The 54443-nt window shown below is 36.8% G+C and overlaps 5 protein-coding genes across 5 annotated transcripts; 4 read left to right on the top strand and 1 right to left on the bottom strand.

Moving 5' to 3' along the window:
- Positions 1-1085: 1085 nt before the first annotated feature.
- Positions 1086-3031, top strand: LOC145807645 (galactinol synthase 2-like). Its single transcript, XM_082906208.1, has 4 exons — positions 1086-1564; positions 1691-2011; positions 2294-2428; positions 2551-3031. The coding sequence occupies exons 1-4, from the start codon at positions 1235-1237 to the stop codon at positions 2767-2769; spliced, it is 1005 nt and encodes a 334-aa protein (XP_082762334.1). The 5' UTR covers positions 1086-1234; the 3' UTR covers positions 2770-3031.
- An 8719-nt stretch (positions 3032-11750) lies between these two features.
- On the top strand, positions 11751-14157 carry LOC114300112 (galactinol synthase 2). The gene is made up of 6 exons (XM_082906193.1): positions 11751-12197; positions 12324-12447; positions 12742-12938; positions 13332-13466; positions 13593-13848; positions 14028-14157. Exons 1-5 carry the CDS (start codon positions 11868-11870, stop codon positions 13809-13811), a joined length of 1005 nt encoding a protein of 334 aa, XP_082762319.1. The 5' UTR covers positions 11751-11867; the 3' UTR covers positions 13812-13848; positions 14028-14157.
- Positions 14158-14823: 666 nt separating this feature from the next.
- On the top strand, positions 14824-15993 carry LOC114315947 (uncharacterized). Its single transcript, XM_028262582.2, has one exon. It carries the CDS (start codon positions 15287-15289, stop codon positions 15974-15976), a length of 690 nt encoding a protein of 229 aa, XP_028118383.2. The 5' UTR covers positions 14824-15286; the 3' UTR covers positions 15977-15993.
- Positions 15994-18492: 2499 nt separating this feature from the next.
- LOC114315937 (uncharacterized) lies at positions 18493-21393 on the bottom strand. The gene is made up of 3 exons (XM_028262575.2): positions 21194-21393; positions 20891-21059; positions 18493-18920 (listed from the first exon to the last, which is right to left on the bottom strand). The coding sequence occupies exons 1-3, from the start codon at positions 21251-21253 to the stop codon at positions 18724-18726; spliced, it is 426 nt and encodes a 141-aa protein (XP_028118376.1). The 5' UTR covers positions 21254-21393; the 3' UTR covers positions 18493-18723.
- Positions 21394-44425: 23032 nt separating this feature from the next.
- On the top strand, positions 44426-46685 carry LOC114315935 (galactinol synthase 2-like). The gene is made up of 4 exons (XM_082906176.1): positions 44426-45060; positions 45202-45522; positions 45935-46069; positions 46201-46685. The coding sequence occupies exons 1-3, from the start codon at positions 44731-44733 to the stop codon at positions 45986-45988; spliced, it is 705 nt and encodes a 234-aa protein (XP_082762302.1). The 5' UTR covers positions 44426-44730; the 3' UTR covers positions 45989-46069; positions 46201-46685.
- Positions 46686-54443: the final 7758 nt, after the last annotated feature.

Here is a 54443-nt window from a genome sequence, read left to right as displayed (position 1 = left end):
GCAAACCTCTACGAGGCTGAGTTTGAATCATTGTAAGTTTTTTATTTTAATGAAATGTTTCAAATTGTTCTTCATTTAATTGTTATCTTGTTTAATTCTCTTAAATCAAACCACCAGTAAAATTCCTCTTCATTGAGACTGAGAGAACTAAAACACAATCGTCTGATAATTGGTTGGTAATTAATTTTCTGTAAGGACTGATTGATCCTTACTGACACGCTCGCAATTACAAAAATAACTTTCGAAAACCAAAAAGCCAACAGTATTATTTCTTATCTAATATGTCTTTTTGTTTCAAAAATCACATAAATTTTATATCATATTTTATTTATCATTTAATAAATTAATTTTAAATTAATAATAAATTATGAGTAAAGAAAGTTACTATATCTCTACCATAACGTTAACTTATAAGACAATAAACAAATTATTATTATTTTTTTAAATGGTCATACATTACCCCAGAAAATCAAATGAAAAAGTAAACAACCCAGTGACACTGGATCCGTGATTGATTGTGAGAGTAGTAAAATATTTATAGATAATGTGTAGGTATTCATTTTCAAATTCATTGTTTTATCCGTTCAACCAACCAAAAAAAAAAAAAAAAAAAATCATTTGTTTTACATTAGTCTATCCTTTTAGAAAAATGATTTAGAGCACTAAAAGAAGAGCACTAAAAGAGCATTAAATTGTCTTTTTCCTCTTTGTGTTTTGTCTTTTTCCTCTTTTCTTTCTATTTTAATTTTTTTTTAGGCATGCCACGTCATTAGAGCTGCTTTTAGTGATTTTATTTTAGTGGTCTGTATCATAGTTGATCCTTTTAATTGCACCGACCCATTATCCACTTCCAGACTTTATCTATTCGAGGAGGAAACTCACAGCCGTCAGATGGGATCACCGCCACACCCACTCCAACACGCGTACAGTCCGATTTGATTGGGATATCCGTAGGACCCACTGTCCCCATTCCGTTGGGAAAACATTCCACACACCACCAAAACGACGCCGTCGTCTCTCATCAAACATAAAAAAACAGTTAATTAAACAACGTCTTTTACATCAGCTTCCTCGAAGATTCATCCATCAACTCCTATAAGTAACCAATGCCCCCATTGAAGAAAAACCCACAAAACTCACCAAAACATCCCCACATTTCTTCTTCATTTTCTCAAAATACTTCCCAACTTCCTTTCTCTCTCTACAGACCACCCTTTCTTTCTCTAAAACTCAAATGGCTCCTGAACTTGTGAGTGCAACCACCAAGGCTACCAGCCTGGTCAAGGCAGCCAGCCTGACGAGCCGGGCTTATGTGACATTCTTGGCAGGGAATGGTGACTACGTGAAGGGCGTGGTTGGGCTGGCCAAGGGCCTAAGGAAAGTCAAGACTGCGTACCCGCTAGTGGTGGCGGTCCTGCCTGACGTGCCGGAGGACCACCGCCGTATGCTGCTAGCTCAGGGCTGCATAGTCCGTGAGATCGAGCCGGTGTACCCACCGGCGAACCAGACCCAGTTTGCTATGGCCTACTATGTCATCAACTACTCCAAGCTTCGTATCTGGGAGGTATGTGTCTAATGATAACAAAATTTAGGAAAAAAAAATTTCATGATAAGTTCTTAATTTCCTTGTTATTCATATTAATTATCTTTCTGGCTGAAATAAGGCATATTGACTTGTAATCAATTGCAGTTTGTGGAGTACCATAAGATGATATATTTGGACGGAGACATCCAGGTGTTTGAAAATATAGACCACCTCTTTGACAACCCAAATGGCTACTTCTATGCTGTGAAGGATTGTTTCTGCGAGAAGACATGGTCTCATACCCCACAGTACCAGATTGGGTACTGCCAACAGTGCCCTGATAAGGTCCAGTGGCCTAGAGAGTTGGGTCCTAAGCCTCCCCTCTACTTCAATGCTGGCATGTTTGTGTTCGAACCTAGTCTCCCAATTTATGATGACCTCTTAGAGACCCTCAAAATCACTCCGCCTACCCCTTTTGCTGAGCAGGTAATAATCAAAATTTGTCACTCCAACACCTTTTAAATAACAGTATCAATATCAGCAATATTGTTATATATCACCCAATATTAGATAATATCTACCGATATATCAGTTAATATTGGTATTAAAAGTTCAAATTCTAATACGTATTAGTCGATCTGTCGAAATAGACAAAATCTATAGTCTTTAGAATTCATGTTGTTATTTTATTTTCAATGAATTTTCATTCATTTGATAGATATTATTTTGACAATCATTTGATATGAACTTAAATGATTGTGCATGCAGGACTTTTTGAATATGTTCTTTAGGGACGTTTACAAGCCTATCCCACCAATTTACAACCTTGTTTTGGCCATGCTTTGGCGCCACCCAGAAAACATTGAACTTAATAAAGTGAAAGTTGTTCACTACTGTGCTGCGGTGAGTGTTCATGATGAATGATCCAATCTTTTCTTCTTTTTCTCAAATTATTTTAAATAAATGAAATCAATATTCTAAATTAATTAATTTGTCATTTGGCTTCTTTCTTTCTTTCTTTTCAGGGATCAAAGCCATGGAGGTATACTGGAATTGAAGAGAACATGAAAAGAAAAGACATTAAGATGCTAGTGAAGAGCTGGTGGGACATATACAATGATGAGTCATTGGATTATAAGAAGACTAACATATCACCCATTGAAGGTGAAGCTAACAAATTCATGGTGCCAACAGTGTCAGAGGCTAACCCTGGTCATTACATTACCGCCCCATCTGCTGCCTAGCCTTTTTTTTTTTTTTTTTTGCGCGAGCTAAAGACAATAATAATATCAATGCCTAAACATATTTTTCTAGTTTTTGGTTTGTATAGGCTTTCTAAAGTTAAGAAGGGCGGCCTTTTATTTTTGAAGTTGGCCTACCTTTTAGTGGAAGTGGTTGCAATTAGGAAAGATAGAGATTGCTTTTGGTTTCTGATTAACTTGTATTCGTTGGGTATGTGAATATTTGGAAATGTATGATTGTACTAATATATTTCATAGTTTACAAGTGTTGAATCCACTTTCTATTACTTTTATACTATATCAGTGAAAACACTGGTGCTCCGCTTCTCATCCTCTTCAGATGTTGCCAACACCTGCGTTAATGACAAATTTAACCATATTCATATCAGATTTTCCTGGTTAATTTGGATGTTTGTTTATGGAGTGAGCCAGTAATTGCCATATAAGTCCTAGAACACAATCAACCAAACATCAGATCCTCTATCGATCTTTCCGGACATGAGCCTCTTTAATTGTTTAATACAAAGAACATTGAGATAGGAGGATAAAAGATTGGGAGAGGAGATGCGAGAGAAGAGCCTTGAGACTGGAGGAAAGAAAATATCGGGATGTTCTCTCTGACTTAACTTATTTCATTCACTTATATTCCATTCATATTTCTCTCATTTTTTCCTTTCTCCTTCAAAATCTCTAAAACCCAAACACAACATTAGTGATTGGATCAATCAGATTTGGACTATCACATCAAATTTCTCTCTTAATGAATTTAGATTTTTCAAATTAAATTTGGATTACATTATGATAAAGTTAGATCTTTTAATAGACCTGATCTGAGCGTAAGGGATCACCCAGTGATTGGGATTTTACATACATGCCGACCTACTCTTATCTTTTTCCATGTATGCTATAATGTACTTTGTTAATTTAATTATAAGGCATCGTTTGGCAAGTGACCTTTTTAGTCAAAAAATTAAAAAGTTATTAAAAAAATAAAAAAATTAACAACCTATACTAAAAAGTCAAAGATTTCTTTTTCTTTTTACTTTTTGTACATCTTTTCGTAAAAAATCAAAAAGTCATCCAAAATATATTAGTTTTTTTTACATTATATTGTAGTCAAAAAGTCAAAAAGTTACTAAAAAAACATGCTCCCAAACAAGGCCTAAGTGAGCGATTTCCTTAATCTATATAGTATATAGTTTCTTAGACTATGGTATTGCACACAAATACATAATACTGGATGAATTCTAACATTTTGTTACTTAGAATCAATGTTTTAAAAAGCGGACTAGTGAGTGAATCGAAAAAGAGATCGAGTGGACGGGCTCAACCGTCGAGTGGGATCTACGAAATGTGGGTCTTTCCTTTGCCTATTGTATGTATGGGATGGGCTTTGTCCCGAATCAATGAGGCATTCTAACAAACCCGTGTACTACGTAAGCTAGAAAACAACGGTAAGGATAATTTTTCCCTCCAAATTACCATCAAGTCTAATTTTTTTTTTTTTTTTAACTTTTCAAAAACTAGTTCAAAACTTCATAACAATATATATTTTATTCAAATTTTATCCTTTAACATCTAAAATGGACTAGGCTGAGGGAGGACTGTCACCTTGGGTAAATGCCAAGCCATTTTACGCTATATTTAGTTGGGAGATTTGGAAACGGAAAAAGAAAAGGTGTGTGAAATTAAATATATTTAGTTGGGAGATTTGGAAACGGAAAAAGAAAAGGTGTGTGAAATTAAATAAAATATAAATATATTTTATTCACATTATATCTACTTTTTCATTTTTATTTTTCAAATCTCTTCCCAAATCCTCCAATCAAACATAGCGTTATGAGAGCTTTAACTTTATATTGTTGGTTGAGTTCATGTTAAGTTTGATATTGGGATATTTGGACCATATTCCGAGTGTGTCAAGTTACTTAGGACAATGGGTGTCTTTAGCCGGATCTGTCTAGTCACTTGAGATTTTGGACTCAATGTCAAAACCACATGAGACCTATAGAATTGGGTGCCAAGTCACTTGGGATACTGGGTTTTAAGGGTCAATAAGTCACTTGGAATCTTAGGTTTAATGTGAATGTCACATAGAACCTTTGAGCCTGGGGTGTCAAGTCGCTTGATTCTTCGGTTTAATAAAAGTCATACGGGATCTTTGGGTTTGGATATGAAATCAGTTGGAATCTTTGGTTTAATGTCAAAATCACATGGATCCTTTAGATTTTGTCTTTAGGAGTAATGCCCCATTTAACCCGAAACTGCAATAAACTTTTAAAATCTAATTGACCCATAGGATCATAATTTGAATTAACTCGATTGTTGAGTGCCTTGAGCATTTTGAATTGGGAAGTGATTGAGACCCCCTCCAATCACCACCCCCACTACCCCCACACACACGTGGCAGGTGATGATTGGAGGAGAAGGAAAAAAAGAAAAAGAAAAAAGAAAAACTGGCCAATCAGAGAGAGAGAGGGGTCAAAGGGGGTGCCTCCTTGAGGGGGTCCAACTCATTTTCCTTTTGAATTACATATTAAAAGTCAAAGATTGATGGTCGAAGTACTTGTTAGGGAAAATCAATGATTCTTACAAGAAAATCAATCAATGAGAATAAAAACTAATGCGAAAAAATTAAATAAAAAACAATACAAGAATTTTTACGTGGTTCCCTCAATGTGAGATATGTCCATGGGATCGAAATCCGATTCCACTATCAACCATAAAATTTCCAAACGATTACAAACGAGACACGAATGGTCTCACAAAACCACCTTTAGGTAAATTCTAAATAATCACAAATAAACAAGAGGAAAGACCTCACCAAATAGATGAACCAATATCTTCGAAACAGAGTTATAAAAGACCCAAAATAACAACCCAAATCAACACCTTCTGCGCGCCAAAATTGTCAAAGCCCTTAAACCGTGCTTGAAAACAATCCACTGACTTGAATTTATATCAAACAAATTGTTGCTACATAAAGCAAGTCCACCGAATTGATTACTCAGCCTGTACACACACAAACCAGCCGCACAACACTTCGGAAAAAAGGTGGAACAAATTTGTAGCAGCCGTACAGTACGTTTTTTCTTGTGTAGAATAAACAATATACATATATATATATATATATATATTAAATCTTGGGCTTATTTTATCAAAATCTTAGTTGTTACCAAACTGAATTAGGTCTCCCAAAAAATTAGATATATATATTATATCTAAACAAACCAAATTAAAATTCTTTAACAAACCAATTGGGTCTCAAACTCCAATAAGGAGATATACTCCAACAATTCTCCCCCTATCGACTTAAGTGGAGACATCAACCATACCTGCCAAAGTTCGACACTTCAATTGCTTGTCTCTCGACAAAGTCTTTGTCAACATATCTAAAATATTATCATCTGTGTGAACCTTTTTGAGTTGTAACAATTTCGAATCTAACACATCACGAATCCAGTAGTATCTCACATCAATGTGTTTCGATCTCGAATGAAAAGTAGAATTTTTACTTGCTTCAAACCCAACTCTTGCAAAAAATTCTTCAACTATAACTCTTCTTTGTAAGCTTCTGTAATGGCAATAAATTCAGCTTTAGTAGTTGAGAGAGCAACACATTTTTGTAATTTAGGTTGTCATGCCACAGTTCCCCTTGCAAAAGTCATTAAATATCCCGAAGTAGATTTCCTAGAATCAACATCACCGGCCATGTCAGAATCTGTGAACCCATCAAGCATCGGCTTACCATCCCCAAAACACAAACACACCTTCGAAATCCCTCGAAGATATCTCAGAATCCATTTTACCGCTGTCCAATGTTCTTTACCCGAATTAGAAAGAAACCGACTCACCATACCAACGGTGTGAGCAATATCCGGCCTTGTACAAACCATGGCGTACATCAAAGAACCAACTGTTGAAGCATAAGGAACTTTCAACATCTCTTCCTTGCCTTTTTCACTTGTAGGACATTGATTCGAACTAAACTTGAAGTGACCTGCAAGTGGACAACCAACCGACTTCGCTTTATCCATATTGAACCTTTCAAGAACTTTCTCAATGTAGCTTTCTTGAGACAACCAAATCAGCCCCTCTTTGCGATCACGAACAATTTTCATACCAAGTATTTGCTTTGCCGGTCCCAAATCTTTCATAGCAAAAGATTTACTCAACTCTAACTTCAACTTGTTAATCATGGTAGAATCTTGACCAACAATTAACATGTCATCAACATAAAGCAAAAGAATAATAAATTTACCATTCGGGAAATTTTTTACTAACACACAATGGTCCTAAGTGGTTTTAGAAAAACCATTATTCATCATGAAAGAATCAAATTTTTTATACCATTGCCGTGGGGCTTGCTTGAGACCATACAAACTTTTCTTCAATTTGCAAGCAAATTTCTCTTTCCCTTTTTCCACAAAACCTTCCGGTTGCTCCATGTAAATTTCTTCTTCAGGGTCACCATGAAGAAATGCGATCTTCACATCAAGTTGCTCAACTTCAAGGTTCATACTTACAGCCATGCCAAGTACAACCCGAATAGAAGACATCTTCACAACCGGCGAGAAAATCTCATCAAAGTCAATACCTTTCTTTTGCCCAAAGCCTTTCACAACAAGACGTACTTTGTATCTCAGATTCTTACTATCATTCTTCAATTTGAAAACCCACTTATTTTTCAGAATTTTTCTCCCTTTAGGCAACTTCACTAAATCATAAGTGTGATTTTCAAGTAAGGAATTCATCTCCTCTTCCATTGCCTTTTTCCAATCATCTTTCTTTGCATGCTCAATTGCTTCTTGGTAGCTCTCGGGCTCTCTTTGATCGGAAATCAACACAAACTCATTGGGAGGATACTTTCTCGAAGGTTGTCGATCCCTTGTAGATTTCCTCAACTCAAGTTGTGGTGGTGGTTGTTGAGTTGGATGCTCTTCCTCAATTTCTAACTCAACTTCATTAGGATTAGCATCATCTACCACATCTTCAATAGGTGGTTGCACATCTCCCCCATTTTCATCATCAATTGAAGATGAAAGAGATGGATCCATGTCAATGAGATCACTATTTTTTGGCCCCGGTTGATCACCTTTGCCAAAGTCTTCAATTGTTTAGTCTTTAAGAAACACAACATCACGGCTTCGAATGACTTTCTTGTCGATTGGATCTCACAATCTATACCCGAATTCATCACGCCCATAGCAAAAAAAAATGCATTGTCTTGACTTACTATCAAGCTTGGACCTCTCATCCTTTGGAATGTGAACAAAAGCTCGGCAACCAAACACTCTCAAGTGCTCATAAGACACATCTTTGCTAGTCCAAACTCTTTCTGGAACATCACCATTCAAAGGATAGGAAAGAGACAAATTGATCACGTCAACCGTTGTCTTCATTGCCTCATCCCAAAAGAATCTTGGCAATTTAGCTTTTGAAAGCAAACACCTTGTTCTTTCCACAATGGTGCGGTTCATCCTCTAGGCAACCTCATTTTGTTGAGGAGTCTTCTTAACTGTCTTTTGGTGCTGAATACCTTGGCTACGACAATACTCATCAAATGGCCCAATGTATTCACCACCATTATCTGATCGAATGCACTTCAATTTTTGCCATGTTTCTCTTTTAACCATGGCTTGAAAATGCTTAAATACTTCTAGAACTTAATCTTTAGTTTTTAGTAGAAAAGCCCAAACTTTCCTTGAATAGTCATCAATGAAAGTAACAAAATAAAGTGCACCACTACGTGTTCTAACTTTCAAAGGACCGCAAACATCCGAATGAATCAACTCCAAAACATTTTCTTTTCTAGAAGTAACATTTTTCTGAAAAGAAACTCTATGTTGTTTACCTTCCAAACAATGAACACAAGTTTTAAGATGTGTACCTTTCAAACCAAGTAGAAGTTCTTTTTTGAACAAAACTTGTAGCCCATTTTCACTTATATGGCCAAGCCGTTGGTGCCATAATTCGATAGAAGTATCATCTTCAAGTGCATTGACAATACTTTTACAAATTTTTCCTTACATCGAATAAAGTGTATGAGTCTTTTTGCACTTAGCCACACTTTTGTCACGCTTTTTCTCCTTATTCTTGAGCTTTCGGCATTCTCGCTTCATGTGCCATTTCTCATGGTAATAATAGCACTCAATGTCTTTCTTTGAAAAAGAACCATCTTTTGATTTGTCACGGCTTTGATCACGACCATGAGGAGTCTTATTCCTCCCCCTTGTTTTGCTTCGACCTCTCACAACGAATGCTTCCGAATGAGAGAAACCCGCTGATTTTCTTCTAGTTTCTTCATTCAACAAGCTACTAGTGACTTGGTCCATTGTGACAACTCCATCAGGCGCCGAATTACTAACTGTCACAACTAAAGTCTCCCAACTTTCGGGTAAAGAACTAAGTAGCATCAAAGCCTACAACTCATCATCAAAAATAATTTTCATAGAAGCAAGTTGGTTAACAATACTCTTTATTTCATTCAGATGTTCCGGAATAGGGCTGCCCTTTTTATATTTTAAATTGACCAACTTACGAAACAGAAAAGCTTTATTTGTGGCTGATTTCCTATCGTAAAGGCCTTCTAATTTTTTTCATAAATCATGTGCTGAAGTTTCAGTAGCAACATGATGAAACACACTGTCATCATTCCATTGACGGATAACACCAACGGCTTTTCGATTAAGCCTATTCCATTCATTATCTTTCATACCCTCGGGTTTGCCACTATCACACTCAATGGGTCCATACAAATCTTTACAAAGTAATAGGTCCTCCATTTTAATTTTCCAAGTTACCCAATTGCTTCTATTAAAGCGAGACATACGACCCACATTCTTCTCCATTGATTTACACAAATAAATAGACCCAAATAAACCGTAAGCTCTCATACCAGTTGTTAGGGAAAATCAATGATTCCCACAAGTAAATCAATCAATGAGAATAAAAACTAATGCGAAAAAATTAAATAAAAAACAACACAAGAATTTTTACGTGATTCCCTCAATATGAGGTACGTCCACAGGATCGAAATCCGATTCTACTATCAACCATAAAGTTTACAAACGATTACAAATGAGACACGAATGGTCTCACAAAATCACCCTTAGATGAATTCTAAATAATCACAAATAAACAAGAGGAAAGACCTCACCAAATAGATGAATCAAAATCTTCAAAACAGAGTTATAGAAGACCCAAAATAACAACCCAAATCAACACCTTCTGCGCGCCAAAGTTGTCAAAGCCCTTAAACCGTGCTTGAAAACAATCCACTGACTTGAATTTATATCAAACAAATTGTTGCCACATAAAGCAAGTCCACCGAATTGATTACCCAGCCGGTACACACACAAACCAGCTGCACAACACTTCGGAAAAAAGGTGAAACAAATTTGTAGCAGCCGTACGGCACGTTTTTTCTTGTGTAGAATAAACGATATACATATATATATATATATATATTAAATTTTGGGTTTATTTTATCAAAATTTTAGTTGTTACCAAACTGAATTAGGTGTTCAAAAAAATTAGATATAATATATTAAAATGTATTATACCTAAACCAAACCAAATTAAATTCTTTAACAAACTAATTGAGTCTCAAACTCTAATAAAGAGATATACCCCAACAGTACATAAACTAAATACCTGATGTTAATGTTAATTATGCTCATAGCCTAACACTCCTGTTAGCTATCAAACTCTTTAATAACACACTGCGCTCTCTTAAGACCCAATTACTTGGGTAATTAATTTGCCAAATTAATGTTTAATTGTTTTTAAATACTGTGTAGCCTAGAATAATTAATCATACATATTACTCCATCCGTTTCAAAATAATTGTTTCCTTTGGAGAATTCAACTTTTTTTGATAGTATAATTATTATAATTTTAAAAATATTAATTTTTTAAAATTATCCTTTAATAGTACATTTTTTTAAGAATATCAATTGTCATAATTGTATTTTTTGTATTATTTATAAATTTAAAAGAAGGGAAAAATAATAAATTCATATTATTTTATTCCTTAATTTTTGAAAATTGACAAATATTTTGAGACAATAAAAAATGGAATAAGGGACTAATATTTTGAGACAGATGGCGTATATAATTTTATTTCTTACCTCATTGTCTCACTCATGTTTGAACATAAAGCATTGGGACCTACATTCATTAATACATATAAAATCTACTCACATGTGTCTTAAATAAGAAAATGAGATAAGAAATAACATTATATGTAGAATTATTTTATGTATTATTTCTTAGAATAAAGCTTCGGACGCCAGTGGGGGTACTGGGAGTCCCTTCCCATTGGTCCAAAAAACAGTTTTTTTTTTTTTTTTTATTTTCAGCCAACCCCAGGCCGACACGTGGCACTGGAGGGTCACTGGGGGTCTGTAGCATTGCTGTATTTCTTATCTAATGTGTCTTTTTATTTCAAAAATCACATAAAATTTATATTATATTTTATTTATCATTTAATAAATTAATAATAAATTGTGAGTAAAGATAGTTACTATATCTCTACCATAACGTTAACTTATAAGACAATAAACAAATTAATATTTTTTTTTTAAATGATCATACATTACCCCAGAAAATCAAATGAAAAAGTAAACAACCCAACCTAAAAAAAAAATAAAAAATCATTTGTTTTACATTACATTAGTCTATCCTTTTAATTGCACCGACCCATTATCCACTTCCAGACTTTATCCATTCGAGGAGGAAACTCACAGCCGTCAGATGGGATCACCGCCACACCCACTCCAACACGCGTACAGTCCGATTTGATTGGGATATCCGTAGGACCCACTGTCCCCATTCCGTTGGGAAAACATTCCACACACCACCAAAACGACGCCGTCGTCTCTCATCAAACATAAAAAAGCAGTTAATTAAACAACGTCTTTTACATCAGCTTCCTCGAAGATTCATCCATCAACTCCTATAAGTAACCAATGCCCCCATTGAAGAAAAACCCACAAAACTCACCAAAACATCCCCACATTTCTTCTTCATTTTCTCAAAAATACTTCCCAACTTCCTTTCTCTCTCTACAGACCACCCTTTCTTTCTCTAAAACTCAAATGGCTCCTGAACTTGTGAGTGCAACCACCAAGGCTACCAGCCTGGTCAAGGCAGCCAGCCTGACGAGCCGGGCTTATGTGACATTCTTGGCAGGGAATGGTGACTACGTGAAGGGCGTGGTTGGGCTGGCCAAGGGCCTGAGGAAGGTCAAGACTGCGTACCCGCTAGTGGTGGCGGTCCTGCCTGACGTGCCGGAGGACCACCGCCGTATGCTGCTAGCTCAGGGCTGCATAGTCCGTGAGATCGAGCCGGTGTACCCACCGGCGAACCAGACCCAGTTTGCTATGGCCTACTATGTCATCAACTACTCCAAGCTTCGTATCTGGGAGGTATGTGTCTAATGATAACAAAATTTAGGAAAAAAAAATTTCATGGTAAGTTCTTAATTTCCTTGTTATTCATATTAATTATCTTTCTGGCTGAAATAAGGCATATTGACTTGTAATCAATTGCAGTTTGTGGAGTACCACAAGATGATATATTTGGACGGAGACATCCAGGTGTTTGAAAATATAGACCACCTCTTTGACAACCCAAATGGCTACTTCTATGCTGTGAAGGATTGTTTCTGCGAGAAGACATGGGCCTTGTTTGGTTTGTGTTTCCCAAAAATTTTTGAGAAAAATTCTCTACAAATAAGTTTTCAAAAGTAATCAAACCAAACAAATTTTTCCAAAAAAATTTCCCAAAACTTGTTTGGTTTACAAGTTTTCCAAACAAATCTCTCTCTCATACACATCAAATCAATCACTTTTTTTCAAAACTCTCTCTCAAAATAATTTTCCAAAACATCTTTTAAAAAAAACCAAACCAAACAACTTTTCGTACTTTTTATCTCTAAAACTCATCTCCCAAACTCAAACCAAACATACCCATGGTCTCATACCCCACAGTACCAGATTGGGTACTGCCAACAGTGCCCTGATAAGGTCCAGTGGCCTAGAGAGTTGGGTCCTAAGCCTCCCCTCTACTTCAATGCTGGCATGTTTGTGTTCGAGCCTAGTCTCCCAATTTATGATGACCTCTTAGAGACCCTCAAAATCACTCCGCCTACCCCTTTTGCTGAGCAGGTAATAATCAAAATTTGTCACTCCAACACCTTTTAAATAACAGTATCAATATCAACAATATTGTTATATATTACCCAATATTAGATAATATCTACCGATATATCAGTTAATATTGATATTAAAAGTTAAAAATCCTAACATGCATTAGTCGATCTATCGAAATAGACAAAATCCTTCGTCTTTAAAATTCATGTTGTTATTTTATTTTCAATGAATTTTCATTCACATGATGTGGCAAGAATATCAAAATAAGAAAATTTCAAGAAAATGGTATGCAGTCAAAATTATATTTGAGATAGCGGCATGAATTTTGGTATAGAGAATCTGTTTCCTATAAATGTAGATATTATTTTGGCAATAATTTGGTATAAACTTAAACAATTGTGCTTGCAGGACTTTTTGAATATGTTCTTTAAGGATGTCTACAAGCCTATCCCACCAACTTACAACCTTGTTTTGGCCATGCTTTGGCGTCACCCAGAAAACATTGAACTTAATAAAGTGAAAGTTGTTCACTACTGTGCCGCGGTGAGTGTTCATGATCAATGATCAAATCTTTTCTTCTTTTTCTCAAATTATTTTAAATAAATGAAATCAATATTCTAAATTAATTAATTTGTCATTTGGCTTCTTTCTTTATTTCTTTCTTTTCAGGGATCAAAGCCATGGAGGTATACTGGAATTGAAGAGAACATGAAAAGGAAAGACATTAAGATGTTAGTGAAGAGCTGGTGGGACATATACAATGATGAGTCATTGGATTATAAGAAGACTAACACATCACCCATTGAAGGTGAAGCTGACAAATTCATGGCGGCAACGGTGTCAGAGGCTAACCCTGGTCATTACATTACCGCCCCATCTGCTGCCTAGTTTTTTTTTGGCAAGCTAAGGACAGTAATAATATTAAGGAAAATGATTGGTGGCCCTAAAAAAATTGGCCCTAATACCCCTAATTTCCAGTTTTGGAAACTGTTCTCTTTTTTTCTTTCTTTTTTCCTTTTTTTTTTTTTTTTTTTTACCTGAAATGGAAATTTCGGGCAATTCGGGGCACGGCTTTCGGGCCCTCAATCACCGCCCTAATATTAATGCCTAAACATATTTTTCTGGTTTTTGGTTATGTATAGGCTTTTCAAAGTTAAGAAGGTGGCCTTTTATTTTTGAAGTTGGCTTACCTTTTAGTGGAAGATTGTTGCAATTAAGGAAGATAGAGATTGCTTTTGGTTTCTGATTAACTTGTATTCGTTGGGTATGTGAATATTTGAAAATTTATGATTGTACTAATATATTTCATAGTTTACAAGTGTTGAATCCACTTTCTATTACTTTTATACTATATCTAGTGAAAACACTGGTGCTCTGCTTCTCATCCTCTTCAGATTTTGCCTACACCTATGTTAATGACTAATTTAATCATATTCATATCAGATTTTCCTGGTTTTACGGATTGAGCCAGTAATTGCCATATAAGTCCTAGAACACAATCAATCAAACATCAGATCCTCTATCGATCTTTCCGGACATGAGCCTCTTTAATCGTTTAATAGAAAGAACATTGAGATAGGAGGATAAAAGATTGGGAGAGGAGATGCAAGAGAAGAGCCTTGAGACAGGAGGAAAGAAAATATCAGGATGTTCTCTCTCACCTAACTTATATTTCATTCACATTTCTCTCATTTTTTCTTTTCTCCTTCCAAATCTCTACCTAAATTTATAATCCAAACACAACATTAGTGATTGGATCAATCAGATTTGGGCTATCATATCAAATTTCTCTTAATGAATTCAGATTTTTTAGATTAAATTTGGATTATATTAAGATAAAGTCATATCCTTTAATAGACCTGATCTGAGCGCAAGGGATCGCCCAGTGATTGGGATTTTACATACATGCTGATCTACTTCTTTTTCCATGTATGCTATAATGTACTTTGTTAATTTAATTATAAGTGAGTGATTTCCTTAATCTATGTAGTATATAATTTCTCAGACTACGGTACTGCACACAAATACATAATATTGGGTGAATTCTAACATTTTGTTACCTAGGATATTCAATTCTCACTATTACCAAAAGAAAAAAGAAAAAGACCAACGAGCAAATTGAACTATCACAGAAACAACCTGTCCAAAAATAAAGGAGAAATTCCATATATCTTGCTCTTTCCAAACCCTATTTTGGCGAAAATAAAATTGTATATTAAGTTGCACTCTCTCTCTCTCTCTATATATATATATATATATATTTTGATAAATACTAAGTCGCGCTATATATGCAAAGTGTACTATCATCAATGTGCCAAAATGTACTAAATGTCATCTACTATTGAGTTAATTAATATGCCAATATGTGTATAATCATTAATGTGATTCTTCAACATTTACTTCTCTCTCTCCAACTCAACAACAATGATACATCCCCCCATGTATGTACTTCTCTCTCTCCTTCACTCTCTCCTCACTTCCTACCCTTACTGGAAGAGAGAACAAAAATGGCTTCTTTCTTTTCTTGTTCCCTACTATCTCCATTACTAGTCATCACTCTCTTCATCCAGCCTGCTTCCAGTGACCCCCGAACCCAACAACTGATTGATCAGATTTGTCACCAATGCGAGGATTTCGGATTTTGCAACACAACTTTCAATGAAAACCTAAAGGCCCCAACAACAAATGTCGAGGGCCTAGCACAGATCACAATTGAGCAATCGCTGTATAACGCAACCAACACATACATATTTGTGAAGAGACTCCTAGCAGACACAGACACAACAGATGTAGGGATGAGGGACTATCTAACTGTTTGTGACAACAGTTACTATGCAGTGATGGAATTGTTCAGGGAGGCGTTCCGGTCGTTCGATCAGAAAGATTACAGGGGTATGATGTTTTATGAATGGAAAACGTCAAGAGAAGTGGCCATATGTGATGGTATTTTTGTTACGGAGTTTTTATGGGTGAACCCGTTGGGTGACCAGAACAAGCAGATGAGGCAGCTCATTACAATGGCTCTTGTAACTGGTTTTATGCTTGTTAGTTGATGAGTATTGTTCAATCATTTCGCACTCTCTCTCTCTCTCTCTCGCTCTCTCTCAATTAGTTAAACTATGATTATTAGACTCCTTGGCGTAAGATAAATTTCTTGCACTTATTGTTGTCTCCATTTCCCTAAATCTGTCAAGGTTTCAAGTATTTTGTTGTCACTGTTATATACATTCATCTTTGTGTATGATCCACACATACTATCAACAAAATGACACAACATTTGTTCTTCCTTCCTTCTGAGGATTCTACAATGCAAATATAAAAAGAAAAAAGAAAAAAGAAAAAAGAACAGCACTTAATTTTGTGTAATGCAAGACTGCAAGAGCAAATGCTTTGACTGCCTGCTGTTGTTAGGTTGTACAACTGAAATGCAAACTAGTAGCGTTTACTAAAAGGTAGTAATTTACTTTCCCAAAAAACAACAAATAAAAGGTAGTAATTAGCTCAACTGATGAAATCTGCTGCTAATTGTACCCAAGACCTGAACTAAAATCATTCTTTTCGAAGATTAATTACATTTTATCTCTGCACCAAAACACATAATCCTATGTGATTGAAAAATGTACGTTACTTAATCCCATGTGGTTCAGATTAAAGTGCAAAACTGATGGAATTCGTTAAGATAACAGTGTGTGCATTACTCAATCCCGGTTAAGTGGTGCCAGCCACAACCAAGGCACGTCAAACTTGATATTGATGGCAGCAAAATGGGCAGCCCGGGCATGGCCATTGCAAAAGGGATATTCAGGGACTGTGGAGCCGGGGAAATGGTTTCTTGGTTTTGGAAGAAATCTTGTGAGTTACTGCTAGTACAGTATTTGTTGACTTGTTCGGTTGAGCAAGAAATGTTTCGAGCAATAAAAGATTTGTCATAAAAAAAACAGAGAAGACCTAGAAGTTTTGAGAGTTCAAGCAAGGAACAGTATGGGAAGCAAGCTGGGAACAAGAAATATACAATTGATTAGGTTGATAAAACTAAAAAGTTTTTCTTTTGTACATTAGAGGGGGCGGGGAGCTACACGGGGTCTGAACACTAGGATAACCCTAATGGTTCGATAAAACTAAAATGTTTAATGATGCAACTGTAGGGAACTGGAGAGTGTGGTCAAAAGTCACCTTATTGTGAGCCTTCCAAATGGTCCAAATACATGAGATATTAAGCATGATGGTTGAATATCAATCTTCCCCAAAGATCCCCTAGTAAACCAATCCCCCAACCAGCTTTTGAAAGAAAATTGCTCTGCACTACAGGTTCGACAAAGTCAGAAAGAAGAAAAACGTGATCCAGTCTATCCAGTCTGAGAACAAAAAGGGCAAAGAGTATCTACACCACCATTTGACAAGCTTGGAGCCATAGAAAAGCTTATCCTGACAAGCCTGCTATAGAAACACCAATACTATAAAAGGCACAGGAAGATTCAACAACCTGGATGACTGGGAATTGATAGGGAAAAGTGTAGGTGAAGAAGAGGTAAGATCACAATAAATAAGACCAGAAATCCTGGCTCTAAGCTGAGAGAGTAATGGTGATCAAGAAGAAGAGTGTAAGCAGAGTGAATTCTCCCGAGGCAGAATGAGACTATCAGAAAATCCAAACTGCAAGAAAGGTAGAGAGCAGATACAATTAGCTACAGGAAAACGAAAACGAAAACGAAAACAAAAACGAAAAAGAGAACAAACCAGGGAGCGATTCCATTGTCTTTCTGGGAAAGAAACAGATCCATAACAATGGTTGGGGGTGATAAAGCAAAGGGTGGACTCAGAAGGGACTAAGGAGAAGCTAATTCATGGAGACAGGTTAGAAATCCAATAGTCTTCCAAAATTGAAATATGGGAACTAGAACTTGCCTGAATCATTAAACTCAATTTCAAAACTCCCTAAAAAGAGAACTACACCAAGAGCTAGAAAGAAGAGATTGACAGAAACAAAGGGGAGAAATGGAGAACTAAAGCATATTTGGTTATAAAAGAATAGTGAAAATAAAGAATCGGGACAAATGAATAGAAGGCAACCTGTTTGGCCAAAAGAGATGGATTAAAACAGGAAATGTCCTGAAAACCCAACCTCCATTGGATTTAGGCAAACAAAGATTCCTCCAACTCAACCAATGATAAGATTTCCCTTTCTGATCCCCAAACCACAAAAAATTAGCAAAAGTGGACGAATTTGTCGCAAATATACTGATATATAGAAAGATAGTGACTAAGGGCTCATTTGAGAATTGACTTTTTTAGTATTTTTTTTTTTTTTTTTGGCTTCTTACGAAACGACGTGTAAAAAAATAGATAGAATGGGTTGACTTTTTGTATTGGCTTTTGGCTATTTTAGCCAATTGCCAAACATGGCCTAAGTAAGGAGAAAAGAATTGAGTTAAATGTATGAAGTATGAATTTTTGGGTAGAAAGATGAAGAGTAAAAAGAGAACAAAGGAAATAAGATGGAGGAGAACAATAAATACTGTTATTTTTTGAATCATTGTCAGATTCTTCAATGATAAGAGTCGATAACATATAACAGAAGTTACTTCTTTCTATTTAATTTCTTTCCCCCTCAGTGACAAAATCATAAAAATCTCCGTCTACATACTTCAGCTATATATCATAACATATGGACCCAATCCAAACAAAGTAGCATACATCAAACTGAACCAGTTAGAACAAACTAGAAGTTGAGATAGTTTCCTTAAGATGAACAAAAACAGACATATGAAACTTTAGTCCAATAAAGGCTTCAAGGTAAGTGTCATCGCCCCAACAAGGCGACACGATCCTTCTGAACTGCCTGTCCCAGGTTTATATCAAAGAGCTCACATCGGATTGGCATCTCCATTTCATAAAAGGGGTTCTTTAAAACATAATCTGTGTACAGTTCATAGATATGTTTCAAGAGGCCGTCCATATGTTGTGTTCCTGGCTCACAGACGACAAAAAATTTTGTCCCTGCAAGAGAACAACAAAAAATTTAGCTAAAGTGTGTTTGGATGAAGAATTTATAACTACTGAGGAATTTCAAAATGGAGGGGTTATGATGGAATCGAATAAACTCTTCTAACACAGCCAATTGGATATGAGAAAATTAATTGGCTATGAAGTATAGATTTTTACTCATGGGACAGATTGGGTATACATGGGAAATCAGTAAATTAGGAACTTAGGAGGTATATTGTGACACCTATTTGGAACTTGTATTGGAATTAATATGATCAACAAGTCTCAGTAGACATTAACTATGTGCCTAGTAACTTGCTACATTTGATATTGGATATGTCTAGTGAATATATAAGAGTGCATTAGATGACAGCTATGGCTGTAATGTCTTATAAACATGAATGAAATCTGGAAAAGGAGACCTGCTTTGGCTATAATATTGAAAAAATACACTATTGCTTGGAGATCTCTCCTTTACAGTCTTTTCAGCCTCAGTTTCTGATTACAGTGATTGATGATTCAATCCCAGAAGTTCTTTTTGCAGTTTTTTTTTTTTTTTCACAACATCAGTTGGTATTAAAGCAGGATTCATTCTGTGGCACCTAAAAATAAAATGTTGCAAATGAGTGAAAGACTGAGGAAAAATCATTGGTCAAAGAACTTTTAAGATGATGTGAATCAACTTCTTAACAAGAGGTATTCACGCTCTTGAATTCTTTTCTTCTGTGCCCCCAAGTAGAGTGGAATGCATCTCCAATCTAGATAAGTCTATGTTACCTGAAACGTGAATCATTTTGATACGTGGAACGGGAACAGGAATGTGGTACGCCACATGTTCTAAAATGTGGTACAATAAGAATAGACTTGTATATATTACACTTAAAAAAGTAATGTACTTCTAGAGTAATTTTCTTATAGCAATTAAGCATCCGATAATTTTTTTTTAATTTTTTTTCCATTTTTGTTTTGTCTTATCAAAACTTAACTTCTTTTAGATTTTAATTCATTATATTTGATTTTTTTTTTTTTCCTCTTAAGGTAACATTTAAGAAAATATATTGCAAAAAACAACTTTTGGAATCACTTCAGATCACTAATTTTACCGTTTTAGAACAGAAATGTACCATGTTTCTGAACGTACTTACCAATATGTAATTTACTAGGATAATGGTGTTGTCTAGGAACACAAAGATGAGCATACCAAAGATGGATATTTAATCATCTATGAGAATCACAATTCTATATCTACGTTTTTTCAATACATCAATTGGATTTTCCTTTTTTTTTTTTGGTGATGATAATACCCATAATACCTCACCAACAATGGTAGCAGCATTCAAAGTAACACGGAGGTAGCATGGTAATGGATTGGGCAGTAGTGTAGTGATGTGGAACTTCCAATGGTGGTGTCGGTACCAATGCTCTTAACAACAACAATGATGATGACACGTGGCATAAGTAATGGTATTGTCCCGGTAGAAGTGTGACAGGTATGATCATGGCCAAACGAAGATAGCAATGGAAACTTTGGTGGTCATATCAATGGCTACAATAGTTGTGTTTCTACTATAGTTAACAATCCTTTTCTTCACGGTCATTTGATTTTAGGACTATGACTTTGAAATAGCACCTACTTTCAAAGAACTTCAAATGTGTGATTCAGAACTTTAAAGTCCCCCTAATAATTCTAAGAATCCTCAAATCTTTAACCTCAAAAGGGATTTTAAAACTGAGGATTCTCAAATTCTATTACAGCATTAACAAGCTTCAAACTGCACTAAGAAATCACAATGTTGGACTTGCAACCAACAAAGCAAACCACGGCTTCAACAATTCATTATTTTTTTTAATTTTTTTCTCTATTCTTGGAATTTCTTGGAAAACAAACAGAAGACTAAGGTACATCGAAAAGACATGATTTCTAAATAAAACTTCAAATTTCATAGTTAAAACGAAATCAAAGAAAATGCCATGAGATTTACCAGTAAGAGATTGGAAGCAATGGAGATCGAAATTGTCAGCTTCGAGAAGCTCGATCCCTGAACATCCCATGATAGGCGATAGCTGTTGAGAGATAGCGTGCATTGAATGCCATAAACTCGCCAATCTCAAGCTATCATTCGTATCCATTCGTCCCGCAGAGCCGTAATCCTATCATTTTTCACGAATTCATAAAAACTAACGAAACTGAAATTGGTGTTCCTGTTTGTTTATATAGAAAATTATGACAAGAAAATACAAATGAGAGACAGAGAGAGAGAGACAGAGAGAGATTTGAGTTTGACCTTATAGAAGATGAGGCCTCCTGATTTGTTGATGATGTAGAAGCTGTAAACAGCTGCCATTTTTTGAATGGAGCTCAAGCCCTAGACACAGACAGGGTTGAATTGGGGATGGTGATTATACCAAATGTTTAAGGCTATGGCTGGAAAAGGACGACAAAAGAAAAGAATATGTGCCGCTGTAAAAAACAAAAAAATATATTATGTGAAATTCACTAAAGCCTCGTTTGGCAACAGGTTAATTTAGTAATTTTTTGGCTATTTAGTTAAAAAGGTAGGTAAAAAAAATTTGTATGTTTGAGATGACTTTTTGGCTAATTACGAAAAGATGTGCAAAAAGTAGAGAGAAAAGAGAATCTTTGACTTTTTGGTATGGGTTGTTGACTTTTTGGCTAATTTAGTAACTTTTTAACTAATTGACTAAAATAGTCTTTTGCCAAACGAGGCCTAAATATTAAAAAATAAATTAAGAAAACTAAACCAAATATAATATAAAATATGATATAGATAATTATATAGAAGTAATTTAAGAATAACAAAAATATATAAGAAATTAATATTTTAAGAAGTAGATTAGAAGCCAATTTTTTTGATTTTTTTAAAAAAATATGTACAAAAATATAGAACTGATGTGATTAAAAAAAATCAATAAATTAAAAGCTACTTTTAACTTGATTATCAAAATAGGCCAAAGTGTACATAACAATGGGTTGTACGTTTTATATAATAAGAATAAAGCTTAAGACCCCAGTGGGGGTATTGGGGGTCACTCCTGATTGGCCAAAAAATTGTTTTTTTTTTTTTTTTTTTTTTTTCTTTGGTTTCAGCCACTGGCAGAGTGCCATGTGGCGCTGGGGTCACTGGGGGTGCCCCAGCTGGGGGTCTGAATCACAGCCGATATAATAATAGTAGTTAAATAGTGTGCATATTGGATAGGTAAGTTATGAAAAATTAACCACTTAAACGTAAATAATAGAGGAGTTTTATCCATCAACAATATATATATATATATACTAGTGAAAAAAACCCACGCAAGGTACATATTAGTATGTTAAAAAAAAAAAGGTACATGTTAGTATGACATTTAGGTCAAGTTTGGCTAACAAAAAAAAGTGTACTTATTTCATCTTTTTATTTTTTTTGGGTCACATCAATCAACATCTTCTCTTTATTTTTTCTACACATAATACAAAAAAAATCAAAAAGTACATTTATTTAGTTTTTCCAAACTTGACCTTAATTCTAACGTTTTGTTGAGTCTACTAGATAAAATGGAATAACATAAAATTTTTTTAAAAATATTTATTTTATATTTGATTCATTCAAAAAATAATAAAAAATACATTGTAAAATTATTTCATAAGAGAATAAAAAAATAATCATTTCATTCCACTACTTGAACTTTTTTTTCCAAAAATAAGATTAGTTTTTTACAAAATAAAATAGAATCTATAATTATATATATGATAGAAGTTTTAATTTTTATTATGAAGTACAATTATGGAATAAATAGATGAAATGAAATTTTAGTTCAAATGAGTAGATTTTTTTTTTTAATTTATTAGGATGAAATAATCGAATTGTGATATTATATGTCAATGATCATATGGTATCATCGTTACACTTTGATTTCATTTCATTTGTAAACAATTATTTTTAGACCCGTGCAAGTGTCACGACCCAAACCCGGCCCTATGGGTTTAGCACCGTAACCGGCCAGTAATCCGAGATTACCGAAGGCCTGCTGAACAGTAATACAGTGAAACAGAGTACAGGGCCTGGCGGAAGCCAATACAGTAAATAAATAGTGTCCATTGAGCTGTGACAGTCTGTATGCAAAAAGGCTTTTCATACATTATACAAAAACAGTACAGAACAGTATACACAATATTCACATCCATTTAACTAGGGACTCAACCCCTAGTAACAGTACAGAAAACATTCCGTCTGTACAACACAGTATACAAAATTAACAGTCACACAGTACAGGGACCTAATCCCTGTATAACAGTACAGTAAACAGTCAGTCTATACAAAACAGTGAAACAGTACAAAAAGGGGGGAATTCTAAAACACCCCTAAGCCTTAACAGTAGGCTCGGAACCTCGCAGTGAGGCACAAAGGCTGGCTTGACAAAACTGGAGTAACCCTGACGCCTCTAGCTGAGGTCTGGTGCCTGTACACCTACATATATATATGAGCAGTGAGCTAAAGCCCAGTGAATAACACAATATGTAAAGGGGTTAAGAATGAATGTCCTTACAGTAATGGAAACAGTTCATTTCAATCAGTAATTCAGTTGCTCAGTACAGTAAACAGTCATATGTGGTACATCCATTAGCATAACAGTAACAGTAGGTCTTAAAAGACCGGACAGTAATGATGGCCATCAGTCAGTAAACAGTAGTGGTTCCACAAGGAAACCGACAGAGATCTCTGTGACAGTAACAGTAACAGTAAACCGTAGATACTAAGGATGCCACAGTACAGTTCATAAATAAAGGACATACATTCATTCAGTAAATAATACCAGTTCAGTAAACAGTTCAGTTCAGTATTCAAAAGATAATCAGTTGAACATATCTTTACACAATTGTTACTCACAGAGTTCTGGGCTACAGTATGCTAGAGCGTGTCTCCCCAGTTGCCAACCCTACACAGTTAACAGGTTGAACACACACTAAGCTACACAGTTGGGAAATATCATAACTCAATCCCTAATTTGCCTTGGCGTGTTCTACAACGATATCCTCATTAAGATGTCTTAAACTAGGCCTAACAATGCCTAGAATGGGATGAGGATGCAAAGATGCGACCAGAAAACAGTTTCAGAATTTTCAGAAAAACAGAGTCCCGCTCGAGCGCAGGTTTCCCCGCTCGAGCGGTCATGCAACAAAGGTACACGCTCGAGCGTAAACTTTCCCGCTCGAGCGTACTGTAAAAGTACTGGATGGGTGAAATCTCCGCTCGACGCACGCTCGAGCTTGAGACAAACTCCGCTCGAGCGCCCAATACTCCGCTCGAGCGGACAGTAAAACAGTGCAGAGAGATGCTGGATGCTCGGATTCTTCGCTCGAGCGGCACTTCCCCCGCTCGAGCGGAAGTGCGAAATCTGGAAAACCCAGATTGCACCTCCAAGCTCAAAACCAAGTTCAAAAGCATCAAAACTCGACCTCTTGGGCTAAATTTCCAGAAAACACATGTAAACTCATAGTTAAACATGGTTCAAAACTCAATTTGAAAAATCAAAGCCCAAGGGTGTTTAATTCAAACCCAATTTCAAACCAATTTCAAATCATTTTCAAGAACAATCTTCAAACATGACATGCATGATCTTAAATCATTTTCAAAGCTTCGATGCTGTTTCAAAAGAGCTCAAACCTTCAAAAACAAGATGAACTCATGGAGTATGACCAAAAGATGGACATGCATGTGAGGCATTATGAACTATAACCTCAAAACTTCAATATATGTACATGCATGCAAAGATTGAGCTTCAATTCACCATTAATGACCCAAATCATGACTTAGTTCTACAATGAAGCATGAACCATGCAAGAACTAGTTCAATAGCATCAATAAGAAGATAAGATCCTTACCTAGAGCTTGAATTAGAAGACTAGGAGCTCAAATATGCAATCTATACTTCAATTCCCAAACAATGCCAAGCAAGATCAAGCAAATCTCTCAAGAACAACTCAACTCTCTCTCACTCTCTAGCTTGGGTCGGTTGAGGCAAGAAGAGGAGAAGAAAATGTTTGGTTTGATCACATACGTGGAGTGTTCAAAGACTCAAGTGTGTGTATATGAGATAGTGGCAAAATAGTAAATATGGCAAACTCTTTAATTGGCTTATTTTAATCTAATTTAATCATACCTAATCAATTTTCAGATAATTATACCATAAAATCATATTAAATATGACGATCATAATACACTAACCCATTTCCGGTTCGGCCGCCGATAAGGCCTTCAAATAGCAGTTTAAACATATAAACATGAACAGATCAAACAAACAGTCAACAGATAAAATGCAATTCAAACAGACGTATTCACTCAATTCAGTTTCAATTTCAGTCAGTCGGTTCAGTATTTCATTCAGTTCGATTATCAGTTAGTTATCAGTCATTATCAGCTTCATTTAACAGTAATCGGTGATTAACGGTAATCAATCGATCATAAATCAGTAAACAGTACGAGGGTTGTTACAGCAAGGCAAAGGCTATTCTTATGATAAATTTATATTTTCAAAATACAAATCTTATAACAAATTATTTTTTTTGGTTTGATTTTTCAAAAATTATTTTTAGACGAATTTTCATTTGTTTTAATAAATTTTTTCATATTTTATTCAAATCATTTTTTTTTACAATTTTTTTTTTCCGTTTATTTTGTTAAATTAAAAAATATAATAAGGAATGGTTGTAATTTCTAGTATTGTAGAGACATTTCATATTTTAAACAAACCTTAGGGGTGTATTTATAATTTATCCAAAATCAAAATATTTATGTGTCATAACTGACCAAGAATCTTTACATTATTACGAAAAACCCTTTACTCAAATTAGTATCGTTAATATTGGTAAATATTACCTAAGAAAAGCGTAAAATGGGAAAGTCAAATTATAGGTTACCATTAGTGAAGGGAGCTTCTATTTGCATACATCCCTTTCCCTCTTTCTACATCTTTCTCAATACACACACTACATAAATTTAAATTATCAACTTACACTCAATACACATCATGCCATACTGTTGGCTACATACTTTGTAAAAGACCAGTTACAGTTCGACGCGTGGCAGAGTAAGGGTAATATAGGAAGACTGTTCAAGGCTTCAACAGTTACTCACATTCAAATTCAAATATAGGAGGGAAGCTTAACTGCAAGTGATGGCGTAGTGGAACTACTTATAAGGCAGCATGATCAGTGATCACGGAGGAGCAGTTCGACAGTTTGAAGTACAGTTCGATAGTCATCTTTGAGGAGTATAAATAGCAGGGAAGACCCTAGAAAAACGCCTAGACTCAGATCCAACAAACTAGTCTTACTTTACATATTTCTTTCCAGTTTTTATATTTCTTGTTCTTTACATTCATGTACTTTAAATTCCTGCACTGCACTTCATTCATAGGAGTAGTTTCAAATAGATTGTCGCTGTAAACCTCTACAAGGCTGGATTTGGATCATTGTAAGTTTTTCATACTAATGAAATGCTTCAATTGCTCTTTATTTAACTGTTCTTGTGCTTAAATTCTCTTAAATCAAGCCACCAGTAAAAGTCCTATTCATTGAGGCTAAAAGAACTACAACACAATCGTCTGATAATTAGTTGGTAATTAAAATTCTGTAAGGACTGATTGATCCTTGCTAGCACACTCACAATTACAAAAATAACCTTCGAAAGCCAAAAAGCCAACATATATTTTTGGCACGCGCCGGTGGGACCAATTGAAATGGCTAGACGTGGGAGACAAGGAGAAAATGAACGCTTGGAAGAAGGCGTGGAAGGAGAGATAGAAATACCTAATCCAGGGAATAATGTGATAACACATCCTGTGAAAACTTCTATTTTATCAGAACCTTTGGTCGAACAGACCAGCACTTCGGATCAAGAACCACATGTTCATAGTATTGGACGAAACCAAGGAATTGGACCGTCCACTGTGCCATCTACTCAGCCAATAAATCCATGGGATGGCCTAGTAGATGCCATGGGATAGTAATTAATGAACACAATGGAAAGGTGGGCAACATCCTTTTTGGATCGAATGAATAACCACCAACCAACAAATGCAAGACACATAGAGGAAGTAAATGTCCCTCAGCAAAGATTGGCTAGAGATAAACAGCCTATGCAAGTTAATGGACATTCCAATGGTCAAACTAGTAATTAGAGTCATGAAAGACCACCACCTCAGTCTTGGTGCGAACCCATTTCAAAGCCTATAGCAGGCCAAAATGCCTCAATGTTTAATAGTGAAGCCATGCAAGTTGGTGGATCTGGCCCAGTACAAGAAAATGGCATAAGAATGGTTCCAAATCCCACGTTCGAAGCCATACCTGGCACTAGGGGGTACAATAATCCCTTATTCGAGTTCATACCCGGGGGATTGGAAGGTTTTTCCACAAATGGAAAGGATACAACACCTGTTCCAGCACCTTTCGCACGTCCCTTCGCTGGACAGGCTCAAAGAGGTTACCCACACCCCTAACAGCAACCTGCACCACAGGGACAACCAGTCCCAAATATACCACCCTATGGACCAAGAGAACCACAAGCACAAGTTTGTCCACCAAATCCTGTGTTTGTTCCTCCAGTAGTGGTTCAGCAGGCACAAAATATGATCCCTAGGGACCAAATTGCTAATATTGTTAGGGAGATGTGTAGACCAATGGCTCGGGGGGTCCAAACTCCTGTGTACAGAAAACCATACCCAGAATGGGTCGACAGGGTACATGAATACCCAAGGGGTTTCAAGATAACAGATTTTGTCCTTTTTTATGGGAACGGAAACCAATTAACAGTAGAGCATATTGCTAGGTTTGCTGCTCAATGTGGTGAATTTACCAATCATGACTATATGAAGTTGAGACTATTCCCAAACTCTCTAACTAGGGGAGCATTTGTTTGGTACATTAACCTTACACTTGGTTCCATCCAAACTTGGCAACAAATGGAAGAGGCATTTCATGCCCAATTCTTCCAATCAGAGCTAGAAGTTTCCATGGCAGACTTGGCAAGATTGAGTCAAAGGCCTGAAGAGAAGGCTACTCAGTTTTTTGCCAGATTTAAAAGGGCTCGAAATAAATGTAGAGTTATCCTGCCAGAGCCAAAATTTGTAAGATTGGCCCAAAATGGCTTAGAGTTCAGGCTTCGAAAGAAGTTTGACTCAACCGAATTCAGAGACCTGGTGGAACTGATCTATAAGGTGTCTAGATATGAAGCTGTCACGACCCAAACCCGGCCCTATGGGTTTAGCACCGTAACCGGCCAGTAATCCGAGATTACCGAAGGCCTGCAGAACAGTAATACAGTAAAACAGAGTACAGGGCCTGGCGGAAGCCAATACAGTAAATAAATAGTGTCCATTGAGCTGTGACAGTCTGTATGCAAAAAGGCTTTTCATACATTTATACATAAACAGTACAGAACAGTATACACAATATTTATAATCATTCAGACTAGGGACTCGACCCTAGATAACAGTACAGTAACACTCGGTCTATACAGAACAGTAAAACAGTACAGAAGGGGGAAAAACAAACAAAACACCCCCAAGCCATGGCATGGCAACTCGGAACCTCGCAGTGAGGCACAAAGGCTGGCTTGACAAAACTAGAGTAACCCTGACGCCTCTAGCTGTGGTCTGGTGCCTGTACACCTACATATATATATGAGCAGTGAGCTAAAGCCCAGTGAATAACATAAAGCGTAAAGGGGTTTAGAATGAATGTCCTTACAGTAATGAAAACAGTTCAATTCAATCAGTATCTCAGTCGTTCAGTACAGTAAACAGTCATATGTGGTACATCCATTAGCATAACAGTAACAGTAGGTCTTGGAAGACCGAACAGTAATGATGGCCATCAGTCAATAAACAGTAGTGGTTCCACGAGGGAACCGACAGAGATCTCTGTAACAGTAACAGTAACAGTAAACCGTAGGTACTAAGGATGCCACAGTACAGTTCAGAAATAAAGGACATACATTCATTCAATAATACCAGTTCAGTAAACAGTTCAGTTCAGTATTCAAAAGATAATCAGTTGAACATATCTTTACATAATTGTTACTCACAGAGTTCTGGGCTACAGTATGCTAGAGCGTGTCTCCCCAGTTGCCAACCCTACACAGTTCACAGGTTGAACACACACTAAGCTACACAGTTGGGAAATATCATAACTTAATCCCTAATTTGCCTTGGTGTGTTCTACAACGATATCCTCATCTAAATGTCTTAAACTAGGCCTAGAATGCCTAGGATGGGATGAGGATGCAAAGATACACTTAGAAAACATTTCGCAAACTTTGTTGAAAAATAGGGGCTTCGCTCGAGCGAGACTTTCTCCGCTCGAGCGTAAGTCCAAAATCAAAGGCTTCGCTCGAGCGAGGAATCCTTCGCTCGAGCGGTCTGCAAAACAGTAAAAGTACTGGATGCTGAGATTTTACGCGCGATGGTCGCTCGATGGTCGCTCGAGCGGAGCCTTGGACAAAGGTGCTCGCTCGAGCGGGGAACCCTTCGCTCGAGCGAGGAAGCCAAATCTGGAATTTCCAGATCTGCCTCCCAAGCTCAAACCAAGCATTCTACCACTCCAAACTCGACCTCTTGGGCCCAAATTCTGGAAAACATCACTAAATTCAATGTATAACAAGTTTCAAAGCTCAATTTATGAATTCAAGCCCCAAAGGTGAGTCAATTAAAACCATATTCAAACCCATTTTCAAGAATATGAAGAACATGCAAACATGCATGAATGAGTTTTAAACCAAATTGAAGCTCCAAAGCTTGCTCAAATGAGCTCATTCTTTCCAAAACCAGATGAAAGCATGGTCTATAACAACAATATGAGCATGCATGTACTAATGTCCATGTAATTAACCTCAAAATGCAATAATACTAACATGCATGCAAGAGATGAGCTTCAATCCAACATGTATGCACCAAAACATGGCTTAACTCTACAATTAAAGCATGAATTGTGCAAGAATGAACTCAAGAACAACAACAAGAAGATGAATGTCCTATCTTAGTCTTGTATTCAAGGTCTAGGAGCTCAAAGTAGCAATCACACTTCAATTCTCAAACAATTCCAAGCAATTCAAGATGAAAACCAACTCCTCAAGTCTCTCTCTCTCTAAGGTCGGTTGAGGCAAGAAGAGGAGAAGAAATGTTTGGTTTGCTCACATACGTGGAGTGTAAAAGGCTCAAGAGGTGTGATGTGGTGGCCACTAAGTGGCGGAACGGTAATTAAGTCCAACTCTTCAATTAGCTTATTTAATCTAATTTAATCATACCTAATCAATTTTCAGATAATTATACCATAAAATCACATTAAATATGAGGGTCACGGAACATCAATCGGTTTCTAGTTCGGCCGCCGATAAGGCCTTCAATTAGCAGTTTAAACATATAAACATGAACAGATAATCAGACAATCAAACAGATAGAATGCAATTAACTAACATATACTCAGTCAATTCAGTTTCAATTTCAGTCAGTCAGTTCAGTATTTCATTCAGTTCGATCATCGGTCAGTTATCAGTCATTATCAGTTTCGTTTAACAGTAATCGGTCAGTCATTAATCAGTAAACAGTATGAGGGTTGTTACAGAAGCATTACTAAAGGAGGAACAAGATCGAAATAATGCATCGTACAAGACATACTATAGAGATCCTAATTATGAGATTGATGCAGCAGAGATTGTGGGGAAAGAACTTATAATCTGTGAAGCATTAATTCATAAGGATACAACAATTGACCAATAGTTTAAAAAGAAAGACTTTCATAGGAAGTACTCTTTCGATTTAACTAAAGCAGATGACATTTTTTATCATTTACTTACGGCCAACTTCCTTAAGTTACCAAAAGGAGTAAAACTTCCATCTCCTGATGAACTTAAGGGAAAAGTCTATTGTAAATGGCATAACTCTTGGTCTCACTCGACTAAAAACTACATTGTTTTTCGAGACAGGATCCAAGAACAAATTCGGAAATGAAGTTTGAAATTTCCAGCCAAAACAGAAAAGGCCATGGGGATCGACAGTAATCCATTTCCAGAGGTTGGAGAGAGCGCAGCTAATGTTGTTGTACCAAACTTCCAGAATTTATCTCTGCAGGAATTGGAAGAGGTCAATGTGCAGATGCATATTGCCAATCAGACAACTACCAAGAAGGACATCAAAAATCTGCCAGCTATTGGACAAAATTTCTCACACCAGAGGGAAGACTCTGATGAAGAAGCACTAGATAACGACTCCCTAGAGGCAGCCATAATGCAGAGGATGTGTCCTAAGTGCAGACTGAGTTATAAGTGGTTGAAAGGCCTTCCGGTTGATGAGAAGCAATATTACAGGGATGGGCAGAGGCATCCCAAACCAACCAATGCTTATAATAAAAGGCCGTATCCGGCTAATGTTAGGCAGCAGCCAATAGTGGTTGAGCCTGCAGTTGATAGAATGCATGCTAAATGCAAGAGGCCCTTGTATGAGTCCAGGCCACCTAACTACTACAGAATGGATAGCAGTCATTCTAAAAGAAGATTGGAGAAGAATTCAGGTTTTAGGATCAAAGCCAGAGATTGGCCCCTTAGACCAGCCTCACGGAGGGTATAAAATGATCACCTTCATCGAAGGCCTGAATCAGGCTCGAAGCTTGAAGTCAGGGCCAAGCAATTGCCTTCACAGTCAGCTTCGAAGGTGGCCTCAAAGGAAAAAAAGGGCAGCTCAACATCTGGGTCAGTAAGTTCGTGGGTATCTGGGGTTCCAGATTGGTTTGTGATGCAGAACAAACCTAAGGAAGTGCCTACCCAAAGGGATGTTGGAAACCAAGGTAGGATGGTTAAGCCTCCTTTGGTAGCCCCCAACAATTGGGTATTGCTGAAACACCCAAGAACGAAGGAACCAAATATGGTCCCCGTAATTTTCAAATCACAAAGGAGGAAAATTCAGCGTAGGTACACCCAGTACCAGCAAGACCTGAAAGAAAGAGGAGAGAGTTCTTCATTGATCCAGACCGAAGGAAAGAAGAATCCAAAGTCAGACCATACTCCAAAGCCAACTCTACAAAGCAAGGTGGGTTGCAGCGGAGAACAGTTGGCTAAGGTCCATTCTAAACTAAAAGTCAGAGAGAAGGCTAGTTTAGCAGGATTGAAGAAAGCTCTAATGGAGAGTGGTAGGGAGACAGAAGAAGAAATTGGCATAAGCCAAAAGAAAGAAATGGTGGAAGAAGAAATGTTCGAAGCCTTTATGGCCGAGCAAACATTTTTGGTTGAAAAACCAGCCGAGGAAAACCATTCGAAGGAACCTGTTAGCAATGAAGTGCCAGAATGCAGCATGCAGGATGCTTCTGAAGTAACTGACCAAGGTAGTCAAAAGGGGAAACAGGTACAGCCAGCCATCCAGTTTGGCTCGTTTCCTCCAGTATCAGTAAACATGGTACATATACTACCTCATGAGTTCCAAGCTGGAGATGAGAACCAAGATGGTCAAGAAATTGACGTAATTCCAGTCTCTAGTGAAGACTCACAAGTGAGTATGGTACAAGATAATTCCGAAATGATTACCCCAATGGAAACTGAGTATGAGAGTGAAGAAATGGTAAGTATTAATCTCGTATCCTTTTGAATATCCCTCGAATTCTATGACACAGCATGTTAAGCCTTTGTATATTAAGGCCTTCTTCGATGGGATACAGTTAAACCGAGTCTTAGTGGATAATGGGGCAACGGTGAACTTACTACCGAAATCTTCCTTGAAGAAATTAAGGAAAAGGAATCTCAAGTTAATCCCAACCAGTACAACCATTGCTGGTTTTACTGGGGACAAACAGATGGCCCAGGGAATTCTACCCATCAACCTGAGTATGGGAACTAGGGACTGCATGACGGCGTTTTTCGTCATCGACAGCAATGCGAAGTACAATGCTTTACTTGGTAGAGATTGGATCCACACTAACAAATATGTGTCTTCCTCTTTGCATCAAAAAATGATAATGGCTCTAGGCAATGGGGAGACAGAGGAAATTGATGGAGATCCTCAACCTTTTATAGCCTGTGCAGACTTCGCAGAAGCCAAGTTGTATATTGAGGGAGTGACTCCGCTCAGTATACTGTTAAAATCTGATGGCTCAGCCGAAGTAACGGCTGATGAGGAAGTGACACACCTGAAGCACTTAGTCCAGGAGAGTGCTGATGAAGAGGTGGTCGTTAAAGATGACAATGATGCCTGGTTATAGGCAGCAAGATGAAGCACCAGAAGCCAAGTCTTTGGCTTTAATTAAGTTTTCAATATTGGATGTAAAGTCAATGGTCCAGAAAATGCGGGAGCAAAAGAAAGAAGTCATGATAATTGGCTACAAGCAGGAGCAACAACAAGCCAGAGTTTTGACCCTTGATAAATACTGTGCATTGGACATAGAAACAAAAGTCCAAGAAATACAGGAAGAAGAAGCCTTGTGCACAGACTTCGTCTATGAGGAGGAGGGTAAAGAGGTTGAATCAAAGAACCTGGGAACAGAACGCAGCAAGGAGATTGCTTCGAAGTCAGAAGGAATCAAAGAAGGAGTTCCAGTAAGTACTCAGATACAAGACCCCTTAGAAGAAATAAATTTAGGGGAAGGTTCTGTACAACAACTCATTTATATAAGTGCTCGGTTGAATACTCTTGACAGGAACCAGTTGTTGGTTATACTGAGGAGATATAAAGATTGTTTCGCATGGTCTTATAATGAACTACCGGGATTGGATAGGTCATTAGTGGAACATAAGCTTCCTATGAAGCCTAACTTCAAGCCATACAAACAAAAACCAAGAAGAATGGATCCAGAAGTGATACAGAAAGTTAAGGAAGAAATTCTTAGACTACTCAAGGCAGGCTTTATCAGGACAGCCAGGTATGTTGAATGTCTATCTAATATTGTGCCTGTAGTTAAGAAGAATGGCAAAATGAGGGTATGCATCGATTTTAGAAACCTAAATCTAGAAACTCCAAAAGATGAATATCCTATGCCTATAGTAGATTTGCTGGTGGACAGTTCAGCAGGGCATCAAATTTTATCAATGATAGATGGGCACTCTGGTTACAACCAAATCTGCATTGTGGAGGAGGATGTTCACAAGACAGCATTCAGATGTCCTGGGAATATTGGGACCTTCGAATGGGTTAAAATGTCATTTGGCTTAAAAAATACTGGGGCCACATATCAGAGGGCTATGAACACTATCTTTCATGACTTTATTGGAGGGTATTTAGAGTGTTATATTGATGACATTGTAGTTAAATCCCAATCCATGGAGGAACATCTGTTTCACCTATAAGCAGCCTTTGAAAGAATGAGAAAGTTCAAATTGAAGCTTAATCCTCTTAAGTGTGCTTTTGGCGTATCATCTGGAAACTTCTTGGGCTATGTAGTACACAAGAAAGGAATACAGATTGACCAGAATAAAGCCAAAGCCATCATTGAAGCCAGACCTCCATCAAGCTGAAAGATGAAGAGGAATTTGTGTGGACAGCGGAGCATCAAATTGCTTTCGAATGAATCAAAGCCTACTTGGCCAACCTTCCAGTACTGATGCCACCAAATGGCGTTAAGCCTTTGAAGTTGTATATAGCTGCAGCAGAAGATTTATTGAGAGCTTTCTTAGCCCAAGACAATGAAGAAAGCAAGGAGCAAGCTGTTTATTACCTTAGTAGGTTTTTAATTTCTTGTGAATGTAAATATTCAGCTGTAGAAAAGCTTTGCCTTGCGCTGTATTTTGCTGCAATGAAATTAAGATATTACCTTTTGCCTACAACTGTCTTGGTAATTGCAACCACAGATTTGGTTAAATATATGTTATCTAGACCTATGTTGAGGGGAAGAATTGGCAAATGGGTATTAGCCTTGTCAGAATTTCACTTAGAATATGTTCCCCAAAAGGCAGTGAAAGGACAAGTTTTAGCCAATTTTTTGGCAGACCATCCATCTCAAACAGAGAGGCAAGAGATAATGGAACTTGGCATGGCTAGTGTCGGGCCATGGCAAATGTGGTTCGATGGATCAAAAGACAATGGCCTAACTGGAATTGGTATAGTGATTAAGTCACCACAAGGAATAGAAATCACACATGATTTCAGAGTGGATGAAGCTACCTGTTCCAATAACCAAGCTGAGTATGAAGCCTTAATAGTGGGACTAGAAATTCTTATTGGATTACAAGTTCATGCAGTCGACATATTTGGAGACTCTCAATTGGTGGTTAATCAAGTGAAAGGGATTTTCAAGTATCAAAGCATAAGCATTTTGTCATACTATGTTGTTGTATTACATCTACTTTCTCAATTTCAAATAGCAAATGTAACTCATGTCCCAAGGTTCTTGAATAATAAAGCTAATGATGTGGCTCATAAAGTTTCGAATTTCAAGAGAAGGGATAATGCCCAAAGGGACATAAGCTAAACAACATACCAAAAGTTAATACCACCTTTGAATAAAAGGAATGTGGTCTTAGAAGTCAATGATAATGACTTACAAGAACAAGATTGGAGGTATCCAATAATGCATTACTTGGCTGGTCCATCTTCGAAGGCCAACAGGAAAATTAAATTGCAGTCTATACAATATATGATATATGGTAATGCCCCCTACAAGAGAGAGGGGAGATGGCTTATTGCTGGAATGTTTAGGCCCAAAAGAAGCATTAACAGCTATGGCTGAGGTTCATGAAGGCATCTGTGGTGCTCATCAGCCTGGTGTAAAGATGAGATGGTTGCTTCGAAGGCATTCCTACTATTGGCCAACTATCCTTAAAGACTGCATAGAATATGCAAAGGGATGCCAGGCGTGTCAAAAGCATGGCGCAATAAGGCATGTGCCCATAACTGACTTACATGCAGTAGTGAAGCCTTGGCCATTCAGAGGATGGGCCATGGACATGATGGGAAAAATACACCCACCTTCTTCGAAGCACCATTGTTTCATTCTAGTGGCCACCGATTATTTCACTAAGTGGGTCGAAGCTAAGCCATACAAAGCTGTAGACCAAACAGAGGTTATTGGGTTCATTAAAGATTTGATCCATAGATTTGGTATCCCACAAACTATAACGGTTGATAATAGAACTGTTTTTTATGGGAAAATGGTGAAGTCTTTTGTGGCCGAGTTTGGAATTAGCCTTGTTAATTCCACCCCATATTATGCACAAGCCAATGGTCAAGCTGAATCATCCAATAAGTCCTTGAAGAAAGGAATATAAAAGATTGTGGAAGATAATCCTAGGGATTGGCATAACTTATGGTTGGATGTATTGTGGGCTTACAGAACTTCCCCAAGGTCAAGCACAGGAGTCACTCCTTATGCTTTAGTTTATGGGCATGATGCAGTATTACCTGTGGAGATCAATGTTAAGTCCCTGAGGGTAAGATGCCAAGACCAGTTGGATCCTGAGCAGTACCATCAAAGTATGTGCTTGGAGTTAGAAAGCATAGATGAAGCTAGAATTCTGGCATTAAATAACATTCTCTTTCAGAAGAAGAAAGCAGCCAAAAATTATAATAAGAAAGTCAAATACATTGGCTTTGATGAAGGTGATTTGGTATGGAAGACAATACTTCCAATAGGAATTAAAAGTCATAAGTTTGGCAAATGGTCACCTAACTGGGAAGGACCATATCAAATTCATAGAGTTCTGCCTTTTAGAGCATAGCATTTGAGAAATTTCAATGGTTATGTGCATCCCAAAAAGATTAATGGCAGATATTTGAAGCCTTATTTTCCAACTATTTGGGAAACACAAGGAATAAAATAAACACTAAGTACAAGAACACAAGATTACTCAGATGATAAACAAGAATTTATTTTTTCATAAAGAGTCAAGTACATCGTGCCACAAATTGGCCCAAAAATCATTACAATGTTTTAATTGTTTTTGTACAACAGATTTCCTATTGGTAAATGATGAAAATAGTTGACTAGCTGCAGCCATGTCTCCCTTTTGATTGGCCAGTCCTTGGTTGGTGATTTGCAGTTTGATGTCAGTTCGGACTAAGGCCTGGTTCACTGCAGAAAGCTCCTCTTCAAGTTGAGCTTTCTTCTCCAGTAGCTGAATTCGAAAGTGAGAGGCAGAGGAGTGTTGTTCCTTAAGCTTTGACACTTCAGTATGCACTTGGGAAACAAAACTCTGGTCTCTAACCAATTTCTCATCAGCAGCATTGGCAGCATGACAAATGTTGATGTAGAAGTCGATAGTAGCTGCTGCCTGGGATAGGTGACTTGAGACATTCATGCTGGACTGCTCAGCAAATTTGCAGCACTGAAGAAACCCATTTCTGATTATAGGCCTTTGTAGAGCCTCGAAGGGAATCCTCGAAAAGGAATTTAACAATTCCAGGCAGGTGTCTAAGTCTATCAAAGGTACATAAGGCTTGCTGCTGGAGGAAGAAAAGCTCTCAAAAATTTCCAGCAAAGAGTCAGCCAAAACTAATGGCTCAGCTTCTTCATCGAATGCTGGAGAAGTAGAGGGGATGTCGAAGAGACTAGCTAGTCTTGCTTCGAAGACATCAACCTCATCATTAGACATAAGGGGCGCAGAAAGAGTTGTGGTAGAAGACACAGAAGACTGCATAGGGATAGGAGAAATGGGTGAGGCATCTTTAGCAGTCTCCATGGTCCTAGCCACCAATGAATCAAGTGAAGAAGGGCTGGAGCTAGGTAAAGGTGATAAACCACAGGATGGAGAGCTGCCAGCACCCTCAATAGGGGAATAAACTGTCATCAGAGATGGGGTAGCAGTTGGAATTTCCTTGGAAGGAGGAGGAGGAACAAGGCTTGATAGAGAAGTAAATTGAGGAAAGTCGAGGGTCAAGTGGGGAGGATGTGGAGTCAAACCAAGAGAAAGAAGTGCAGGAATACTTGGCCTCAGGAAAAGTGCAGGAAGTGTAGACCTTGGAAGTGGAAGTATGATCTGAATAGCCCTCACATCCTGCATCTGATCAACCTCAAGTGAAACTGAGGGAGGCCTCATTGGAAAGATGAACTCAGTAGTTGCTGCTGCAAGAAGAAGAAATGTAAAGCAATGTTAAACTTCAATACCAAAGGCTGACAAGGGAAAAACAGCAGAAGTATGAAAGAAATTACCCGCTCCAGAAGTGTCGGCAATGATGGGAGAACTACGAAGGGAGTAATGTCTGGCAGTTTATTGCCTTCTTGCAGTTTCCCTTTGTAGTTCATCAGCAGCAGCAGCTTCATCTCTCAGAAATTGTTGCTGCCGTCTCTTCTCAGCTCTCTCAAAGACAATCATGGCCTTGGAGTACTCTCGTTCCACTGCCTTAGCAGTTGCCTCATGTATAGGGTCTTCAACAAAATCAGAAGGAGAGACAGTCATCTTCCTTCTCTTTTTTCTTTGTACAGGCATTAAATATTCTTCTTTAACTTCTTTCTCTCCAGTTTGGGATTGAGATTCTTCAGAAGTAAGTTCCTCCACTCTGACCGTTGTCTCATGCATGGGATCTTGAACCAAGCCAGAAGAAGAGACAACCACTCTTTTCCTTCTTTTCAAGAGAGACTCTTGCTCTTGGGTTAACTCTTCTTCTGCTTCTTCTTCTTCTTCTTCTGCTTGCACCTCAAAAACTTCCTTCTCAGGCTCAAGTAAAAGTCTTCTTTTCTTTTGTTGTTGTTTGCTTTTGAGGAGATTTAGAGCTTGAATCTCCTGAGGAGAATCTCCCTGTGAGGTACTAACACCACCTTCGCAAAAGGAAGAACTAAAGATAGGACTGAAAGCATTATAAAGAAGGTAAAAGAGAAGAGATGAGAGTATATACCTTTCTTCGAGGTGGCCCGAGTAACTCTAGGAGTAGAGGCAGACACAGGAACTAGAGTGGTCAGAATAGTGGAAGAAGTAGCAGCTCCAGCTCCTTTGGGCTTGGGTACATCTAACACCGTCAGTAGGTCTTAAGGGGGAATGGCCAGGCGCACTTCCATATTGGTCACCCACCAATTTTGGTATCTCTTCAAAATGTTACCTTGGGGAAGGAAGGGGATATACTTAAAATCGATCAAGTCCTGTATAAATTTGGAAGTTGCCTCTTCCAGTCTGGACCTTCGAACTTTCACATCCCTTGTGGTAAGACTTAGATTGGTGTTACTATAAAGAGGTATTGGGACCCCCTGAGTGAATCCAAATTGTCTAGCAAATTGTGCAAGACAATAGGGCTCAGTAATGCATTTGTAAGCTCTGGGGTTCATGGTCCCAATGAATAATTCTCTGGGAATTAAAATGGAGGCCCATATATCCTTGTAAACAGGTGAAGCACAGAGCCTATCACTTAGGAAATTCTTCAACCAAAGTGGGCCAATAGTAGTGGGTTCGAAGGGACGAAAGCAGTAGGAAAGAGGAGAAGCTGAAAGTTGGTGGAAGAAAGAGAAGTAAAAAAGCAAAAGTAGAAGGATAAAGAGAAGCATTGGCTGGCCTCAAAGTTCACTATCACAATTTCAAGTCCTAGAACACAATCAATCAAACATCAAATTCTCTCAATCTGTCCAGATTCTCATAATTCTAGTCAAATTTCTATAGGAGTGCCTGACCTGATCGTGTAGTGAAAAAAGTCTTGAGATAGGGCTAAAAATAAAAATAAAAATTTCCAGTGAAGATGAGAGTCTTGAGGTTCCATACCGTGGTTAGTCATTTGACAGAACAAGCAAATTGTAGGACTTGCAATTCACTTGGGTTTGGGAAAAATTCATTCTTTACTAACAAGTCAAGATAATAAGAGTTAATTTAGTCCACAAAATAGACTAAAAGGCCAAAATATGGCAAAATATCTTATCTAAATCATAATTATTTTATTTTTTCTCTTACAACTATCAAATCAACTACAAAAAAAAAAAGAAAAAAAAGACTAAAAAGTTCATCCCAAACAGAACCTTTGTTAGTCAGGCTAAAATAGTTGAAAAATCAAAACGTCAGACTAAAAAAGTTTATTCCAAACAAACACTTACGCTGTGTTTGGTTGAGGAATTCGAGAAGGGATTTAGAAAGAAAATGAAAAATGAAGATAAAATGTGAATAAAATATACTTATATTTCTCTTAATTTCACACACATTTTCCTTTTCCATTTCCGAGTCCCTTCCTAAATCCCTCAATCAATCAGAGCGCTAGTGTCACCAAAATCTATCTTCAATTCATGTGTTGAGATTTAGCCAAATTCATTACAACAATTCATATCAAAGCGCAGGGGATAGCTTGATGGTTCAGCTTTTAGTTTCCATGTGAATTACGTTTTCAAAGTTCTCCTAAAAAAAAAAAAAAAAAGCCCTAATGAAGAAGATGAAATGTAGTATTGAAGGGCTTAGAGACAAAATTCAAAATTCAAATACCAAAGTGATACCAAATGCATATTTTATTACTATTCCATTAATGTTTTAGGTGACTGTCTGAAATTGCTTCAAATAGCAAATTTTATGAATAAAATTGACAAAATTAACATTTGGATATGATTAAAGCAATTGGTACAAATATTTCACAGACCGTAGAAAGAACCAGAAATTCTAGAGGGTCACCTTTGGAAGCATTCGCGGATAACCAAAGTATCACTCCTTCATTTTGATTATGTCATGACACCAACTGAATCCAATTCACAAACACAGAAACATAACAAAGTTCATTTGTCAAGTGTGGTGACATTCTTATCTTGTGTAATAACACTATAGCCACTATAATAAATAAAAGTTTAGGGACTAAGCTTTTTTGTCTCTAAAAGTGAAAATTTGTTGAAAAAAAATATTTAGGGATTAATTTCTTTCAATGTGAGAATAGTCACTAAAAAAATCTTCTAAAAAGTCAAAAAAAAACTTTTAACGATAAAATTTTTAAAATGTCGCTAAAAAGTATACTTTTACGGACAATAATTTGATCCAAAAATGTTTATTTATTTAGACAAATTGTGGCCTCAAAATAATCGTAATTCATCATTAAATGTCCAATTATCGCTAAAAATGCAATAATAACACTTTTTAACAATAAAAATATTTCATTCCTAAAAGTAATTTTGTCGTTAAATTTTTATCTCTAAAACCTTAATTTATTATAATGGGTAAGTGGCTCTTTGAAGTAAGTTGTGTCACAACTTACAATACTCTACAAAAAATGACTTTTTGTGTAACAAGCTATGGTCTTAACACCCCTACAACATAATTGTTACTCTCATATATTTGAAGCCTAACCCACATGCAATTAGTAATAAGATACCCTACCCTAACCACCAAAAGGAATGACAACCATCTTGAATAAGGTTAAAATCCCCATAAAAGTATCATTAGTTATGATTTCGTATCCGGTTGAAATCTTAGTTAATTGATCGAAGTGAATAGCTCCAATAGACTCATAGATGATGGAAGAAATAAGGTACATAAGCCACCCACCACACTATACATGTAGACAAGAACATCCTCATTACTATGAAGCAATTTGGGAACTTGATAAAAAATTAATTTTTGAGTTTTATCAAGTTTTTTCAAAAAAAGCACAAAAAAGTCAATTTTTTCCAAAAAAAATTACCAAAAAAGTCAAAAAGTCACAAAATTAACTTTTTACTAACTTCTTAAAACACCCCTATATCTGCTCACCACCTACGACTTGCATAATGACAACTAAAACCATTTAGGGTTCATTTGGAATGTACGTTAACTTTTTTGTTTTTTAGTTTTTTGACTATTTTAGCCTGAGGCTAAAAAGTTTCAATTGGGATATGTTTTTTGCCTTTTTTGACTTTTGTGAGAAAAAAAAATAAAATGATTATGAGTTAGATATGATGTTTTATCTTATTGCGTTAAAAAGTCTATTTTATCTTTTTGTAATTAAAATAACTAAAAAATCAAAAAACATGATATGCCAAACAAAGGCTTACAGATTTTTCTTGCACCACTCCTCTCCAATCCTGATCAAACTTGCATTTCCCAAGTACTATGAAATGTGAGTCTTTCCCTCGCTTGTTGTATGTACGGACTTGGCTTTGTCCCGAACCAATGAGGCATTCTAGCAAACCCGTGTATACATAAGCTAAAAAAACTACAATAAGGATCATTTTTTCCTCCAAATTACCATCAAGTCCAATTCTTTTAATTACTTTTCTTAAATTAGTTCAAAACTTCATAATGGTATATTTAATTCAAAATGTACCCTTCAACATTTGAAATGGGTTAGGATGCGGGAAGGTTTTTTGCCTTCGGTAGATAACCAAGCCATTTTCAGAGGTCCTGGGCTTCGTATTGTCGGTTGAGCTCATGTTATTTGAGCTATTGCTAATTGAACCAAGCCTAGATAGGTTTGAATAGTTGAAATGGGCAATTTGGATCATATATACCAAGTGTGTCAAGTTACTTAGGATCGTAGGTTTCTTTTGTTAGATACCAAAGGTTGATTATGCTCCTAGCCTAATACTCTGTTGGCTTGTGAACTCTTTAATAACACACCATGCTTCTTAAAATTCAATTATTAATACAGAATTATTTATGAATATTTTGTAGCTTAACAATAATTAGTCATATCTATTTGTATCTTCTTCTTTTCAAAAGTGACATAATAATATTATTTTTCTTATTGTATTTTGTTTATTATTAATATGTTAACATACATTAGTAAGAGGGTAGATGTTAGATGTTAATTGTTACTTGGGAAAAAGAAGAATCACAAAGATCATAGGATTTGAATGCGAAATCTCACACTACAAAATATTAGTACACAAGTACACTAAACCTAATGTCCTATTTACATTGATACAAGAGTAAGTTTATGTGCATAGGTATTTGGTTTCTGTATTTCTATCATTACTGTTAATATAAATGTGAGTGAAAACACTTATTAAATCAATATAAAATTAACTTATAAGACAATGAACAAATTATTATTATTTTTAAATGATCATACAGTATCCTATATTTAGATGAATAATTCTATATGTATCAATTTGTATACCAATTAGTGCACTAACGGATGATGTGACATAATTTTAGAGGTTTTGAGTCTTTGTAAATTTTATAATAGGTGAGTTCATAATTTTGAAATAGTAATGTCATTGCATATGTTGGTATACTAATTAGTATATTAATTGGTGTATGTAACACCGCCGTATTTAGACATTTAAATAAATAATATTATATTTACCAATTTGTATATTAGTTACTGCATTAATAGATAATGTGACATAATTTTAAAAATTTTAAATATTTTATAATTAAATAATTTTATATACACTAATTAATACGTGTATATGATACCACCGTTCAATAACGAGCATTAACGAGGAGCTTTCGCTATTACATTCAACATCGTAATTCATTTTCATTTTTATTTATTCAATGTTTATTTTAGTAGTTTATCCTTTTACTCGCACCTAGGGATGGCAATTTGAAACCGGCCCGACGGGGACCCGACCCCCCGACTCCGATCACAATGGTTTTTCCTCGAAAAATATCCCCGTGGGGACGGGGATGGTATTTGAAATTAAATCCCCGATTAGTTTCAGGCCGGGGACGGGGATAGCTTTCACAGCCCCGGACCCGGCCCGTCCCGGTCCCCGTCCCCGGTTTTCTCCCCGAAATAAAATTACTATAATACCCCTGTCTATATATATTACTATAATCCCCGTCCCCTTCCTCACACAATCACACAAACACACAGCTTCATTCGCGTGAGAGAGAGAGAGAAAGAGAGAAGAAAGTCACAGCTTCCTCACACACTGATCACCTTCGCCGCCGTCCTCCGCCGATCTGATAGCACCGCTCCTCCACCACCCTCCTCAACTCTCTCACTCGTATCTTCTCTCTCAACTCTCTTACTGTCTTCACTCTCTCGTTCTCACCTCTCACTCTCTCTCAACTCTCTCGTTTTTCTCTCTCTCTCTCTCAGCTCTCTCACAATCACGAGGACATCATCACCACCACCGCTGGCCCCGCCACAACCACCGTCACCGTCGATCTCGCCAACACCGTCGATCTATTTGATCTGTCCTCTCTCTCTCTCTCTGATCTGATGTTGTTGTTGTTGACCTATACTCAGATCTGTGTTGTTCAGAATAATTTTTTTTAATTTGTTTAATTATCTGTATTGTTCAAAATTGATCTATATTGTTCACAAAATTGATCTGTACTCAGATCTGGTTTGTTGATTTGTGATATTATATTGATTAGTCAGTGTTTTGTTGAACAAAATTCGAAAAAAAAAAAAAAAAAAGCCCGAGGATATTTCGGGGTTGGGGAAACCCGATCCCCGTTAGGGGATAGGGACGGGAGGGTGATGGGCTCCCCCGCCGGGGATCGGGGACGGGGGCGAGGGCGGGGATTTTGTAATCTTCGGGGACGGGGAGGGTGTTCCCCGACCCCGCCCCGTCCTGTTGCCATTCCTACTCGCACCGACCCATTATCCATTTCCAGACTTTCTCTATTCAAGGAGTAAACTCACAGCCGTCAGATCTGATCACTGCCACACCCACTCTAACACGTGTACGATCCGATTTGATTGGGATATCAGAAAACAAACCTAGATTTGTCCGTAGGACTCGCTGTCCCTATGCCGTTGGGGAGGACATTTCAAACCCACCAAACCGACGCCAAAAAAATAGTTAATTAAACAACGTCTCCAGATCATGAACCTTTAACATGACTTTCCTCGAAGATTCATCCACCAACGCAACGCCAATAAATAAGCAACGCCCCCATTGAAGAAAAACCCACAAAACTCACCAAAACATCCCCAGATTTCTTCTTCATTTTCTCAAAAACATTTCCTAACTCTCTCTCTCTCTAGACCTCTCTTTCTTTCTCTAAACTTTGTTGCGAAATCCCAAATGGCTCCTGAACTTGTGAGTGCAACCACCAAGGCCACCAGCCTAGTCAAGGCCGCGAGCCTGATGAGCAGAGCTTATGTCACTTTCTTGGCTAGCAATGGTGACTATGTCCAGGGCGTGGTCGGCCTAGCCATGGGCCTGAGGAAGGTCCACACTGCCTACCCGCTTGTGGTGGTCGTGCTTCCGGATGTGCCGGAGGAACACCGCCGTATGCTGGTGGCTCAGGGATGCATAGTCCGTGAGATCGTGCCGGTGTACCCGCCGGAGAACCAGACCCAGTTTGCTATGGCCTACTATGCCATCAACTACTCCAAGCTTCGCATCTGGGAGGTAGGTGTCTAATAATAACAAATTTTAGTTAAAAATTTGTATACAATTTCATGGTATAAGTTCTTAATTTCCTTGTTATTTCATACTAATTAATTATCTTTCTAGCTGAAATAATGCATATTGACTTGTTATCAATTGTAGTTTGTGGAATACCATAAGATGATATACTTGGACGGAGACATCCAGGTGTTTGAAAACATAGATCACCTCTTTGACAATCCAAATGGCTACTTTTATGCTGTGAAGGACTGTTTTTGTGAAAAGACATGGTCTCACACCCCACAGTACCAGATTGGGTACTGCCAACAGTGTCCTGATAAGGTCCAGTGGCCTGCAGAGTTGGGTCCCAAGCCTCCCCTCTACTTCAATGCTGGCATGTTCATGTTCGAGCCCAGTCTCTCAATTTATGATGACCTCTTAGAGACCCTCAAAATCACCCCGCCTACCCCTTTTGCTGAGCAGGTAATAATCAAAATTTGTCATTCGAACACCTTTTAAATAACAGTATTGGAATGCATATCAATATCGACAATACTGTTATATATCAGTCGATATTAAATAATATGTACTAATATATCAGTTAATATTGGTATTAAAAGTTTAAAATCCCAATACATTGTAGTTGATCTTTCGAAATGGACAAGATATTTTGTCCCTAAAATTCTCATTATTTTATTTTCATTGAATTTTCATTCACATGATGTGGCGAGAATATCGAAACAAGAAAATTTTCAAAACAATGCTATGCAGTTAAAATTGTATTAAGGTAGGGGCATGAATTTTGGGATACAAAATCTGTGTCCTATGTATATATATATATATACATATTATTTTGGCAATAATTTGATATGAACTTAAATGGTTGTGCTTGCAGGACTTTTTGAATATGTTCTTTAGGGATATCTACAAGCCTATCCCACCAATTTAGAACCTTGTTTTGGCTATGCTTTGGCGCCAACCAGAGAACATTGAACTCAACAAAGTGAAAGTTGTTCACTATTGTGGCGCGGTGAGTGTTCATGATCAATAATCCAGTCTTTTCTTCTTTCCCACAAATTAGTTTAAATAAATGAAATCAATATTCTAATGTAAATAATTTGTAATTTGGCTTCTTTCTTAATTTTTTTTTTTTGCTTCTAGGGATCAAAGCCATGGAGGTATACTGGAAAAGAAGAGAACATGGATAGAAAAGACATCAAGATGTTAGTGAAGAGCTGGTGGGATATATACAATGATGAATCATTGGATTACAAGAGGACTAACATATCACCCATTGAAGGTGAAGCTGACAAAGTCATAGTGACAATGGTGTCAGAGGCCAACGCTGGTCATTACACTCCCGCCCCACCTGCCGCCTAGCTTTTTTGGGGGGCGAGCTAAAGACAATAATAATACTAATGCCTAAACCTATTTTTCTAGTTTTTGGTTATGTATAGGCTTTTTAAAGTTAAGAAGGGTGGCATTCTATTTTTGAAGTTGGCCTACCTCCTAGTGGAAGATGGTGCAATTAGGAAAGATTGAGATTGCTTTTGGTTTTTGATTAATTTGTATTGGTTGGGTATGTGAATATTTGGAAATGTATAATTGTACTTATATATTTTCATAGTTTACAAGCATTGAATTCATTTTCTATTACTTTTATATTAGTAAAAACTCTGGTGCTCTGTTTCTCATTCTCTTTAAATTTTGCTTAACACGTACAGCAATGACAAATTTAACCATATCTGACGTGCTCTAAGCCCAACACACGCACGATTACAAAGATTAGCCATAACATGGGCTTTACCATCCACCCTACCCTAACACCCAAGATTAGCCGTCCATCTTAGCCAAGTGATTGAAGTCAGTAACTTCAATAGACTCATATATCTTAGAAGAAACAGGTGCATAAGCCTACCCACTACCCCACACGTATAGACGCAAGCCTTCTCATTACCATATTTTCGACTCTCATCACATATTAAACCATTTGGAGCCTTTCCTTGCGTCTCTCCTTCTCAATCCTCTGTCAAACTTGTATTTCCCGGGCGGGATCTATAAAATGTGGGTCTTTCCTTTGCCTATTGTATGTATGGGCTGGGTTTTGTCCCGAATCAATGAGCATTCTAGCAAACCAGTGTACTACATAAGTTGAAAAACAACAATAAGGATCATTTTTCCCTCCAAATTACTATCAAGTCTAAATACATATATATATTTTTTTAACTTTTCTAAAACTAGTTCCAAACTTCATAACAGTGTATTTTATTCAAATTTTATCCTTTAACATCAAAAATAGGTTAGGATGAGGGAGAGCTTTCACCTTGGGTAAATGCAAAGCCATTTTACGTTATATTTGGTTGGGAGATTTGAGAATGGAAAGGAAAAATGTGTGTGAAATTAAATGAAATATAAGTATATTTTATTCACATTTTACCTACTTTTTTATTTTCTTTTTTACATTTTTTTCCAAATTCCCTAACCAAATATAGCGTTATGAGAGCTTTAGCTTTATATTGTTGGTTGAGTCCATGTCAATACTACTAAAATTTCAGCTTTTTGCGACGGCAAAATGCCGTTGCTAATACTTCTAATGCCGTCGCAAAAAACTTGTTGCGACAGCAAATGACTTTTTGCAACGGCAAGAGGGGGGTCGCAACTGGAGGCGTTGCAAAAGAATTTTTGCATGTTTTGCGACGGCATTTTTGCTTTTTGCGACGACACTTTGCAGTCGCTAATAATGTTTGAAATTTCTTGACTTTTTGCGACGGCACTATTTTACCGTCGCTAAAAATGTTATTTGAGACGGCAAAAAAAGACATCGCTAATGGTCTTTTTTTTTTTGCAATGGCAATAACACTGTTTTTGCGACGGCGTGGTGCTGTCGCAAAAAGTATTAAAAATATGAAAATTTCTATTTTTGCGATAGTGTACTGCCGTCGTAAAAAGTATTAAAAAAATAATAAAATTTTTATTTTTTGTGACAGTTTAATGTCATCGCAAAAAGTAAAACCTGTAACAAAATCAATAAAAATATTAAAATTTTCTGTTTTTTGCAACGGTGTAATGCCGTCACAAAAAAGAAAAAAACATTATGCGATAAAATTTTTAAAAACATTAAAAATTTTCCATAATAATTGCATAATAATATGAAAATTCCTGTATAAAAATAACAATTTCTCCATAATAAAATATTCTTCCATTCATAATTACACATCAACAAAATTATCCCACTACATAATGTTCCATGATACATTTATAATGTTTAAATACATGATTTTGTTCATGATTCAAAATAACATAAACCAAAATTAAATGTTTTTCTCATCATTCTTCATAGATAACAAAAACAAAAGTTAACCACATTCTCCACAGGTATGCATTCCACAAGAAGCACACTCCTATATGGGAAATATCTGAAAAATAAAAATAAAAATAATTAATGACAATATAATTATGTGTTAATGTTAATTACAAAAAAACATAAAAATTTAACTACCATAGCATCAAATATAACATTTTTTTTGTTAGTCATCAAATCCCATATGGATAATTAAACATCTCAATCAAATACAAAAATAATAATTTAACTACTATAGGGACAGAGATCAGCAAAAATACTTAATGATTCAAAATCATGCTGTGCATAAAGTGGATACCTCATGCCACAATTAGAAGGAAGGAAATGCCTCAGAAACTCCAAAGTTACTTAACTTTTAGAAACAAATTTAGGGAAATGCATATGTGATTTCTCTTCTTCATTTTTTTCAAACCATAAGTGTGGATATTAACACATATATGTAGGCATAAATGTATGCAAGAGGGCTTGTATGTATAGTAACTAATTAAACATATCGTTAAAAAACAAACAAAATAGAAACTCAAGATAGATCACGCAACAAAAGTCCACTAAAAAGATATTCTACATACAGAAACATACACACATGAACATATTTGTATGTGATCAACAATTGAAGAAATACTCATGCCAACAAATATTCAAAAACTAACGATCAGTACATATTTGTATGTGAGCAACAATTGTAGAGACCCACAATATTTAGGGACAGTTACCAGTCAGTCTTATTAACTAGACTTATTTACGTACAGGTCCTAACTGATAAATTTATTATTGTAAATTTATTCATAAAAACAAGAGAGATTGGTAAGTTTATCACTTGATAAATTGATCAATAGGTCTTCATGTTCATACGTTCACCTGCAGTTGAAGCAAAAGAGAAGGCAGCGCAAGTTAAGCATCTTGCTTATCCAGTGACTCCAGAAACTCTCATTTGTTCAAAAAGTCGTCTTAGTTTCTCAAACCCTCCTACGGTTGGAAAAAGTTCAGAGTATTAAGTATAGACATCATTTTTAAGACCTAGACAAACTCATTTCAAAAGGATCCAATCGAAGATCTGGAGGCCTAGTATTGAAAATATATCCCACTGTATTGAACAGCATACCAGCAATTAAAGTACCTTCTTTTCTTTTCTTTTTTAAAGGGGCAATTTAAGTACCTTTAGATGCTTGGGGTTTTTCATTTGCTTTATTCAGAGGGAAAACTTCTAGAACAACCGACAATTTCTTGGGAGGGTTAGGTGAAGAAGCATCTTTCAAAGGATAGGCTTGCTGCTTATCCTGGAACTAACTTTGTACCTAAAATAAAGATACAACAACAATTTTTATGAACAATTTTAAGTATAAATGAAACAATCAAGCCTTATAAAGCAGGACCAGGAGAAGAAGATGAGAGTGAGCACCACAGTCCACTTCACAGAAGGTTTTCCAACTCGACCTTTGGAGCAGCTGCAATGAGACAAGCAGCCAAACAAAAGACTCACAGGCCCAAACTATCATTTTCCAAAGTAACATCACATATGTCTTCAGAATGTAAAGTTTCATTTTATTAGCATATACTTATACTTAGATGTGACAACCCTCACTCCTGTTTACTAATAACACCACTGATTAGTGCTAATCTATGATTAAGCATGTTAACTGACTGATTGACTGAAAATCTGAACTGATTGATTGAATGTGTTAGTTAAATGCATTTCTATCTGTTTGACTGTTAAATGATCTGTTCGTGTTTTAAGTTTCAAACTGCAAATTGAAGGTCTTATCAGCGGCCGAATCTGAAATTGATTAATGTTTTATGCTAATTGGAATTTATGTGATTTTATGGTATATTTAATTGAAATGTGATTTGGTATGATTAAATTGAATTAAATAAGCTAAATTATCGAGAGTTTGACTTATTTACGAGAATGTCACTTGGTGGACTTTCATGAGCCTTTATTTGATCTGTATATGCTAGCGTTTCAACACTTCATCAGCCCATTTCCCCGAGCTTAACCGACTAGAGAGAGAGTGAGAGAGAGGAAACAAACTTGTTTTCAACCAAATTGGTTTGGAGGCTTAGGAGATTGAAGGAGTCTTGCATTATTTGAGCTTGTATACCTTGAATTCAAGACCTAAGGTAGAAAATTTACCTTCTTGTTTGTGAATTTAAGTTAATTCATGCATGGCTCATGGTAATTTAGTCATCTAAGTCTAGAATTGGTTTACAATGTTGAATTGAGAGCTAGATCATGCATGCATGCTCTTATGTTGAGGTTTTGAAGTTGTTTTCATGGAATTTGTTACATGCATGTCCACATTTTTGTTATAGTCCATGAACTCACCATGTTTTGAAGTTAAATCTTGCATTTGATCTTGTTTTAGAGCTTTGGAATTTCAAGGAACCCATGCATGTGTTGAATTTGCATTGTTCTTCATGTTCTTGAAGTTTATTTGAAAATTGGGTTTAATTGACTCACCTTTGGGCCTTGATTTTACAAATTGAGCTTTGAATCATGTTATGCTATGAATTTACAAGTGTTTTCCAGAAAATTGGCCCAAAAGGATCGAATTTGTTGCATTAGAGTTGAGTTTTGAGCTTGAGATTCAAATCTGGAATTTCCAGATTTTGAACCCACGCTCGAGTGAGGAACTCCACGCTCGAGCGTACACTCTGAATACATGAAGTCCGCTCGAGCGAGGAAAGTGGCGCTCGAGCGTGAAATTCGTGTATCCAGTACTTTGCATGTGTTTACAGTCCGCTCGAGTGAGAGAGTTCACGCTCGAGCGAGGACTTGTGTCTCACGCTCAAGCGTGGATCGAGCGCCCGTCAAGCGTGATTTTTGTGCATCCAGTACTTTTACTGTAGCTTACAATCTACTCGAGCGACAGAAGTCATACTCGAGCGAAGCTCCTTTGTCTGCATGTCCGCTCGAGCGTAGAAAGCCACGCTCAAGCGAGACCCCTGTTTTTTAACATCTTTGCATCCTCATTCCGTCCTAGGCATTCCTAGGCCTAGTTTAAGGCATCTTAATGAGGATATTGATGTAGAACTACACCGAGGCAAATTAGGGATTAAGTTATTATTTCCCAACTGTGTAGCTTAGTGTGTGTTCGTTCTGTAACTGTGTAAGGTTGGCATCCGAGGACGCGTACTAGTTTATCTGTAGCCCAGAACTCTGTGAGTGACAATGTTGTAAAGATATGTTCAATTGATATTATTTTCTGAACAAATGACTGTACTGCTTTATGAAATGACATTGTTTACTGAATGAATGTTTGTCCTATTTGTGAACTGTATTCGTGGCATCCATAGCAATTTACTGCTACTGAACTGTTACTGCTACTGTTACAGAGATCTCTGTCGGTTCCCATGTTTGGAACCACTACTGTTTACTGATATGATGGCCATCATTAACTGCTCGGTCTATTAAGACTTACTGTACTGTTTGCTATTGGATATACCACATATGACTATTATAGTTTCTGAATGACTGTTATGGCATGAATTATGAGCCACAAACTGAATGACTGATATACTGATAAATGACTGTTTTCAATACTGAAAGGACATTCATTCTTAACCTCTTTACGCATATGTTATTCACTGGGCTTTAGCTTACTATTTATATATATATGTAGGTGTTCAGGCACCGGACCGAAGTTAGGAGCATCGGATTAGCTCTTGTTTTGTCAAGCCAACCACTATGCCTCACTCCGAGGTTCCATGTACTTCCAAGCTAAGGCTGTTTTTGGGATGTCTCAGATTCACCCTATCTGTCTCTGTTATGTATAGACTGTATAGACTGTTACTGTACTGTACTGTTATGGTAGGGACTTGGTCCCTAACCTAAATGATTGTATATGATGTATGTATAGTACTGTTTTGTTCTAAATGTGAAAATGTTTTGAAAAAGTCTTTTTGCATACAGACTGTCACAGCTCATTGGACATCTTTTAATTACTGTTTTGGTTTCCGCCAGTCCCTGTACTCTGTATTAATATTTCACTGTTAAGTAGGCCTTCGATAATCTCAGATTACTGGCCGGTTACGGTACTAAACCCATAGGGGCAGGTTTGAGTCGTGACATTAGATCTGTGAAAATGTAACTCACTTGAAACTTCTTGCGAGTCTTTTACAGAACTCCTGATCCAGAGATTGTTCCCTTGAGTCTTTACGTAATTTCTCCATTTTCTCAATTTGTTCAGATTGGGGAGAGCAAAAAAATCTTTGTATCATGCCTCTTAACGTCTTGTGAGGGGTGGGGGAGAGGGAAATAAGGAAAGAAAACAACAACCAAAAAAGTACAAAACCTGAGGTCAAGAGGAATTGTTCAACTTCCCATGACAAACTAAAACCAAAGCATGAGTAATTTTGCCAATGGCCGAAAGAATAGCCAATGGACACCCAACCAAGAGAACTTAAAAATATTGGAGAAGAAGAGTTAATTAAAAGGTCACACACAATAGGCAATGCATAAATCCAAAGGAATCCTCAAGGTTAAATTCAATAAAAAGCTTTAAATTACGTTGCACTGCACCTACCTCATTTGGTTCACAACACTTGTCTCACCACCATCACCAGCCTAGGTTAGAAACAAAGCCTAGGAATCCTCAAGGTTGGTGCCATAATCATATACAATCATAGACATTAATCTAATGTCTCCACAAATCTAGTTTAGTGACCCATGAATACTAACTAATAAACTGAGATTAACAGCTAATTTTCAAATTTAACCCTGCTAATTAAAAGTTATCACTCGAGGGCTTTACAATTTTAGCCCAACAAATTTATGCACATTAACGTACGATCTAAACAATGTGCCCACACAAATACATGAATACCAAGTATTCTGAAAGTTGTAAAAGATTAGAGACAAAATCCAGAGGGTTATACTCAATGAAATAAACTTAAACATAAAACAACACAAACCCAATAACGCACAATCAGCAGCATAACACACTTTAATCCAGTATTCCGATGTATATTCAATAAAATGCAATGGTGTCAATGATTCATGAATACCCACATTGCCTGCAATTTAAAAGCTCGTTTTTTTTGCAATGTATGACACAAAAACCAGTAATGCATCAAACTTAACAGTTGATATAACTCTTCCACTACATTGTATCATAGATTCAATATACTATAATGCTGAAAGAAAGTTGGAATTTCAGTGAATAAGATCCAGAAAAGAGTAAAGAAAGAAAGACATTAGAGATGTTGAGGTGGCGGAAGAGGAGGCCGACGTTGCTGCTGCTCCGACGACGACGACGACACTGCTCCGACGACGATGACAACGCTGCTCCGACGCCGCTCGCCGTCGATCGAGGGAGAGGGAAGGGGGTAAGAAGAGATTAGGGATTTTGGGGTTTGAGATTGGGGATTTTTTGTTTTTTTTTTAAGGGGGTTCGCTGCTCCGACGACAACGACGACGATGATGCTGCTCCTCCGCCGCTCGCCGTCGATCGAGAGAGAGGGGGGGTAAGAAGAGATTAGGGATTTTTGGGTTTGAAAAAAAAATATATTTTTTGGGTCAAAAAAAAGGAGCGGGAATGAGGAAAAAAAAAAAGGGGCGGGAATAAAAAATAAAAATAATTTTTTTTGTCAGAAATGAAATTTAAATAACAAAATAACGCCATTTAACTCCTTTTTTTTTTGTGACGGGGATTGTCGTCGTCAAAAAAATTTATTTTTTGTTAAAATATATATTTTTTTGTAGTTAATGAATTTTTTTAAAAAAATTTCTTTTTTTTTTTTAGTTACTAAGATTGAAAATTTATTTGTTTCGTTTTTATTTTAATGAAAAGAAATATTATTATTTTTTATTTGGTAGAAGTAGGGGTAATATTTTAATGAAAAATATTTTCCACTAAAATAAAAGTTAATTTTCTGTGGTCAATGAAAAATATTTTTCTGCGGCCCATTTTTTTTTTTGTTATTAAAAATCATGAACTAATTTTTTGTGGTAAAGGAGAGGGAGCGGCAGTAGTGGTGAAGGTGGTGGATAAGAGGTGATGGTGGTGGTGGTGGTGATGGCGAAAGAGATTAGTGGTGAAGTTGT

Source organism: Camellia sinensis, chromosome 2 (genome assembly GCF_055761805.1).
Source record: "Camellia sinensis isolate YWXY chromosome 2, ASM5576180v1, whole genome shotgun sequence".
Taxonomy (NCBI): Eukaryota; Viridiplantae; Streptophyta; class Magnoliopsida; order Ericales; family Theaceae; genus Camellia; species Camellia sinensis.
The sequence above is the reverse complement of the archived record's forward strand: the minus strand, read 5'-3'. Positions and strand labels throughout refer to the sequence as shown.

Excerpts from the sequence above, each read along its gene's own strand:
- LOC145807645 (XM_082906208.1), top strand. The coding sequence starts at position 1,235 with ATGGCTCCTGAACTTGTGAGTGCAACCACCAAGGCTACCAGCCTGGTC. Across the intron at positions 2,012-2,293 it reads CTACCCCTTTTGCTGAGCAG|GACTTTTTGAATATGTTCTT; the intron begins GTAATAATCAAA and ends TTGTGCATGCAG. Across the intron at positions 2,429-2,550 it reads TTGTTCACTACTGTGCTGCG|GGATCAAAGCCATGGAGGTA; the intron begins GTGAGTGTTCAT and ends CTTTCTTTTCAG.
- LOC114300112 (XM_082906193.1), top strand. The coding sequence starts at position 11,868 with ATGGCTCCTGAACTTGTGAGTGCAACCACCAAGGCTACCAGCCTGGTC. Across the intron at positions 12,939-13,331 it reads CTACCCCTTTTGCTGAGCAG|GACTTTTTGAATATGTTCTT; the intron begins GTAATAATCAAA and ends TTGTGCTTGCAG. Across the intron at positions 13,467-13,592 it reads TTGTTCACTACTGTGCCGCG|GGATCAAAGCCATGGAGGTA; the intron begins GTGAGTGTTCAT and ends CTTTCTTTTCAG.
- LOC114315947 (XM_028262582.2), top strand. The coding sequence starts at position 15,287 with ATGTGTATAATCATTAATGTGATTCTTCAACATTTACTTCTCTCTCTC.
- LOC114315937 (XM_028262575.2), bottom strand. The coding sequence starts at position 21,253 with ATGGCAGCTGTTTACAGCTTCTACATCATCAACAAATCAGGAGGCCTC. Across the intron at positions 21,060-21,193 it reads GAGGCCTCATCTTCTATAAG|GATTACGGCTCTGCGGGACG; the intron begins GTCAAACTCAAA and ends GAAAAATGATAG. Across the intron at positions 18,921-20,890 it reads TTGCTTCCAATCTCTTACTG|GGACAAAATTTTTTGTCGTC; the intron begins GTAAATCTCATG and ends GTTCTCTTGCAG.
- LOC114315935 (XM_082906176.1), top strand. The coding sequence starts at position 44,731 with ATGGCTCCTGAACTTGTGAGTGCAACCACCAAGGCCACCAGCCTAGTC. Across the intron at positions 45,061-45,201 it reads CCAAGCTTCGCATCTGGGAG|TTTGTGGAATACCATAAGAT; the intron begins GTAGGTGTCTAA and ends TATCAATTGTAG. Across the intron at positions 45,523-45,934 it reads CTACCCCTTTTGCTGAGCAG|GACTTTTTGAATATGTTCTT; the intron begins GTAATAATCAAA and ends TTGTGCTTGCAG.